Source organism: Podarcis melisellensis (assembly GCF_964234715.1).
Source record: "Podarcis melisellensis genome assembly, chromosome: 17".
In the NCBI taxonomy this organism is placed as follows: domain Eukaryota; kingdom Metazoa; phylum Chordata; class Lepidosauria; order Squamata; family Lacertidae; genus Podarcis; species Podarcis melisellensis.
The window spans coordinates 29,731,231-29,802,896 of record NC_138534.1 but is presented as its reverse complement, the minus strand read 5'-3'; the positions used below and the strand labels follow the sequence as shown (position 1 = coordinate 29,802,896).

Below are 71,666 nucleotides of genomic sequence, written 5' to 3'. Positions count from 1 at the left end.
AGAATTACCAACAGTAGAAGAATGGCAGATGAAGATGATGGATTTTATGGAGCTAGCTGATCTAACCGGAAGAGTCCGCGACCAGAAGGAGGAGGAACACCATGAAGAATGGAAGAAATTTAATGATTATTTAGCTAAATTTGTTAAGCTAAAATAACAGGAAATAGCATCCAGATACTTAATGGGCTTAGGATTGTATTTATGTTAACTGATAAAATAATATGTTTAATACAAGAAGGAGAAGATTTAAGGATGTTAATGTTTAATTTAAAGGGTATTAAAATTGCTCGGTCCCTGCTCCTGCCAACATAGCAATTCGAAAGCACATCAAGTGCAAGTAGATAAATAGGTATCGCTCCGGTGGGAAGATAAACGGCATTTCCATGTGCTGCTCTGGCTCGCCAGAAGTGGCTTAGTCATGCTGGCCACATGACCCGGAAGCTGTACGCTGGCTTGCTCGGCCAATAAAGCGAGATGAGCTCCACAACCCCAGAGTTGGTCATGACTAGACCTAATGGTCAGGGGTCCCTTTACCTTTACCTTTAAGCATCACAGAAAATATACTGGTGAGAGCCAAAACAACGGTGGCACCTCTGGTTGCGCTACGCAAAAGCTGCCTTTGGTTCTGGATCATTCTGTAGGTGTGCCAGGGGCATGAGGGAGTGTTGGCCCCATGATCCATGGCTGCCCTGACGTGTCCCCGAATGCCTTGATTTGCCCACCCCCACTACTAGTGGAACATCTGCACTTGCAGGGCTCTCTGTGCCAAGGCCTGTCTTAGATCTCCCTCTCTGCTGGAGGAAGGCATTTACAGTTTCCTAGGACAATTCAGCTAGCCTTTCACCAGCTGTAGCACTGCAGCCCTGGCTAATTATTCATTACTGCATTAATGATTTAAAACAGCAAACACCATCATTCAGAAAAGCTTATTTTAAGATGCTAATTGGACCGGCTCTCCTTGAAGGTTATCATAATGACTTCCAGATATTTTAGAGATACAGTGGTACCTCTGGTTACGTACTTAATTCATTCCAGAGGTCCATTCTTAACCTGAAACTGTTCTTAACCTGAAGCACCACTTTAGCTAATGGAGCCTCCCGCTGCTGTCTCACCACCGTTGTGAGATTTCTGTTCTCATCCTTCTTAACCTGAGGTAATATTTCTGGGTTAGCGGAGTCTGCAACCTGAAGCATATGTAACCCGAGGTACCACTGTACTTGCAAGTGCAGGTGGGGGGTAAAATATACCTCAAGGCTTATACCACCCCTTCCAGGTATCCCGGCATGTTGAAGAAGCATCTGCGGACAAACAAAATATCTCTTGAATCTCCCCCCACCTTTTGCAACACTTGCATTTGGGAAGGTGCTAATCACTTGTATTCAGAAAGGGGAGAAGCAGGTTTTCCATTGCTGACTTGCTCTTTTGCATGGAATTTATATTGTACTGAGGCTTAGGTGTCTAAAAATGGCCACAGATTCACCTTTGTGCAACCACACAAAATGACACAAAAATGAATGGACCCGATCCAAGCTGGGTTAGGCATGACATAGTCCTGATTAAAGTAATGGGACTCCTCATCACCTAGGCTGCACCTGCACTGCACATTTAAAGCATCATCATACCACTTCAAACAATAATGGCTCCCCCTCGAAGAATTCTGCAAATTGTAGCTCGTTAAAGATGCTGAGAGTTTTTAGGAGATACCTATTTCCCATTTGAACTTACAGTTCCCAGAGTGGTTTAACAGTCAACCCATTTCCCCAGAGAACTATGGAAATTGTAGCTCTGTGAGGGGAATAGGGGTCTCCGAAGAACTCTTAGCACCCTTAACAAACTACATTTCTTGTGAGTTTTTGGAGGAAGCCATGTCTGTTTAATGTTGTAAGACTTGCAAACAATAGTTTTCAGCCCTGGTTTGCATTGCCCATGGTTTCTGCCGCTGCTCATCTGAAGCAAAATTAAAGTTAATGTTGGGAGAAGAAAGGAAGGGGGGGGGAATTTATCTGGATAGGGGAAAAGGTTGTGTGAGGAGCAAGTCATCAAGCCCATAATCTGCTCCCAGTCTCAGCAGGGTTGTAGCAGCACTGGGCCTTTGTCATATAGAATTCAAACCATTTGTAAAATGCCTTGGAAGCCATCTTGATATTGATGATGTTAGATTTCCCTCCAACATGAGAAAAAACCAGAGGATCATCTACTCTGGAAAGCACAGTGCATGTCAAGTCTCCAAAATAACAATCTATACTACTAGTAACAAAACAAAACATGAAACAGGTTCTCCTTAATTTGACGGACAACAGTTTGAGGTAAAATTGTATTAGTTACCGGCATTGCAGAGCAGATTCCTAATAGGACTGAGATAAGGATCCATTTTTTCATATCTTTGATGTTATGTCTTGAGTAAAAAAAAGGACCTGGGAAGAATTTCAGAGGATGATGAGGTCCTGGAAATGAAATATAGTAAACAGTGAAATGGTGGCATAGTCAGTGCAAAGACCCCTTTGACAAATGTGGTTTGCCTTCCATGCTTGAGGTACTTAATACCCATGGCTGGTGAAGTTCTTTTATCAACTGAAACAAAAACCCCACATCCCTAGGAGGATGGGGGGGAAAACAATTATTATACAACATTACAATACAATGTTAATACAATGCTAATAAATCAAATAATTTATTTTAATCACTAATTAAATGGATTTTTCACTATACCTCAAATCATGACATCACACTCAACCTAATGGTAGAGGGAGCCCTTGCCATGATGCTCTGCATGTCTAAGGATGCTTCATCACTTAACACTGTTGCCAAGCAGTCAGAAGGAGGAATGCAAGGCATTTTTGAATCTTCCCTGTTGAACGGAGTCCTGCTCTTCCAACAGGAGTATGGAGAAAAGGAGAGGTACAGGAACTAAATGAACAATGCCTTGTGCCAGTTGTGTGGCAGGCAAGCCTTTTCTGGTACTGTAATGCAGCTATGGGGGAATCATTACCTGTTAATATTCTGCCTGTGGCGCTGTGGGTTAAACAACAGAGCCTAGGACTTGCCGATCAGAAGGTTGGCGGTTCGAATCCCCATGACGGGGTGAGCTCCCATTGCTCAGTCCCTGCTTCTGCCAACCTAGCAGTTCGAAAGCATGTCAAAGTGCAAGTAGATAAATAGGTACCGCTCCGGTGGAAAGGTAAATGGTGTTTCTGTGTGCTGCTCTGTTTCGCCAAAAAGCAGCTTAGTCATGCTGGCCACATGACCCGGAAGCTGTACGCCTCTGCCAATAAAGCGAGATGAGCGCCGCAACCCCAGAGTTGGTCACAACTGGACCTAATGGTCAAGGGTCCCTTTACCTTTACCTATTCTGCCTGTCAAAAGAGCTTATTACTTGTGTGCATTTACTGATTTGATTTCAGACCCTACACTTCAGCATAGAAGCAGGTGAGGATAAACTTTTTGTGAACTGAAGAGCTTGGATGAACTGGGAGTGAATTTGTTTGCTTTGTAAAAGTGCAAACTTGAACTCAGACAAGTTCGTTTTTGGATAAGAGGAACTTGAACTAAACTTGTTCCTTTTAAAAATGGACTTTGTAAGTACCTCCAGTTGCGGACGGGATCCATTCCAGAGCTCCGGTCAGATCCTGAGGTTTCCGCAACCGGAGGTGTCGCTTCTGTGCATGCACGTGGCACATAGAGCACTTCTGCGCATAAGCGCGGGGCGAAACCTGAAAAATACTTCCAGGTTTGCCGTGTACGTATCCCGAAGGATACATAACTGGAGGTGAACGCAAATAGAAGTACCATTGTACTCATGAGTAAACCCCTCTCTGGTTCCTGGTGGCTCTGCTGCTTATTTATGTTTTGAGCATACACTAATCTCCAATAAGAATAATGCTGCAACTGTCTGAAACTTTAGTCTACAAGATAATGAGGGTTTCCATAACAATCACAATCAGGCCTACATAATATACACCCTGTGCCAAACATTTTTCTTCCCTAAAGAATAGCTTGTGTCATATGTTTATAGCCTAACACTGCAAAAAGTAATTTTAGGCTGAGAGTGCACAGAGATATAAAAAGCAATGCTAATGAATTGATGCCAAGCAAGCTCTCCAGCACTGCGGGGCCATATTCCACAAGTGGCAGGGCTTCTAGATTAAATACACTTGTCCTGTAATTCACTTATAGAGGAACGGAAGACAAATGTGGAAATTCTTGCTTGGGGAATTGGGGGTGGCTCAATATATTTTGCTGCCTGAAGCAAAGCAGCAAATGTTATGTGCCCTTCCCAGTCAACAAACACATACACACACACCACAAAATGTATTTTGTACACAGAGCCAGTCAAGTTACTTTAGCACCTGAGGTAGAAAAGTGCCTCTCCCTGGGAATAAAAATACAGCAATAACAAGCCCCAAATCAGCTGCCTGTGGCGGCCATTACATTCTGCCTCGTGGCAGCTGAGGGAAAGGTGAAAGAGTTTCTTAACGATAAATTTTAGGGAAGAAGTTATGACAACCCATTGCAGCAAAAATCAAAACCAAAGTAAGTTATTTGGCATCTTAAAGACTAAGGTTGTTTCCTGAAGACTGTTTACATATCCTTCAACATTTATCTGATAAAAATAGGGACATCCTATTCAACAACAACAACAATTTTATTATTTATTCCCCGCCCATCTGACTGGGTTGCCCCAGCCACTCTAGGTGGCTTCCAACACATATAAAAACATAACAAAACATTAAACATTTTTTTAAAAAAAACTTCCCTATACTGGGCTGCCATCAGATGGCTTCTAAAGGTTGTATAGTTACTTATCTCCTTGGCTTGGGAGTCACGTAACTCCATGCCCCCCAACCCTTCTCTGATGAAAATAGGGACACCCTAATGACATTCCAGGATCAAATCAGAAACCAGGAGGGCTTTTGTAAATCTGGGACTGTCCCTGGAAAATAGGGACACTCGGTGGGTCTGTGTTTAGTGTGTCCTAATTAACTTGCACAAAGTTTGCAGGGCGTTGATATGATAACCCGCTACTTTTTGAACATTCACTCTGATTTGTTTCTGAGGAGGCTATAGGACCTACTTCACACAATTATTATCCTACTTTTCCCCAGTGCTTCCCCTGACCACTTCCTTCATCACAAAAGGCCCGTTGTTTTTTGTTTTGTTTTTTGAAAGGGGAGTGGGTTTGTTCTGCAAGAGCACCAAATCCACTTTAATTGCCCAAACTAAAGTTGTCAGTGTGCAATTAAATCCTACCCACAAAATAGTGACTCTCTGGAAATGGCCTAGCACACTTGCCTTGAGCTCTCGTAATGTAAGCTTCGTCATTTTTTTTCACAGGGTTCTTCACACACACACACACACACATGCCACTAGCCTGAGGCAGAACCAAAAATTCAGGGAAAAGTGTGTGCTGTCATGACTGCTTTCTTTCTCAGACAGAAGTCTTGCCTCTGATGGAATACAGTCCCCTTCCTCCAAGCATATCTATTACAGAAGATGGAAAGAAATGTTTACCTTCACGCTGTCTTGAAAATCCCCCAACCCTTGTTGTCTTGAAGCAACTCGAGAAATCTTCAGAAGATAAAGCTTTCACAGGAATGATTTGTAAACTTCTCTCTCTAGAATATAAGCCTTATTGAAATGGCCGGCTAACCAATCAATACCGAGCAAAAGGGCAGGGGAATTACAGACTTCCAGCAAGTTCCCACCTACCCTTACCACAGCACATAAAACTCAAAGCCATGATATCTCATTACTTATAATTGCATCCTCAAGTCTATATTTATAGAAACCATTGTCTAACACATAGAAAATGAGCACAAAAACAGAATGTGTGCAACAAAGCAAAATGGAGATGAAATCTTGTTTATGACACCAGGTGTCTCGTCGGTCACCCTCTCAATGCCCCAACAGAAGTGTTCTACTTGAAACGGCTCCATTTTAGTAGCTGTCCCACAGGTGTAGCTTTCCACCTTGCTGCATCTCTAGAAACACTGCCCTGTGGAATACCTACCTGCCACTCAGCTGTTCAAGTTGCAAAACCTGTATCAAAACATGGACACACTGCAGGTACAAAATGAACTAAAACCAGGAGAAAATGTTGATTTAAGGACATAACCTCATCTTCTGGTAAGAAAGAAAACTATATATGAAAGCAGCTGAGATTTATTTAATGGTTTATAGTTCATTTCATGTTTTCTTCCAGTGTCAACACTATATGTTAATCTGACAATCCAAAAGCAACACGGTGGTCTAATAATATGATTACAACACTTTTATATCACTACTGAATTGTATCTTAATTTACAATCAGCGTACAATATATACATGGTGACACCACCTAATATGAGTTAAGAAAATGTCGCAAAGTAAGGGATTTTTTGGCTAGTATAACTTCACAAAGAATCACTGAAACTTGAGGCAACATGCCTTCCAAGGTAAGTGTAAAATCAGACAATGCACAACTCATGCAGTGTTTTGCAGGGAATAAGTTGAAGGATGTTGGTGCTCCAAAAACAGCAACAGCAGGACAGTGCTTCCAGGATAACCGACTGTTTTAAATGTTCTTTCTCAGCTGATAATAATAGCTAACACTGTCAGCCAAGTACACTGATTAATGTAAGCTGAATCATTTGTATACTGTGTACCCTTCTGGATGTTTTACTTGGTAATGTACCTCTTATTGTGTAATAATCGTTTGTAGACTGTTCAGGTATATCATCTCATTTATTGTATTTGAATGTAATTGATTTTATTTGGTGGTCTCAATGAATTGCCAGCCCCACAGGTATGGCCAGGAACCTCCAGGAATCAACCTTAATCTCCAGGAATCTCCTGAGGCTAATCCTGGAGATTTGACAAGTAACCAGTGCTGTCCCACATTGGCAAGTGCTGATAGGGCACATCCAAATAGGGCCATCCTAGGGATGCGGGTGGCGCTGTGGGTTAAAACACTGAGCCTAGGACTTGCCGATCAGAAGGTCGGTGGTTCGAATCCCCGTGACGAGGTGAGCTCCCGTTGCTCGGTCCCTGCTCCTGCCACCCTAGCAGTTCAAAAGCACCTCAAAGTGCAAGTAGATAAATAGGTACCGCTCCGGAGGGAAAGTAAACGGCGTTTCCGTATGCTGCTCTGGTTTGCCAGAAGCGGCTTAGTCATGCTGGCCACATGACCCGGAAGCTGTACGCCGGCTCCCTCAGCCAATAAAGCAAGATGAGCGCCGCAACCCCAGAGTTGGCCACGACTGGACCTAATGGTCAGGGGTCCCTTTACCTTTGCCTTTATTCCATAATAATAATAATTTTATTAGTTATACCCTGCCCATCTGACTGGGTTTCCACAGCCGCACTGAGCTGCTTCCAACATATATAAAAACATAATAAAACATTAAACTTCCGGATGTCTTCTAAAGGTTGTATACTTACTTATCTTCAGGGAGGTTTTTAATCTGTGATATTTTAGTGTATTTTTGGTTTCTATGGAAGCCGCCCAGAGTGGCTGGGTTACAAATAATAAATTATTATTATTATTATTATTATTATTATTATTATTATTATTATTATCTCATTGGCTTGGGGATCACTCCAACCTTCATGCCCTTCAACATTTCTTCAATGAAAATAAGGACCTCCTAAGGAAAAGCAGGACATTCCAGGATCAAATCAGAAACCGGGATGGCTTCTGTAAATCTAGGACTGTCACTGGAAAATAGGGACACTAGGAAGCCCTGGGGAATGTTCTCCAGCAGTGAAGCAAGGCTGGGTAAAGTGGCTACATGGGAGTCAAAAGGTCTGATCAGGAAGGTGCAGGAGGTACAAGCAGGTGGGAGGCTTAGTTTGTAAAGAGAGAGGGAAAGGATGGCAACCAATCCTGCAAAATATTCAGCGGTTAAAAGAGGTCCTGAGACAGCCTAAGGATCTGGGCATTCATTCAGATTCATGGCTTTGGGGATTCATCAAGACTCCAATATTTGGGGATTCACTCAGACTCCCAGCTTCGGAGATTGTGGCATGTTTACAAGCACCATCAGTGTAGTTCTGGAGAAGTTTTGAAGCACTTTTCTCTGGCTGATGACTTCCCAGTTTTAGAATTTCTCCAGGAATTTCCCATCACAGTAGGCGATTACATATAAGCAGTCATGTACGAACTCACCCACTTATTGATGTGTAACTGGGCCCACAGAAAATTCTGTTGGAGCCAGGTAAAATTAAAGTATTCTGGAAGGAAGTTTCATCAGTAATCAGGCATAATATACCTACAGTTATTATCCCACCAAATCTGGCTATCATCGGAAGGCTGCCCTGTTTAGGGAAGTTTTTAATGACTGATGTTTTAATGTATTTTTAACTTTTCGTTGGAAGCCTCCCAGAGTGCCTGGGGAAACCCAGCCAGATGGGTGGGGTATAAATAAATAAATAATGATGATGATAATGTTAATGATAATAATAATTTTATTTTAGGCTCCATAGAAGGAAGTCACAGATATCCTCAGTGCTTTCTTCTGGGGGGACGCAGTGGGATGCATACCCCTAAACATTTTGTGAATCTAAGTTTGGCCTCATTGAGGGGCAGTATTTCAATATGAGGAGGAAAATGAGAGTACCCTCCCCCAAAAAACACTGGATATCCCCAATTAATTATCATTGATTTAATGGCAGCCACAAGAACTTGGATATGCCCTGTAACCAGGGGGATGAGTCAGAGCAGGATATAGAAGATGTTATGCTTATGTTGACATCAACACATCTGATGAGAGGATGTGTTGGATCAAGAATGAAGGAAAGGAATAAACAAGATAAAGAGACATAATGATAATTGGAATTGGTTTGTGGTGTTTAACCAGAAACATTTTGTTGACGATGTTGACTTTTCAGATAAGAAAGAAAGATGTGTGCATTGTTGTACACAAGTATGAAATGAAAACTTTGAATTGTTTTGTAATATTTCATCTCAAGAGATTTAATAGCAAAGCAAAGGTAAAAGGTAAAGGCAAAGGAACCCTGGACAGTTAAATCCGGTCAAAGGCAAGTATGGGGTGCGGTACTCATCTCGCTTTTTATTTTATTTTATAAATATTTTATTAAATTTCTTTCGTTAATACAAATTGCAAATACAATTATCCAATTTTACATTTTACAATCCCCACCTTCCCCAATGACTTCCCTCATCTTCCCCTTATGTTTTGTTACATTATTTTTTATTGTCTGCATATTAATATACTTTAGATGTTATTGCATTGTCTTTCTTCATATTTTACTTAAATAAGATTGTGAATGTTTATTCAAAACCTGCCAAAGAGCCCATCTCTTTTTGTTGTTTCTGTAGGTAAGCTTTTCAGGCTGAGGGAGCCGGCGTTTGTCCACAGACAGCTTTCAGGGTCATGTGGCCAGCTTCTAGGGCAACAGGACATCATGATGAGTGCCAGAGCGCTCGGAAACGCTGTTTACCTTCCTGCTGCAGTGGTACCTATTTATCTACTTGCACTGGCCTGCTTTTGAACTGCTAGGTTGGCAGAAGCTGGGACAGACCGACAGGAGCTCACCCCGTCATGCAGATTCGAACCGCTGACCTTCAGCAAGCCCAAGAGGCTCAACGGTTTAAATCATAGCACCACGTCAGATCCCTTACTGAAGGGGGAAAAAACACCTTTACTGAAAAAAGGTATTTAATTTTAATTGACATCAAAAGATGGGGATATGTTAGTAGAGCATGAGACTCTTAATCTCAGGGTCATGGATTCAAGATTCACATTGGGCAAAAAGATTCCTGCATTTTGGGGGTTCGGACTAGATCAGTGCTTCCCATCCTTGGGTCTTCAGCTGTTTTTTAACTACAGTTCCCATCATCCCTGACCACTGGTCTTGCTAGCTAGGGTTGATGGGATTTGTAGTCCAAAAACAACAAGGTTGGGAAACAGTGGACTAGATGACCCTCATGGTCCCTTCCAACTCTACAGTTCTATGATTCTATGAAATGACATGGTGGTTCTGAATGAGGTAATTATTTTGTGATGGTTCACACCTGTGAGTCACTTAGTTGAATGACTACAGTGAATGAATGTTGAACATACCCCTGCATTAAGAACAGGATGCTCCCATCCCAAAATCCCATGGATTCTTCAGAAAATATAAAGTCATATAATGCCCCCCTAAAAAAAACACCCCTAAACCAAACCCCTAAACCAAACCAAAAAAACCCTTCAGAACATGGCATCCAGATAAAAATCATTGAATTCAAATCACTTCTTCACCTGTTTTCAAAGGGGACATAGAATTGTCACATGACCATTTTTTAAAGCTCACTACAACCAATATTGGGAGGCAGGTGGCACTGTAGGTTAAACCACAGAGCCTAGGACTTGCCGATCAGAAGGTCGGTGGTTCGAATCCCCGTGAAGGGGTGAGCTCCCATTGCTCGGCCCCTGCTCCTGCCAACCTAGCAGTTTGAAAGCACCTCAAAGTGCAAGTAGATAAATAGGTACCACTCCGGCGGGAAGGTAGACGGCGTTTCTGTGTGCTGCTCTGGTTCTCCAGAAGCAGCTTAGTCATGCTGTACGCCTGCTCCCTCGGCCAATAAAGCGAGATGAGCGCCGCAACCCCAAAGTTAGCCACGACTGGACCTAATGGTCAGGGGCCCCTTTACCTTTACCTAAAACCAATATTAATGCTCCAAAATGGGAGATTTGAAATACTCTATATATTTAAAGTAAATTTCTGATAAATGAAGTTAGAATATATGTACCTCACACCCATTCTGAATGCCTCCCTTAACATAAGGCCTTTACATCTCGATATTCCTTTTAAATATACCCCCGTGTCTAAATGAAATTACAACAATAAAGCTGTCTCTGTTTCCTGCTGTGGCACAATTTTTCTTTCACTGAACTTTTTCTCTTAACTTGGAAGAAAGGACAAAACCAGCAGTCAGGCATTTGACTTCCACTGTGATGTGATTTGACTTGCTTTCATCCTTTAAATTAAAGGCTCGAGGCAAAATTACTTTGTCACATAGCCAGATTCTCTGGGGAAATTTTGAAAGTGCCTAAAGAATTCAGGAATTGAATTCAAGAGAATGTCAATGGAAATTGTATTATTTAAGTGCTCTAGATATGTTCAAACAAGGCAGAAATTCGTGGCAAAGTCAATTTTGTCTCTACCATCTCCTGCTTCCCTTGCAGTCGGGAATAAGGAGGCTACGGAATATATTCTTAGTACTTGTTGCATCTATGATGAAAGAAAGACAAAAAAGACCAAAGAAGAAAAAGAAAAGGTTTTTGGAAAGAATTTGCATGCAAACAATACTAAAGTGAGCCAGTGTGGTGCACTGGTTGAAATGTTGGACTAGGACTCATTAATGGTTCCTTGTTATCCTGGGGAAAAGTGAAGAGTGAGGTGCCACAGGGTTCTGTCCTGGGCCCGTTATTGTTCAATGGCTTCATAAACAACTTGGATGAAGGAATTGTCAGAAACGTCTTGCATGCGCAGACATTCTGCCAAGTGTGGTGTTGAAAGGTGTGGTGGTGCCTTATGTTGTTGTTTAGTCGTTTAGTCATGTCCGACTCTTCATGACCCCATGGACCAGAGCATGCCAGGCACTCCTATCTTCCACTGCCTCCCGCAGTTTGGTTAAACTCATGCTGGTAGCTTCAAGAACACTATCCAACCATCTCGTCCTCTGTCGTTCCCTTCTCCTTGTGCCCCCCATCTTTCCCAACATCAGGGTCTTTTCCAGGGAGTCTTCTCTTCTCATGAGGTGGCCAAAGTATTGGAGCCTCAGCTTCAGGATCTGTCCTTCCAGTGAGCACTCAGGGGTGATTTCCTGAAGAATGGATAGGTTTGATCTTCTTGCAGTCCATGGGACTCTCAGGAGTCTCCTCCAGCACCATAATTCAAAAGCATCAATTCTTCAGCGATCAGCCTTCTTTATGATCCACCTCTCACTTCCATACATCACTACTGGGAAACCATAACTTTAACTATACAGACCTTTGTTGGCAAAGTGATGTCTCTGCTTTTTGAGATGCTGTCTAGGTGGTGCCTTATAGTGACGCCATTTTGGATGGAAGTCATTGTCAATATCAGCTTTGTCCTTGGAAAATTCCTAAAATTCTAGGATGCACACAATTTATATTCCAATACTGTGGGCCTTGACAGAAGGGTAATGGGCCTTGACAGAAGGGTAACAGGGTCTTTGTGCACCCTGTTGGTGGCCAAAAGGCTGGCATTACAACACTGGAAGGAACACTTTTGATGCCAAGGTGTGTGCTATGCCTGAAGCATAACCCCAGAGCTAGAGAGGGAAACCTGGTGAATGTTTGTTTGTTTCCATTTCATCTTGAATGAGTTTGTTTCCATTTCATCTTGAATATTCAGATGGCAGCCTAGCCTGAACCATAGGATGACCTCTGCTAGTACAGGCAGGAGAAGCAAATTACTCTCAGCAATGCTTGTGAAAGGGGCTGGAAATGGACCAAGACAGACTTTGACTCATCAGTTGTCTGAATTATAGGTGGCTCTTGAAGAAGACAAAACGGCTGAAAGTTGATGTTTCTGGGCAGGTGTTGAAGAAGTGCCTGTTTTGATCTCTCTGCACATTTCAGAAGGCTGGATTATGTGTGAAAGTGAAGTAGTGTCTCAGATCAGAATGATGAGGCAAGACTTTCTGAAGCTTTTGCGTTTCACTGTTGTACAAACGGTAATTAAAATGGGGCAGACAGAGCACACGATGTTGAAATTGCTGGTAATGGATGGTGCTCTGCTTGCTGATACACACAAGCACGATCTGTGGTGGTTAGAAAAAGATAGCTTTGCCTAGAACTCAGCAAGGCAAGCAGAGATCTGGCTAGACAATGGAAATGGCCTAAATGCCCTGCGGTATTGGTGGCTGTCTGGCCTCTGGTGCAATATTCCTAAAAATAAGTGGCAATGGTGGAAAGGAAGCCACAATATGTTCCAGTAACTAAGAAAGGACTTCAAGCCACCTTTGTTGTTGTTGTTTAGTCGTTTAGTCTTGTCCAACTTTTTGTGACCCCATGGACCAGAGCACGCCAGGCACTCCTGCCTTCCACTGTCTCCCGCAGTTTGGTCAAACTCATGCTGGTAGCTTCGAGAACACTGTCCAACCATCTCGTCCTCTGTTGTCCCCTTCTCCTTGTGCCCTCCATCTTTCCCAACATCAGGGTCTTTTCCAGGGAGTCTTCTCTTCTCATGAGATGGCCAAAGTATTGGAGCCTCAGCTTCAGGGCTGATTTCCTTCAGAATGGAGAGGTTTGATCTTCTTGCAGTCCATTGGACTTTCAAGAATCTCCTCCAGCACCATAATTCAAAAGCATTAATTCTTTGGCAATCAGCCTTCTTTATGGTCCAGCTCTCACTTCCATACATCACTACTGGGAAAACCATAGCTTTGACTATATGGGCCTTTGTTGGCAAGGTGATGTCTCTGCTTTTCATGGATCAAGCCACCTAGTAATGGCTAAATCATAGAATTGCAGTGTTGGAAGGGAACCCTGAGGATCATCTAGTCCTAATGCCTGCCATGCAAGAATAGGCATCTGTTATCCCACACGGGGATCGAATCTGTATCTGTTATCAGCATCACGCTCTAAACAACTGAGTTACCCAGCTTCTCATTTCTCCACTCTTAAGTTCAGTTCTCCACAATTCTACATCAGTTTGCGTTTTTTCATATAGGAAGTCCCATGAAAATCCAGCAGCGCTTTAGTGTGAATTTTGTCTATTACACACAACTTTGCAGGCAATTTTTTTACTAATGGGCACATTTTTGCAAGCATCCCTAATACTGTAGTTATAGGCATCTTATTCAAACTTTACTCTACTACATGCATTTTTGTATCCACTACTTTGTTTTAGTTACTGGACTTTTAAACACTTATTTTCTGGGTTCTGGGGGTGCTGTAAGAAGGAGCAAATCCACTTCCTGTATGAACTGAAGTTGTGTTTCAGGAAGCTTTGATGATTGTGCCAAGTCCAAGGACTGGAGGGAGCAAAATAAATGATTTCTAAACATACTTGAATACGTGGATCATTCTTCCCACCATACAAACTTCGACATTAACAGAGAGATGGACACTATATCTTCCTTTGAATATAGTTTTGGTTGACAGTTTTCTGATAGCAGCACCAAAGGAATCCCTGGAGAAATGGATTCTGGTTACTCCCTATTCTAATTAAAAAGGAGTGGATTTATCACTGTGACCCACTCAAGCCTGTTCTGGAGCAACACAGAATTGTTGCTTAATTGGGAATGAAATATCTTACTCCTTTGATCCATTTGTATCTTTAGGTACCTTTTGATGTTACATATTGTTTGTTCTGAATTTGAGAGTTACCTATGTCTCTCCTCTTTATTCAGCTAGGAAGCAGCTGTTCAAGGAAAAACATCCCAATTATAAACTATGGGGTGAACTTTGGGGATATAAGATATGAACTAAAGTTGTGTGAGTGATGACTTCCCCTGTTGTCTGGAATTGCCCAGGTGTGTGCCTTTATGCTTGTTAAATTGGATTGTTTTTATTTTAACCAAGTTTTTCATCCCTGTTTAGAGACAGAAATCTTGTTTGGGGCAGTTAGTTTGAGGAATGAGGGTACAATCTTAGCTAGAAACCAGGTGATTTCAAGGTTTTACTTCCAAGCTTGGAGGAGAATTTATGGCTTAAGTTTGATAAGGACAACTGGAAAACTCAGAGTTGCAAAAAGAAAGAAAGAAAGAAAGAAAGAAAGAAAGAAAGAAAGAAAGAAAGAAAGAAAGAACACACAGAATCTTGGGGAAAGGGCCATTTTTTTAAAATGGGAAGATTATTTAGGGGTGTAATGAGAGATAGCCAATCCAATTTGAATTGAGAGGGTTTTTTTTTTTTTAAGGGCTAACTACTGGTTATTTTGGGACGCGGGTGGCGCTGTGGGTAAAAGCCTCAGCGCCTAGGGCTTGCCGATCGAAAGGTCGGCGGTTCGAATCCCCGCGGCGGGGTGCGCTCCCGTCTTTCGGTCCCAGCGCCTGCCAACCTAGCAGTTCGAAAGCACCTCCGGGTGCAAGTAGATAAATAGGGACCGCTTTCTAGCGGGAAGGTAAACGGCGTTTCCGTGTGCAGCTCTGGCTCGCCAGAGCAGCGATGTCACGCTGGCCACGTGACCCGGAAGTGTCTCCGGACAGCGCTGGCCCCTGGCCTCTTGAGTGAGATGGGCGCACAACCCCAGAGTCTGTCAAGACTGGCCCGTACGGGCAGGGGTACCTTTACCTTTACCTTTTTTACTGGTTATTTTACACAGCTTTCCACCCTGAGCAATCTTCCTTTCCTTACATTGTCTGCAACACGTTTTCTTTATCTCCTGAAGGCATCCTGGCTTGGAGGTTTTTGGGAGGTGAAGGGTATGTTTGTGATTTTTGCATGTTGCTTTTAGCCTTTACTCATTACTCTCCAACACCCTTAAGGCCTCGGTCCTGTATACCTGAAGGAGCGTCTCCACCCCCATCGTTCTACCCGGACACTGAGGTCCAGCACCAAGGGCCTTCTGGCGGTTCCCTCTCTGCAAGAAGCCAAGTTACAGGGAACCAGGCAGAGGGCCTTCTCGGTAGTGGCACCTGCCCTGTGGAACGCCCTCCCATCAGATGTCAAGGAAATAAGCAGCTATCTCATCTTTAAAAGACATCTGAAAGCAGCCCTGTTTAGGGAAGTTTTTAATATTTAATGCTATATTGTTTTTAGCACTCAATTGGGTGGCTGGGGAAACTCAGCCAGACGGGTGGGGTATTAACAACAACAACAACAACAACAACAACAACAACAACAACAACAACAACAACAACAACAATAAAGTCCACCCCAATATTAAGAAATATTATCCCACATCTCACTTATATCTCACAAAGTAGGGCTAGGTGTCACCAGCATACTGGTGGCCCCTTGTCCCCCATCTTCTAAAGACTGCCCCCAGAGGCTTCATGTAACTGTTAAGTAGCCTTGGGGGCTCAATCATATCACCCTGCCTATCCACTGCAGGGCTTGAATCACAGAACCCAATACTAGTTCGTGAAACCAACCGCATAAATAGAAGTGAAACCGGCTTAGAGCAAGTGCTTTCCCTTGGAGTCTTTGCGAGCTGAAGAGCTGGCGCTCCAGGCAAAGTCTGGTCTTCACAGGATCACAGAACTGTAGAGTTGGAAGTAACCCTAGGGATCACCTAGTCCAACGCCCCGCAAAGCAGGAATATGCAGCTGTCCCATACAGGGATCAGTCCTGCAACCTTGGCGTTATCAGTGCCATGCTGTAACCAACTGAGCTATCCAGGCTTCTTTCTTTTAGACAATGGTGGAGGAAGAGGAGTGTGGGGAGAGTGCACTGCCCTCGGCAGCACGATCCCAGTGGGGTGCCAGCGCGGCTGCCCCTTGCCCACACTGGGTGCCACACCCCCTCAGGCAGCATGCCACGCCCCCAGGACACAGGCCACACCCCCAGGATGCATGCCAGCCCCCCCGCCTGCTCTCTGACTCCCACTGCTGGAGCATGAAGTTCCGCCACTGCTTTTAGAGGCAAGCAATCTCTGCAGTGAATGTATTTCTAGCCCAGACTTTGCCAGTGGAAGATCCAGAGAAATAGTTCTTTGGGGCTTTGAAATGGAAATACATTTCCATCCTAAAATAGTTTGCTTTCATATTCTCCTTGCAAAGACTGCATTTCAGATTCCATGCATGTCCGAGAAGGGGCAATTCATTTAAAAATAAGTAAAGATCGCACAGGATTGGGGAGCGCTTTGATCTTTCCAATCAATACTGATTAGCCTGGGGAAACGTTTGAGCAAATATTAATTACAAAAAGACCAGGAGCTGCCATGAGCAACCTAAAGTATTAGCAAATTACCCAGCTGATGTCTCCTGCGTACCCAATACATATAAGTGGCTTCCGAAGAGACCAGATGGGGCGTTTGAGCAAATAGGGAATCACGGTTAGCATTGCAAAATGTTCAGAGCCACTTACATTCCAGCTGCACGAACCATTTTAAATGGGCAACAGTTCATAAATTGCAATAATGTGCAAGTACCTCATGCCTTCGTTGTAAGGAGGGAGTTCAGGAAAAGGGATTGAAATGACAAAGGAGTAAACGGAGAAGAGAAGAAAGGGAGAGAAGTGGAGGAGCAAAGACTTGAGGAGAGACAGTCAGTAGTTACATGTCTCGGCAGTTGGTTGGAAGAAAGTCTCAAACAGCAACAGAGCAGGACGGCTGCTTAAACAACTGGTGATCTATCACAAGTCACACAGTCTACTAAGATATATGATTGGACAGCTGTGGAGCTGCATGACTCTTGCTGCTTGCCTAAGACTGCAAAAGCTGGGGAAAGTTTGTCATGTACCTGGAGGGCTGCAGTACATGGCCAATGAACAAGAAGCATACAGAACTGCCTTACACCATACGTTCATCTAGCCCAGGGTTTCCGAAACCTGTGTCTCCAGCTGTTTTGGGACTACAATTCCCATCATCCCTGACCACTGGTCCTGCTAGCTAGGGATGATGGGAGCTATAGTCCAAAAAAAGCTGGAGACCCAAGGTTGGGACACCTTGATCTAGTCCAATATTGTCTACTGTCTCCAGACACTCTCAGGCTCTGGGGGTCTTTCGCAGGCCTGACACCTTAGATTGTTTTTGCTGGACAGCCTAGGGATTTCACCTTGCAGGAGCTTCACAACTCCCCTGTTTTTTGAAGGGTGTGAAAGCTTCTCCCAGACATGCTTTGTTCTCAGGTTAACATATCTTGGGGAAACAGCAATAGCACACATGTTGTGCCACAATTGCTGGTGTTTCAGTGAGGGTTTTCTGCAACAAATCAGCAGGGCTGTGGTAAGCTTCTGCAGCAAGAAATAGTATGTGTGTAGAAATAGTAACTGGGTAAACAGACACACTGTGGTCGGTGAGTCTGTGAGAGAGAATGCTCTTGTTGTCATGATTCATGACCTTGCAGTGTTTGGCAGAAAACTCTGGTGAGGATTCAGGCTACTTCCTCTGGGTGGGGTATGGGAGCATCCCACTGCCTCTCCATGGCCTCTCCTTGGCCGCCACCACTAGCCTCCTCTCTTGGGCAGCTCGTAGTGGCTTCTGGAGATCAGGCCAGGAGGGGGAGACATTGAGGTCCAGCCCCACATGACATGTCAGCTCTAAAATACGTACCACCCTTGGTAGTGGCGCCTGCCCTGTGGAACACCCTCCCATCAGATGTCAAGGAAATAAGCAACTATCTTACTTTTAAAAGACATTTGAAGGCAGCCCTGTATTGGGAGATTTTTAATATTTAATGCTGTATTGTGTTTTTAACATTTTTAACATTTGGTTGGGAGCCGCCCAGAGTGGCTGGGGAAACTCAACCAGATGGGCGGAGTATAAATAATTTTATATATATATATATATATATATATATATATATATATATATATATATATATATATATAGTGCAGGCAGAGGGTAGGGCTCCCCTGGGTGGGAAGAAAAGAGGAGCGGAGCAGAGTGCAAAGGAGTCTTGATATTTTTTAAATATGCTTTGTGTGTCAGTGTCTCATCTTGCTCCTTTCTAAAAATTATTTATTGGTGTGTATTTTTCTTTTTGTAAATCTACCAAAGAATAAAATAAAATTGGGATTCATGGGTTTTCTTGGGATTACTGCAAGAAGAATGATAATCAGACAAAACTAGGAGGTGGGAAGAGGCTCCACCAATAACAGAGTATCTATTAAAGCTCTCATTTGAATTTCAAACTATTAGATTTTGTTAAACTCGAGCAACGTTTGTTATGATACTCTTGTTATCTAATGAACCTCCGCTTGTGCAACAGGATTTTCCCCTCGTGTCCCTAAAATCGGGGTGTGTGCATGAGGAAACCCTGGAACAGGACATGGAGACAAGGGGAGCTCATTCCATCTGGCGAGCTGTTACATTTGCGCAGGCGTAATATTTGTAATAGCGTGACAAACATTTCCAAGGATCCATAAAGAAGAAATAACCAGAACAAGCTTCATATTGTGAATGGAAAATTTTCTCATTCCCTTTAATATGATTAAAACCTTCAGCTGGAATAGCGCGCTAAATTCAAGCCCAATCACATGCCTCTGAAAAGATATTTATTGACATTGTTTATTATGCATTGCTGCCAGAAATTACTATCAGATGCAATATGGCACAATGAGGAAAGTGACACTTGTGGCACACTGTTCACCAAGTCATGTCAAATCGTGAAATATAATGAATGTGTTCTTTGATGGACAGTCTCTCATTATCTGATATCTTCGGCAGGATACATTTATCTCCCATTAGTTTATAATTTGGTGTTTCTTTGGCTTTGCATCATATAAGAAAGTGGATGAAGCATTGTTTCAAGTCTTACCCCTAGCAGGCAGGAACTGGCATGTGGCCCCTGCAGACTTAGTTGAAGACAAAAATAGCACAGAGGACATCATGCACCCACTTTTGTACTTTAAATGGCACCCTTTTACATGTGATTTGGGCAGTTCCTATGTTTAAAAACTCAGGTCTTCTTCCCACATGTGTAATTCGGCCATTAATCATTTATCACAATAGCCGCTCAGTATATGGAACTTGTTTGCAGGCTACGGATCTATGCTTCCAATGAATTATTGCACAGTGTCTGGAAAAGGGAAAAGGGAGATTCTGGTTGCCTTCCCTAAATGGAACCTCTGCATGTGAAGATTCCTCCCTGTATATAAGAGAGAATCGTTATGAAAAAGGATCTCACTGTAAAGAGGCATGAAACTAAATAAAAAGATTCTCACGATAATCTTTCTTAAAATATTTATCACCCAACTCAACCCCTCGTCATTAAGATCTAGAGCCGGAATTAAAAGCTGCTAAGCATTGTTATAAGGCTGTTAAAAGAGAATTTCCCTTTTTGGAATGGGAATTCCCAAATTTCCCAACTAGTAAGGTTGTATCCAACTAAGACCCACTAAAGCTGAGGGGCCTAAGTTACTTGTGTCCATTAATGTCATTGGGTCTCCTCTAAGCAAGATTAATGTTAGATACAATCCATAATGATTATTATTTTTTCAAAAAACAAAAAAATCCTCCAACCACCCCTAGCCCAAATTTCAACTCAGTTACCACACACATGTTATCATCTGCATATGATATACAATACACAGAAGACATGATAATTGAAAGGTCTCCCTTTATGGTTCTTTCAATGGCTTACTTGCCACAGTGCTTAATGGCACGTAGCTGTCTCCTCTCACATGTGACGGAGACAGATTGTGCTGCTGCTTCCCATTATTGTCCTTATCAAGTCTTACGAGAGAAGTAGGCGGCTCCCGGAGTTCACTCGGCTCCATATTCATGCCAGCAGTTGGTTCGGCAAACACACCATTCGTCACAGGGCCTGGCTGTCTGAAGCCCGAGGGGGTTGGGTATAACCCGCTTGCAACCTCGCTCAGACCATCACTTGCTGTTGGAGAAATCTTCTGGATGGCTGCTGCTGTGCCCTCTGGAAATGGTAGGTTGCCCAGATTAGAACCAGCCTGGTTTGCTGGGAGAAGATCTTCTTGACCTTCAGGAAGGGCCTGGCCCAAAGGGAAGAATCCTCCTCCAGGGACTAGAACCCCAACGATCTGCGACTGTGGTGCCTACAAAGGGAGAAGAAAAGCAATAGAACACTTGTCAGGATGTCTGACGACTAACATCAACATCACAGAGGGCCTCTTTGGACATTAGAGAAAGAGAAAGGGAGGAGGAGGAGGAGGAGGAGGAATGTATCCACAGTGCTTGAATTGGAACTTCTGCATCTCCCTAAACCCCATGGTGAGATGGGAGAATACCAAATTCTGCTCCAAGAGAAGCTGGATTTGGTGATGGGTGTACTGTCATGCACATGAACCTTTTTTTGTTTTGGCAAGCCTGCCCACACATCAATCCTTGTTAGTTATTATTGGGCCAGATCCAACTAACAGAAGCCCCTTTACATTCCAGTGGTGGGTGTAGTCAGAGCCAAAAGAGGGCGAGGCCAGAGTGTGAGGGTGTGGCCAGAGTGGGTAGTCACACAAACCCACACCAGGAAGCTGGCTAGGGTGTATTGTACCTAGAGCATCATCAGGTGGGGATAGAGGGGAGGCCAGGTGAGAGTTCCAAGGTGTCCATTTTGGCCCTTAGCCCAGAGTTTTCATATACCTTGACTAAAGGCTTCCTCACATTCAAAACTAAAACTAAAATACTCAGGGATACTGAGTCCTGAAACCAAGACTAAATTCTGACATACCCTCCCTCTCCTTGACACAGGATCTCGGAATGGGTGCTTCATTGTTCTTTTATGTAGTGGAGGCCACAGAAGTAAGGGGGCCACACTAACAGGGTGGGCTTGAAAGAGCTCGGTGGTGATTGCTGACCAACTATTTTGAGAAATGAATATAAGAAATTAAGGAGCGAGCTACTTACCATTTCTTCAGAACTGAGCACTGCACCCTAGAGCCCCAGAAAGGAGAGGGGTGAGGTAAGTAAAAGCTAAATTTGCAGAAATGTTTTTGTATATTTTTAAATGATATCTTTAAGAAGGTACACAACATACTAACACCAGCAGGCTTTGTGTTGTTGTTTATTTCATTTAGGAGTAGTTTGCCATGAGGCATCCCCAAAAAAATTTACAATATGCTAATAACAGATATGAAACGATTCAGTATATAAAAACAATAGAAATGGTGTGTGTGTGTGCGTGCGCGCGTGCGTGCGTGCGCATGTACTCACTTACACACACGTCTATTCAAATTCAATGCAAACTGGGTAGTATTGGTAGTAATAGTAGCCTAGTAGTCTTAAGAGGCAAACTACTATATGGCAGAGGCAACGTACAAAATGGACTTCCTTGTTCACAGCTCGGTCTGTCAACAAACGTAGCCACTATGCAACACCACCAGTTCCTAGCTCTTTAGCACACATCTACACCATCTGGTATCTGCCTGTGTGTGATTCTGTGCAGGTTTCATTGGAATTAAAACACCCTGCCAGATCCAGGACAGAGAAATAATCCCCATGCTTTCCACTTGTGTGTTTCTCTCGAGAGCAAAACGTGGGAGCCAGACTGTTGAGCTCAGTATTTTGTATCTTTCCCAACCCTACCAAGAGAAGCTGGGGGAATGAACATGCAGCCCTCTGCTTGCAAGGAAAATGTTCTGTGACTAAGCTACATCTCCCCTTGCTATGAGAATGAGCATCTGTAATAAGCTAGAGCCATATTCCCTCATGCAATTAACAATAATGTCAGATTCTAGGAGAATGAGGGAGGTGTTCATGGTGCGTTCCAGCTCCTCTTTTTCTAGAAAAACAGCATTGGACATCCCTATTTTTCCCAGTGAAATGTTGGAGGGTGGGCAAGAAAAGCGAGGCCATGGCCATTAGCCCCCCCCCTTGCTGCCATACCCCCTGCCAGGCCATGGGGGAGCGAAATCATGCAGGGAGCCTATATGTGTAGTACAGGTTCACCGGACCTTCCACCAGCACGTGGATATGGCAGGGAATGTGAGGTCACTCCTTTCCCTCACCCAACTGCTAACTAGGTGCAATGAGAGAACAGGGCAGTGATGGGGACCCTGTGGCACTTCAGATGTTGTTGGACTACAACTCCCATCGGCACCAGCAAGCATTGCCAGTGGTCCACAATGATGGGAACTGTAGCTCAGTAATATCTGACAGGCGTTCACCCCTCATTTTTCAGGAAAAAAAGAAAAAAAGAAAGGGACAACTATATTTCAAGAGCCCAAGAGATTCAGATTGGATGCCCGATGGACGGGGTATAATTATTATTATTATTATTATTATTATTATTATTATTATTATTATTAAAATAATTTTGTCTAACTTCTTACCTGTGGCCCCATTTGCGCAACTATAATTGGAAGCATCTGCAAGAAAAGTTGTCATAATTGGCACCTCCTTGACAAATTTAAAATACGCAACATACTTTTAAAGCACATTTCCTACCCAATGATCCTGGAATCTGTAGATTACCCCTTACAAAGCTACAAGTAATCACAGAAGTTATTGGGACATTATTCTCATTTGCATTCCAGTTTCCAATCTCTAGCTGTGCTGTCTTATCTAGAAGGGTGAGTGCTGTTTTTCTAGTGTTGCACCAGTATCTCTTCACTAACACCAACATAAATTCCCAAATGGCGAAGGGTGAATAGTGTAGACACCTTTGCTCACTTTGGAGCAGACTTATATAGACTTGCACCATTAGTATGTTTACAGTGCCATCTTATAAGTGCATGCTCAGAGTTCAGTGGGATTTACTGCCAGATAATCAGAGCTATGGTTTTTCCAGTAGTGATATATGGAAGTGAGAGCTGGACCATAAAGAAGGCTGATCACCGAAGAATTAATGCTTTTGAATTATGGTGCTGGAGGAGACTCTTGAGAGTCCCATGGACTGCAAGAAGATCAAACGTATCCATTCTTAAGGAAATCAGCCCTGAGTGCTCACTGGAAGGACAGATCCTGAAGCTGAGACTCCAATACTTTGGCCACCTCATGAGAAGAGAAGACTCCCTGGAAAAGACCCTGATGTTGGGAAAGATGGAGGGCACAAGGAGAAGGGGATGACAGGACGAGATGGTGGGACAGTGTACTCGAAGCTACTGCGGGAGGCAGTAGAAGACAGGAGCACCTGGTGTGCTCTGGTCCATGGGGTCACGAAGAGTCAGACACGACTAAATGACCAAACAACAAATCCGGTATGAGATTGCAGCCTCAAAGTGCTATAAAATACTTACCGATTGGGGTGGCAGCAGCTGTTGTGGCATAGTTGTTCCAACGCCCGCTACAGGCAGCGTCTGAGGAAGTGTCAAAGCCCCCAACAGGATAGCAAGCTAAGTGAAAAGAAATAAGGGTTTGAAACTATCAGGGACAAATACAGAAAGAGAAGAAATGCTCCATTTGAAATCAATTATGTAAAATCTGATTAAAATTTCTCAGAACCATAAATATTTTAATTCCAAACACAGCAGATGACAGGGACATGAGCTTTGTTGTCATAGCAGAGGCCTTCAGTCCAGGCCAGCTCATGATGGGTAAGCAGGGCAGCCACAATGCTGCCAAGACAATGTTGAGTCAGTTTGAAGAATGTCATTGTTTGCATAATTTACAGGCAGCGTGCAGACCTTCCAAGTGTCCCTATTTTCCAGGGACAGCCCTGTATTTACAGAAGCCAACCCAGTTTCTGATTTGATCCCAGAATGTCCCACTTTTCCTTAGGATGTCCCTATTTCCATCAGCAAAATATGGAGTTATGTGACCCCCAAGCCAAAGAGTTATGTAAAAATACAACCTGAAAGCAGCCTTGTACAGTGGTACCTCGGGTTACATATGCTTCAGGTTACATACCCTTCAGGTTACACACTCCACTAACTCAGAAATAGTGCTTCAGGTTAAGAACTTTGCCTCAGGATAAGAACAGAAATCGTGCTCCAGCAGCGCGGCAGCGGGAGGCCCCATTAGCTAAAGTGGTGCTTCAGGTTAAAAACAGTTTCAGGTTAAGAACGGACCTCTGGAATGAATTAAGTACTTAACCTGAGGTACCACTGTATGGAGAAGTTTTTTTTGTTTTTTTTAAGTGTTTAATGTTTTGTTATGTTTTTATGTATGTTAGAAGCTGCCCAGAATGGCTGAGGCAACCCAGTCAGATGGGCGAGGTATAATGAATGAAATTATTATTATGGAATAGGAAGTTCCTGTTTTCATCAGAGAAATGTTGGAGGGTATGAGTGTGTGGCCTCAACCTAAAGCCCTGAGAATTGGGCACTGGCTTTTTTTACTCACAGCACCAACCACAATTTGGAACAGGGAACTACAGCAGACAGAAACCTCTGAGAAGAAGGTGTCAGTTTAGGAGCAGACCACCATGGGACATTGGAAGCCCTTTGGTTGTTCTGTTGCACCTGTGCCTCTGGTGATCCATAGATCCTCTTCCACTTGCCTGCTAAACGGGGGCACACAGGGCCAAACACCATTTTACTTTGTCTGCAGCGTTTTAAAAAGTGTGCTTTGACTTTGAAGACATGGGGTCCCGTTTTAGACAGGCAACCTATGTGAGGTTCCTGTTGAAAATTCCCTCTCCTCTCAGCTGTTATTTGGGGGGGGGAAGCAGCTGGGTGGGGGTGCTGCTCAAGCAGGAAACTGATAGAAACTACATTCTGGATTAGGGCTGTTTTCCCTCAAAATACAATTTTCAGCAGTTCAGTTCAAGAAAGAAAAAAAGAAAAATTCACAACATTTATCAGAAAATTGTTTTGAGAGAAATTTCATTCCAGCTTGAATCTGACCATGAGGTCAGTGGGTGGGCAGAGCCAGCACACTAGTTTCCTGGCAAATGAGTCACTGCCGCTTACTGGGACAGTGGCAGGGAGGTTGTGGGAGCACCGGATTGGCTCATCTGGCCCATTCGCCCTGCACCCAGGTCTCTGGCACCTTGCCCCTCCCCTCCCCCTCTTTGTAAGCACCAGCACCTGCTGCTACAGGGTTGGGAGATATTATATTTGTGTGTGTGTGTGTGTGTGTGTGTGTGTGTATTTCTTAGAACCCCAAAGAGCAACAACTTTAACAATTTAAAAAAGAAAAGAAAGTCATTGACAGTGGCTTGAAAGAGAGATGTACCAGAAAAATTGGGACACATCGTGCTTATGACATTATATTTTGACTCTTTTAGATAAATACAAGTTCTGTAATAGGAGCAGCAATAATGGTGTCTTCTTACATCAGAACACCTTCAGATGTAACAAAACTTCCTATAGAGCAAAACCAGAATGATTTCTTCAATTTCTTTTTGTTAAAAAAAATAATAACCTTGCAGTGATGAAACCAAATATAGAACATGGCATGCTTAGGAAGAAAAATAACTTACAGAATTAAGGTCCATTGGGAGCATCTGGGTCAACGGTAGTACATTATAGCCAGGAAAGTTCTATAACACAAAAATGACTGAGGTTTTTTAAAGTGATTTATGCAAAAACATTGAAAGTCATTGTATATAACACATTTGCTAGGCAGAATATTACTTTGTATTCTAATGTTCAAAGAGTATTCTGGATATCAGATGATGCAACTGAGCAGTGTTTGCTACTCTGGGAACTTTTCTTGGCTGAAGAATTGGAGAAATCATTCAAATCAATAATAACAGCTCTAGAATATTTAGCTTAGCCCTTAAAGATCAAACCATTTGAAATCTCAATTTTAAAACTCACTGTTGAGTGACTTCACAATGAATGTTTCACAACAGTGAAGAACTGATGGCCTGCTTCACATACCACATTAAGTGAAACCATGGCCTAGCATGACTGTACTAACATGGGGACTTCTGCTGCTGCTTTTCTCCTCTACAGTTGTTCTGCTGCTGAGCTGCACTGCACTGCAAATAAACCATAGCTTGGCTTATCATGTCATCTAAATATGGGCTTGTGGTTTAGCCCTCTACAGACTAACTATGAGCTTTAAGGTTTGTCCTGTGGTCTATGGCTTGTGGAGAGAGTCTGGGAGAGCTACATCATGAGCACAGGTTCAGAAGACCTCTTAAGCCAAACCATGGCTTAGCTCAGCACAACAGGAGAATGGAATGAAGTGGCTGAGACCTCAACACACATGTGCTTAGCCATGGTTGGCTCGTTGTGATGTGTCAAGCAGGCCAATGTATCCTTCAGTTTTATTTAAAAACACTGGAAAAGGTAAAACAAGGTCCTAGAAGAAGGTAATAGGAGGGGGACCTCCAAATGTTCCATCAGCCCCAGTAAGCATAGCCTGTGATCAGGGATGGTGGGAGCTGGAGATGAACAGCATCTGGACTATATGCTGAAATAAAATAATTCCTGGACTACATGGAGAAATAGAATAAAATAATACTCAAATCTCTGTTACAAGTTAGAAAAGCACAATGCATTTATAATCTGCTTTTAAGATGGCACATAACCCTTTAAGAAGCTTCCTTACTTGCATGTTTGGTCCTCCCAGCTCTGATGGGTTTTGTGGGAAATTGGAAGTAACTGGGAAATTTGCAAACGTCCATTCAAGTGGAGCAACCTGCTAAAGGGTGACAAAGAATCACATTGATCAACATGCATTTAATAAATATAACCAGGAAAGCTGGTTATGCTGGAACAGATGGACAGTGCAGTCCACTCAGAATTCAATAGGAGTTAACCCCATTGTGTACAGAATTTTAGCCAGAGTAAATACACCAGTGTGGTGTAGTGGTTAAGAGCGGTAGACTCGTAATCTGGTGAACCGGGTTCGCGTCTCCACTTCTCCACATCCAGCTGCTGGGTGACCTTGGGCTGGTCACATTTCTTTGAAGTCTCTCAGCCCCACTCACCTCACAGAGTGTTTGTTGTGGGGGAGGAAGGGAAAGGAGAATGTTAGCTGCTTTGAGACTCCTTCGGGTAATGATAAAGCGGGATATCAAATCCAAACTCATCTAATATGGATAAGCATAGTTTGAATCAAGATATTGGGCATGAGATATGTCAAATTTATCTCCCATATTCTTAGTTGAAATCTGAGCCAGAGTCAGCTGTGGTGAAAAGTCTTTGTACATAATCCCAAACACATTTATTCAGAAGTAGGTCCAGTGGAAAAAGATGAGACTAAGGAAATGACTTCAAAACAAGGGTATTTAGCTCTGAAACACACAAGAGCAAGAGCATTTGGGACTCTCGAGGTCCATTAGTCCCAGTTCTGATTCTGAATAGGATTGACCCACCAGTCCTACACTTGCTGCTGCAGGAATGTGAACTAGTATTGCCACAGACCCAGAATCATCATTATTCTTGTCAGTCCATAGACTGACCCCTTCATGTGCAGTACAGAGGGACCTAGCTGGAACCACTTACTTGGGTTTAAGAAAATGTATTTCTAACCACCTCACTTCCTCTCTGCACAGTCAATTTAGTAGCACAAATAACACCAGCAGTAAGAGAGAAACGTCTTCCCATTCAGTGCCCAGATCTCTTTGTCTTGAACCACACAGAGCAGATGTATATGCAGCCTTCCATAACAGTAACAGAAGCCTCATCTGTGAAGGCAGTCAGGCACCAGACTCCCTCTAGAATGTGAGCCATTATATCAAATCTGCCTGCTGCAAACTTTTCTCATTTTTGCCCTCAAACCATAAGGCCTGGGACTTCTAAGCTCCTTGCTTTCAGCCCACCTGCAGCATCTTGTTTAATGGACCTAGCCAGACCAGTTCCACTGGGTCATTCCCCCATGAGCCAGAAGGCCTGCAATTTAGAGTCGAGCAGCTGGCATTGATTTCTCTGTCTGCACTTCTAAAATAGCGGTACCCACTACCATGGAAACGCATTACACAACACTGACTTGTGAGATGAATTCTTTCCAGCTTACCTCATTGGGCACCTGGTTTACTGATGGATTCTGATCTGGAACCAGCTTTGCTGGAGGCAGTCCAGGCCCCAATCTTGGCCTTTGCTACCATCAAAGAGGGAACACAAATTAAGGATGAAGTATGCAATTTGAACATTGTTTTTATTTTATTTTATTTTAAGGATCAGGTTTATGTTCTCTTATTGCTTCAGCTCTAAAAGAGAGATGGCATCTGTTTGAAATAAAGAAAAGCACTCCCAAAGTGTTGCTACTGCTCCAAGATTTCCTCTTTCTAATGATGAAATTAATTCTATATTGCACTGAGGTTGTACTAGTTAACCACTGATACCTATTGGAAGATCCAGTATGGATTGCCTTTGGTTGAGTCTATGTCTTCCTTCCTCTTTCCTTCCTATCCATTGCTGTTCTGGGCTTCTGTTTTGTTAACTTTGATATCGGTTAGTTTTGTGGTCTTTTATGATTTTAATATAAATTGCACCTGTTTTTATTGTGATATTTTTGTAACTTTCCCTGGACCATTTGGTGAAGAGCAAGCTATTACTACCTATCATCTACAGTATCTATCATCTCTATCTATCTATCTATCTATCATCTATCTATCTATCTATCATCTATCTATCATCTATCTATCATCTATCTATCTATCTATCTATCTATCTATCTATCTATCTATCATCTATCATCTATCTATCATCTATCTATCATCTATCTATCATCTATCTATCATCTATCTATCTATCATCTATCATCTATCAATCTATCTATCTATCATATTTGGGTGGGAAGTGTATCAGAATGTTTGCAATTCAGTATCTGTGGATCTGTGAAGTACAGCAATGCTGTCAGTTTGGCTGGGGTTGAAACTACACATCAGCTTCTAGGCACAGAAATAGCTTTACTGGGGATGCTGAAGATTGGGAGGAAGTCCCATAAGAGAGAGAGCAAGAGGCTCGAAGATAAGGATACTGACAGAAGTCTATTTGAGTAGTGGTGCCAAATGTCCCTTTGAGGCAAGAATAGACTCCATGAGTTCTCCTGGATTATAACATGTGCAGACACTCTCCTATTTGTCTCAAAAAACCACCTGGTTTTGGAAGCATTCCTACCATTCACTCAGAAACCTTGAAATGTTCACAATAAATGCTAGCAAAACTCAGAATATAAACACCCTCCCCCATTACTCCCCTCCTTATTAGTTCTGCACCTCCCTTACTGAGCAGAAACTAGACTTGGTTGCCATATGAAGCTGAGGATTGTGGGTCTTCTATTCAGTCTCCAGCTGCAAAGATTAGAGGTGTTGTCCAAGCCCAAATCTAAGTTAGGAGAAGCTTAAAGTGGGCTTTGCACAACTTGAAGTGGGAAAGCCTTGTCTGACAAGGAATTGGTGGCATTCCAAGCTCCCTGTACTCCATTTCTCATTCCACTGACGTTTGAACTGGATCCTTCTACTGAGCCATCAAATTAGCCTTGCACACAGGAATACAGAACTAAACTTATGACCTAATTCTGCAGCAGTTAAAGATTATCTTGAGAAGTCACATTCACAAGAACAATGCAGTTAAAACTTAATTTTTCTTTCCCAGCTTCTTGCACCTCAATTACTTTGCTTTTAAGGTACCTGTGTTTGCTGTGGATTGTTCCCCATGGCTTTGTATCTTTGCATCAGTCGTAGTATCTGAGGATTGAATTACAGAACAGTTTCTTGCAAGTGATAAATCTGAATTATTCATCATTGGAGGAGTGATGTAGACTATTCATATACTATGATATATAGTAATTTGCTTTCCCTTGTACTGTGGATGTTTTCCTATACACACACATGTACTTAAGCTTGGAAGGCAGTTTATTTTGACAGAAAACTATTCAAAATGCCCACAGCGGTAAAACAAAATAGAGTGTTTCGATGAAGACTTTTAGGAGATGTTCGGATTGGTACAAAAGGAGGAAAAGAACAAAAATGGCACAATAACCGCCCCACACACACCTTCACCAGCCCTCATGGAACATTTGTCACCAGAGCTGATAGTACATCAGATAAGCCAAGTATTTGAAGGAAACATAAAACTCCTGAACAGAGGTACTAGCTTGCGAGAGCAATGTGTGTGTGCGGGGGGAGGACAACATCACAACTGCAAGGACACAAAGTTATGCATTCTTTTAACTTTAAATGATAGTGTCTTGCATCGTTTCTAAATGAGGGAAAAGAGAATGAAAGGGTCAGATAACCCAGGTCTGTCTTCCGCATACTCTGCAAATAGGAACCACAGTCTAATTCCCACAGAGATCATCTGTTCAGCTTCCTCTACTGAGCATTCGCTCTCAAATTCACCCCAAAGTGCACTCTGGCTTAGTGCTGAACAGTGCCAAACCTTGAGAAACATGCCCACCTCTGCTTTGGCCAGAACTAATAGTTGGGGGGGGGGGAAGGCTGAGGCTGAGGAGCTGCCAAGGGAACCCAGCAACTCACAATATGTATATAGGGGGAAGAATCTGTGCCGGTCTCCAGCATCACTCCCATCTTGATAAGCATTTGTCTAGCTAATTATCCAGCTTGTAAAAGCGACGAGGAAATATATAGTTTAAAAGACGCTTTCCTAACATTACAAAGCATGCACACAAGCACACTGCTTACCTCTCTGCTGTTGCTCGTAGCAAGGATTCTGCCCATTTGGTTCACCTAAGGAGGAAGCAAATGCATTCCAGATGAAGTACACCAAAATGGATTGGCGTTGCACAGCGGTGAAGCAAGCTGATCGGGCGCCTGGGGTGGTGCGCATGCCCTGCGCCCAGGGCAGGGCCAGCTGCTCGCTGGGCGGAGCGAGCCAGGGCAGGATGCTCTGTGGGGCCTCCAGAGTCTGCTTCCCTCCTCCCTGCAGCTGAGGGGGAGGCAGCGGGCAGACCGTTTGGAGCAGTGAGGAGCCTGCAGGCGCACAAGCCACTGCATCACTCCCAGGAGAGACGCATGGCTCAGGCGTGCTGCAGGCCCCACGGTGAGTGCCACCGTGCATTTTGTCACACACACCCTCAGTGGTGACACCCGGGGCGGCCCGCCCCCACCACACCCCCTTCCTCTGCCACTGGCATTGCATTTCATTCGCTTTTCCTATAACAATTGCCTAGTCCATGTTCTAGGATCATTGCAACCTACTCAAAATAAAATAATGGTAATGCAGCAGTTCCTGAATGCTTATGATTGATAGGTCATGTCACACCAAATGCTTGGGCAGTGCACCGTTTACCACACTGCATCAGGGTAGCAACATTTCCCCAGCATCACAGCTTGAAGTTTCAGAAGTCTACAGAAACAGAACACAGAACTTTCTGTGCAATGAGATGGGCAGAGATCAAGCATCAGCAGAGCTTTGTGAGTTGCAGCATTATATTTATGGCATAAATTTGCACATAAAATTCACTACTCTGCATTTGCCAGGTGCATCTGCACTGAGCTGCTGATGAACTTTTTAGTGTTGTATTTACATGTGTAAATATTGTTACTCTAAGGGAATATACACGGAACTGCTTATTCTTTCTTGTGTATTGTTTCCAAGCATTTTAAAATCTCTCCAAGGCCTCTGGTAAAGGTTTCACAACCTCTGCTACCCAGTCTTGCTTTAAACTGAAGACATTCAGGGATTGATCTTGGCACATAGCAGAATGATCTATCCTTGGAGGACTAGGGTTGCCATATTTCAAACCGTGAAAATGTAGACAGAAAGGTTGTTGAGTTGTTGTTTTTTACCAAATCTGCAAACAAAATTAACATTTCTGAACTATTTTTTATGGGAAATCAGCAAAAACGACACACTGCCGACATCGGTTGCCAGATGTCTGGATTTTCCCCAATTCACCAATTTTTTCACCAATTTTTGCCCAGACACTGCTGCTGACTACAGTATTTCAAATATCTCCGGTAAAGTCCGGACATGCAACTCCAGGTAAGACTCACACAGGACACAGATATCTCAAAAAGCAAGGTTGAGAGCACTTCTGTGTGCGGGTAGCTCTTTCTCATACATAAAAGCAAGCTTTTAGAATTTCCTTTGAAATCAATGCATGTCCCTAATGTTAATTCAGGATTTACTTATTTTTTAATATATAAAAAAAGCCACATGCGTGTCAGCTATCAGAAGATTGGGAAACACAGAAATGGCACAATCAATGCACATAGTGCTTTGCAAACTAACATGAGCAATGAAAGGCAAGCAGCTGCCTTTAGACAAAGGAAATCTTCCACCTCAGGCAGCTGATTTGGGACACCATGAAAGGGCAGAAAACTGTTAGTTATTTAAATTGTTGTTGTTGTTGTTATGCCTAGCCTTGAATTAAGCAAGCCAGCAATCTCTCCTCTGCATATAAACCTTTCTAAACCTTCTCATTCTCTGAAAATGTACACATATACCCCTTACTATCTGCTTGGCTCACTTGAGAAATGAAAATGGGTATTTCTCAGTGAGCTAGAGCTCTGAAAATGGGCACACGTAAAGTTCAGTGTACCCCATTACTACAAAAAAAAAAAACCCTGAAAGCAGGATGTTTCTATGTCTCGCCTTCAAATTGGGGTGTGTGTGTTAAAAATTGTAACCCATGTGGTTAAGGTATTTTGCCACACAGAAAGCACACACCTAGTCTGGGACTAGTTAGCAGAAAAAGGCTGAAAAGAAAGACATTCACACGCCTGCCCCCAGAAACATTATACCCCCGCTGCTGAAAATACTTTCAGAAAGCTAGCATGTAGCATAGGCAAAGCCCATTGCAGTCCCCTGGTTAGTAGCACAGTGTGAAATTGAGACATTTGTAAGTCTCTCCCTAGGAAATGGGGAGGGGGAGAGATAAGGATACACACACACACACACACCCAAAAAATACTTCCAACCAGCTGAAATTTGGTATGTGCAAATGCTGATTACAAAAGAAAGTCTGAAAATGAACTTTTTCACACCTAAGCATCAACATTTGGAGCATGAAGTTGCCTCCTCTTTGGGAAAGCATTGCAACACAGAGGAAGCCAAGTTGCATGTGGGATGGTGAATTTCACTGCCCCTGCAGGCTCAGATTTAGGGAGAAGCATGTTGAACCATTATCAGCTAGAAGCCCAGAGCTATGCCGTACATTAAGTGCACCTTGTTGTAGCTTGCTAGGTATGTATGCGTCTTACCAAAACAGCCAAGCTTGAGTAGATTAAAAGCTACTTACTGGTAAAGAGATTGCCAGCCCCAGAAGAGAAAGGAGTAGAATTACAATCTTCATATTTCAAATTGGTACCTGCATGAAAGAATCAGAAATGAGTTTTTCCCTCCACCGTCTTTCATTATTCACATTGCAAATTTCAACCTTAGCATTACAAGGAATTCTTACCATGTGCTTCTATGGCAAATTCAGAAGAAATAATGGCTTGGTCCTCCTGCTTTGTTGAAGCTCTTTCCCTGGCTGCTGAAGGCTTTTTGGGATGTACCTGTCTCCTGCATGGAATTTAAACTCTTCCAAGTGGGCAGTGATCAAAGCCAAACCCACACACAGTCATTTGTGTTTCACGCAATGCCCAACATCTTATTAGCAGCAAGTATCATTATGTCACAGAAAGTCTGTGGTTATTGAGGGAAGTCTTTTCTCACTGAGGTGGAACACACATGGAATGAGCTAAACCAAACCAGACCCACTTCTCTGAGGGGTGGAACAGATCTGCCTCTGAGAGAAGGCAATTAACCACCATCACCCCACTTTCAGATCACATGTCATTATTCCTCAAGAGCACCCATGTTGTTGTTTGTTGTTGTTTAGTTGTTTAGTCATGTCCGACTCTTCATGACCCCATGGACCAGAGCAAGCCAGGCACTCCTGTCTTCCACTGCCTCCCGCAGTTTGGTCAAACTCATGCTGGTAGCTTCGAGAACACTGTCCAACCATCTCGTCTTCTGTCGTCCCCTTCTCCTTGTGCCCTCCATCTTTCCCAACATCAGGGTCTTTTCCAGGGTGTCTTCTCTTCTCATGAGGTGGCCAAAGTATTGGAGTCTCAGCTTCAGGATCTGTCCTTCCAGTGAGAACTCAGGGCTGATTTCCTTAAGAATCCACGGGACTCTCAAGAGTCTCCTCCAGCACCATAATTCAATTCACCATAATTCAATCCTCCAGCACCATAATTCATAATTCAGGAGCACCCATATCCTGGGCCAACTCGCTGGTTCTTCAGATCGATGCCCAACTTACAGAGGGGACATGTACAATTAGAAGGCGCTTCTGCACAAACATTGCTAGGCTATGCACACAACAAATATTCAGAACACATTTAAAGCACATCTTGGGCATTGTAGTTAAGGGTGCTGCAAATTGTAGCTTTGCGAATCCTGAGAACTGTAGCTTACCTTTCACAGAGCTAAAGTCCCCAGCACCCTCAATGAACTACAGTTCTCTGGATTCTTGGAGGGGGCGGGAATGTGCTTTACATGTATGGTGTGTCTGCAGCCCTAGCTGGGTAACAGATTACATGTGTTCTGCAAATGTGGTCCCTCTTCTGATTCATTCTCTGGGTCTGCAGCCATATAGCCCCATCAGAGCTTCTATTGTGGCACCTGCAAGCATCACTACATCCCTCCCCACCACGTGCCCATTAGGCTCGCTCCTGCCCTTTGTTCTCTTCCTGCCATTTGTGGGGAGAGGTCAGGTTTCCCCCCTCCCCCAGTGTATGTATGTGTTTTCCCTGGGGAGATCACAAAGGCAGCTGTGCTATTGGTCCTGGTGGTGGTGGTTGGGAGATGAACAGGAGAAATGAGGTATAAGCTGTGTCTTTGCTTCCTATGTGGTTCAGGAAGCGAGTAGAGATGCAACAGAAGATGCATCGCTGCAGTTACTAAGAAAAGGCTGTGAGTGGGAGGACCAAAGGAATAGGAAGCCCAAGAGATGGGCAATAGATGGAGTGGGCTCGACAAAGGCCTCCTTGGAGGCTTTATTTGGGGTGGGCTTTGCCCTTTTCTCTGGATTCTATGACACTACACTCCTAATAATAATAATAATAATAATAATTTATTATTTATACCCCACCCATCTGGCTGAGTTTCCCTAGCCACTCTGGGCGCCTCTCTAGACAACTTATCCAGAAGTTTCATGCATATTTTAAATAGTTTGTGGACAAGATGGAAGCCAGGCGTGGGGAACTGGATTTGCCTGGTGGGCTGGATCCTAATTCCCCCCCCCTCCCCATGAAATGTCGGTGTGGCCATCAGAGATCCAGCATGAGGATGCAAGCCCCCCTGTCCAATTCCAATTTCAGTCTCAAAACCAGGCTGTGAGCCAGAATAGAAATAGATAAAAAAAAATAGTGTCTTCCAGGAGACCTGAAGTTGGGGTTTAAAGCATCTGATACAGATGGAATGTATAGGCCAGTAGTCATTAAAAATGGTGGGGTCAAAAAAGAGTTCCTTCTATAATAGTCTTGCCATGCTTTTCTTCCAAACCTTTGGCACCTTGCTTTCCTATAAAGATATGTTTATTGTCTTGCCCACCCAGAAGGACATGCTACCTCTGGTTACTTTAATCAGCTAGGCAAATGCCCTTACAACTCCGGACATTCTGAGCATATCCTTAGGCTGAACAAACCATAGTAACCATAGCAACAGATGAAGAAGGTGCATCCAGATACTCAACCATATATAGTGTCCGGTTCAGACGAAATGAAAAGTGTTTTGCAAATTGGACACAGCCTAACCCCTACATATGTTTGGGTGGAAGTTGATGTCACTAAACTTAGTGGGAAGTGCCCAGAATAATAAATATATTTAGGACTGGGCCTAAAACTCCTATTTTTTGGGTCATTCCCTCTCTTTTGAAGTTTATTGTTTTACACCTCTTGATTTCATGCTTTCCTCCTTCCCCACCTCTTTCTTAATCACGCAAAAAAAAAAAGGAAACAAAAAGAATATTTTTAACAAGTTACTTCTTGCACCAAACCTACACCTAATTCTGGAATTGGGTAACCTGACCATCATACCATAATTAATGGTTTAGACAAGGCAAAAATGTCCTTAAGATTATCTGTAGTAGAGATGAACACAGCATCAGCAAAACAGAAATGATGGTTAATTAGATTGTGATAATATAGATGAAAATGACAGATCAACTGGTGGTATGTAATTTTACTTCTCCAACTTTTCTCTAGAGTGTGAAGAAACTAATGTTTCCCATTTAGGTTAAGAATTACATGTAATAAATGGGCTATTTTCAAAGTGTGCAGTAAGCAAAAATGTGATTCATAATAGACTTAGCATAAGTAGACATAATGAGCAAGAACCAATGCACACATTTGATTTAAAAGGTGCTCCTAATCCCATACTGATCTCCTAAAATAGCTTTGGATTTGTGCTGCCAATTAAGGGCTTCCTGGTTGTCTGGTGACTAGTAATGTAACACCAAACTCACCTTGACTCACAACACTGAAATTGCCAAATATCAAAATCAGTTGGGCTGTTTGATATGCAATCAGTTGCATATCAAAATCAGTTGGGCTGGCAGTGCAACATATTGAAAGGACACAATACACACTTGCTCTTTATTCTTGGGTGTCTAAGGAGAATGAACTCTCCCTGCGGAACACTCCTAAAGAGAAAAAAGCCTCCTCTTTTCTCAAGATAAAGCAGAGGTAGGTTCCAAAATCTTGCAGACAAAGGTCCGTATAGTTAAAGCTGATGTTCCAATACTTTGGCCACCTCATGAGAAGAGAAGACTCCCTGGAAAAGACCCTGATGTTGGGAAAGATGGAGGGCACAAGGAGAAGGGGACAACAGAAGACGAGATGGTTGGATGGTGTTCTCGGAGCTACCAGCATGAGTTTGACCAAACTGCGGGAGGCAGTGGAAGACAGGAGTGCCTGGCGTGCTCTGGTCCATGGGGTCACGAAGAGTCGGACACGCCTAAACGACTAAACACGAACAACAACAAGGTTCCAAAATGGGGAGAGCCTGCAGAACCCCCATTCTCTTATTCACATTTGCTGCTCTACATAAAGGAACCATTGATTCAACTCATCCTTTGCACGTCTGTGTGCTAAAAATTTTATCTCTCTGTCCCTCTTCTATAGGGTTTGTTTCTTGTGGGGCTTGGCAACCTGGGAAGGAAGCCCATCTAGGAGGAGGAAAACTCTCGTCCTAAACCTTTGCTGCCTTGTGGGACATCTTCAGGAGAAGAACAGGCTAAGAAGTAAACCCTACCCCAATCCAGAATGGAGTCCCTGAGATGGTTGGTTGGTGCCTTGAATGTCTCCTTCTGGCAACTCCTGCAGCTGAGCTGGTACCAAATGTATTGACCTGCTTTCCTTTGGACCACATCAGTGAGGTCAAGGGGGAGGTCTTATCGCCTGGGCAGCCCAGGACCTCCATACACACTACCCAGCCTTGCACCCCAGAGAGGTCACTTTGGTGCTGCAGTTTGACTTCACCCCTGGAGGCACACTCCATTGTCTCTTCAGACAGATGAGTGCCAACAATAACAACATTCCTGCTCCAACCCTAACTGCCTAGCTAGGCTGCTTCTATACCTCCATCTCCTAAGTCAGGTGTAGAGAACGTTTGACCCTCCAGATATTGCTGAACTACAATGACCATCAGGCCCTGCCAGCGTGGCCAATGGCCAGGGATTATCACAACTGCAGTTCATCAACATCTGGAGGGCCAAAGGTTCCCCCCATACCTGTCCCAAGTGTTTACCTAGGGTTTTAAGGCCTGATTTTAAGGCTAATGTGGTGCTCTTCCAATGTTTTGGATTACAATTCTCATCATGTTCTACCACCAGTCAAGCTGGCTGGAATGGAGTCGGAGGCCAAAACCTCTGGAGGATACCACATCAATAATCCTGATTTATCCCTGTCCACTGCACAAGGTGACACCACTATGCCACAGTAAGGATGTGCTGGTCCCGGGGGGTTACCGTGCGGTGTGGTCTGAATCCAGTCTGAGGTCAAGGGTGGTATGGAGGCTGTCCATCAAGGCTGAAGCGGGGTTCAAGGCAAGGAGTCTGGTGTGGTCAGAAACTCTGGCAGAAGAGCAGGACAGGGTGCCGGCAGAAACAATGCTGCTCCCGCAACCTGGGACTGGGCTGGCCAGCCAGCTTTTATCTGCCCCGAGGCATAGGGCGGCCCCGGTCCACAGATGACTCGCCTCTCATGGCCTGGAGGCGAGCACTCCTCCTGCAGGAACTTAGTTCCCTCTGCCTCTCTGCCCTGAGCCTTTGCAGCTCAGGAGAGGCTGGAGGGTTACTGGACCCAGAGGCAACCTCACCTTCCCCTGACGGGGCTGAGAGTGGAGTACCTGCAGGCAATGGGTCCTCGATCACCTCCAGAGCCAGAGCAGATTCAGCTGGTGTCTGCTCCTGAGGATCCGGCACAGGTGAGGACCCTTCAGGTTCAAGCCCCAGCCCCGGCTCAGCTGGTCCTGGAGGCAGGGACTCCTGTGCAGGCTGGGATTCCTCAGGTTCAGCCTCTGAATCCAATTCCCAGGCCATCACAAAGGATTTCAGAACAGTTCTATGATAAAGGGCCACTGGCAGAGAAAGGGGGTGCGGTGGGGGTTGGGCCGCTCTGGGTGTCATCCCAAGGGGGGATTAAATTGCCGCGCTGCCCCCCTAGGAAGCTCGCCCCGGCTGCTAGCCCCGCACATGCCACTCCAGATGCTGGAGCACCTAGCTCTGCCTCTGTAAAGGGCCTGCTAACACCTGGTGTCAGGGCTAGTGCAGGTCAGCAAAGGGACTCAGAGATGAGCAGTAAAGTTGATTCCTTATTCAGGGAAACAGAATACAAACAGAGAAACCTATGGGCAAGACTGGCCCCTGCAAAGAAGTTGCCAGGACTGATGATCTGTGCCTCCCACTTCCCCCCGAAGTCTTCTCCACCATCCAGCTGTTTTCCCAGCAGTCTTAAACTCCGTTGGGGAGCCCCACCCCCCGCACTTTCTGCTCTGCTACATGCAAAACTCTCCATGCTCTTGGAGACAAGGAAGGAGGGGAGCTGAATATACTAGGATCTGTAGGGTCCAGGGAATCTGTTCCAGCCTCAGCCACCTCAGCCCCCTCAGCCCCAACCTCCTCCTCAGCTGTCTGTCCTATGTCTGCAGTGCTGTCTGCCTCTTCTGCTTCCTCTGGTTTGATCTTCTTGCAGTCCATGGGACTCTCAAGAGTCTCCTCCAGCACCATAATTCAGAAGCATCAATTCTTCGGCGATCAGCCTTCTTTATGGTCCAGCTCTCACTTCTATACATCACTACTGGGAAAACCATGGATTTCACTATACGGACCTTTGTTGGCAAGGTGATTTCTCTACTTTTTAAGATGCTGTCTAGGTTTGTCATTGTTTTTCTCCCAAGAAGCAGACATATTTTAATTTCGTGAACCAAGGTACCACTGTATTAATACAAAGTTACTAATATATATATATATATATATATATATGCAGGTTTTGGTGTCCTCGGGTGTCTTCCCGTGTAAAAGTTGGGGTGTCTAGGCGACGTTTCGACGAGGTCTCTTGTTACTGGAACAGAGCAGGATCTCAGTGTTTGAGTTCCTATAAATACTGTTGAGGGGGTGTGGTGTATAGCCTCCAATGTTCTGGGCAGAGAGGAAGTTCCCAGGCTAGTGTGCCTTTTCTTCTTTTGTTCCTTAATTACTTGAGGGATATCTTGAGTGATTTCTTGAGTGATATCCTGAGTACCACTTAGGTGGGTCATTAGGTGTGGATTAGTTGCTAAAGTCTTTGTGTCTTGACCTCTTGAACTTTGTGAAGAGTTTTTCTGAGAAGATGGCTGTACTGCACTTAGTTGTGCTCTGGCTTGGCTTCGTGTATAGGGGCGAGCTGTGGTTTTGTGGCCTGTGTCAGCCAGATCTGTGTAGGGATTGCAGGGGGGTGCAGCATCCGGAGGTGCCACCATGGTTTGGCTACTGGATGGTGTCTGTAATTTATCTGTGGAGAGGGTCTGGGTTTGGGTCTGGTGTGGTTGATTGGTGATGGCGTTCTGTGTGCCTCTGGATCTGGTGTCAGTTTTTGTGGGGAGGGCTAATTTCCAGATGTCTGGCAAGCGGGATGTGTCGTCACGCTTGTTCATGTTGTGAGGGTGTTTCTCTATCTCGATGGCTTCCATGATTATTCTCTTGTGGTGATGTTCCATGTTAAAGAGCAATTTGGAATCTGCAAAATTAATTTCGTGTACTGTTTCTGGCTGACACAGGCCACAAAACCACAGCTCGCCCCTATACACGAAGCCAAGCCAGAGCACAACTAAGTGCAGTACAGCCATCTTCTCAGAAAAACTCTTCACAAAGTTCAAGAGGTCAAGACACAAAGACTTTAGCAACTAATCCACACCTAATGACCCACCTAAGTGGTACTCAGGATATCACTCAAGAAATCACTCAAGATATCCCTCAAGTAATTAAGGAACAAAAGAAGAAAAGGCACACTAGCCTGGGAACTTCCTCTCTGCCCAGAACATTGGAGGCTATACACCACACCCCCTCAACAGTATTTATAGGAACTCAAACACTGAGATCCTGCTCTGTTCCAGTAACAAGAAGCCGAAAGCACCAGCCTGAAGATGACGAGTGAGACCTCGTCGAAACGTCGCCTAGACACCCCAACTTTTACACGGGAAGACACCCGAGGACACCAAAACCTGCATTCCTGTACCCGTGAAAATCTACGAAAGCAAATATATATATATATATATATATATATATATATATATATATATATATATATATATATCAGCTCTCTCAGTCTCCAGCTTCTCACCCAGGGTCCAAATAAATTCTCAGCTCACCCACAAGAATCTCACAACAAGAAGAGTTTCTGGAAACTGTAGACATCACCCTAGTCTCCCACTTGCTTTTATGGGTGAACCCAAGATGGATGGCCCTTCCTCTGGCTGCCCACAGCTCTGTCCCCTTCAGCTGCGCTCTCCACACCCTGTTCCAGGTGCAGCAGGTTTGTTGAGTTTCTCAGGGGGTCCAAAGGATGGGGAAAGGCTCCCTCTCCACTAACAGCTCTTTCTTCCTCCTCTGTCCTCTCCTCCTCCTCCAGTTGCTTTCCTAAGAAGGATTCGCAACTGCAGGTGCCTGTACTGAAGCTCCAGCAGAACTAGGCCAACTGAATCCAGGGTGCCTCAAACACTAGGGCTGTATTGTGCGGCACTTGCTGTTGGATGATTCCGACCAGGGCTGGATTTAGGTTTGACGAGGCCCTAAGCTACTGAAGGTAATGGGGCCCTTTATATGTCCAGCTGTCCTTTGTCCACAACAAATTGTCGCTGGTTGTTTTTTTGTGTGTGTTGAATATATGCTATATGGTAATTTATGAACCTAATAGGTACCTAAAGCCATTTGCACATAACAAAATGTGTATTTTATCAAAGTAATTGTTGAACTGAAATGCAAATAAGAAGTATATTAAGAATGAAATACAATTAAGAAGAAGTATATTAATAGTGAAATAATTATTAAGCCCTAACTTAAAATGTTTTTTCTTATTCATAACAAACTTAATAATGCAAACACATTGGCATTTGACAATAACAAAGGTTCCTTTAGACACACAATTTACAAAGACTCATAATCTAGTCTCTAGAAACTTGCTATAACATGAAATAAGAATAGCAAACCAGTGATATTTTAGGGAGCAGACTAGCAGGCGGGGCCCATTACTTACATCATAGGAGCCTACACAACACAAAACACTGTTGCTGTATGTGGGTTTTATTTTATTTTATTATCTTATATTTTGGAAATGTACCGTACATGCAGGTTTTTTTTTTCCTTTAAATTTTTTTGGGGCCCCCAAGAGAGTGGGGCCCTAAGCTATAGCTTGTTTAGCTTATACGTAAATCCAGCACTGATTCCGACTCTACACTGTCGGTTAAAATAGACTTCCTTTTCTCTGATTCTTGGTGAATGCAAGGTACAAGTGCAAGATATGAACATCACACCTACTTCTAGCACCAAAAACAGCTCAAGGTATTATATTTGCCTTTCTTATATTCATTTAGAAGATTACTACTGATGTTTCCAATCGTTTCCTTACAATTCCTGATCTTAGAAATTGTGTTGAACTCAAAACAAATGTCGTTTATTTCTCTCTTATGAAGTTGTTTTTAAAATATAAAATAAAAAAGATGCTATCCTGTAGTAGCTTGTGTTTTTCCTCCCTCTGGTGTCCATTTTAGGAAATACAGCAATCATGCCATTTACAAAGATCAGGTTGGCTATGGGTTTGTTAGCTAGACAATTGTTTGCTTGGTTCAGCTTCACTTATTAATGCAATATACCATCCAACCTATTTCATCTGTCACAGTTGATCTCACCGTTCTGTTGGTATACAACATGTTATGATTTTAATATGTGGTACAGAGATGTGAAAATTGAAGAAAACTGTTGGGTTTTTTAAGCCAGCACTTTACAAATCAGACACTGTGGTCAAAGAGTTTTGAACTTAAGAACTATTTAAGCACCATGTCAGCCAAGCACTATATATATATAGTGCTATACATTGAGATATATATATCTCAATGGCATGATATTTAACATGGATTTCCAATTTAATGTAAAAGTACGTATATATATATTAAATGGTTACAAAAGTCATAACTAGCTTTCAGCCAATAAAAGATAATAAAGATAATTTACCAAAATACAAAAAGAAAACAAATTTGAAAGAAACTAAGGGACTATTGAATCTTTGAGGGGAACAGGAAGAAAACAGAAATAAAAGAAAACACAGCTAAGGTCAATATTTATCCTTCCTAATTTTCCCTTCAGCAAAAAAAAAAATCCCCTAAAAGAACCAAAACAAAAAACTATACCCCAATATGAATGCTAACTCAGTTTGAGATCTCTGTAATTCCTTTTGATTACATGGTGTTTCATTTCAATTCTGTGCAGCATCTGAGGGCTCAACGAAATGAGAGCGCAGAAGATTCATGACTGGTTCTCTAACAGTTTCTTTAAAAAGAAAATACAGCTGGAGGGGATTCAGAACCACTGTTAACCCTTTCCTCTCATGCCATTTACCTGACCAAAATCCCACCCCCCACCCCACCCCACTGCTATTTGTGCTAAGGTGTAAAACATACTAGAGCCCGTATAGCGTCTGTATGTTTTGCCTCCCAAAGCACAGAGCAGCTCCAGAGAGCGATTTAAATCAGCATAAAATGGCACTGGGGTGGGGAAATTAAAGCCCCCTTCTCAACACCTTGACCCTAAGCTGCATGACACACACTTGGCTGCATTTGCCTTTTTGAAATGCAGGAAATCTAACCATGGACTCCCTCAGCAATTCAATATTGACTAGGTGTGACCAGGGGGTCACGATCCCCTCTTCCCATGTTCCTGTCTCCTCTAACACTAGTTCCTCTTTCTGAACCCGGTGTTGTATTAGTTCTGTTTATATCCGGAACTCTTCCAGGTGTCACAGGTTTTGCATTACCAGAGGTCACGGAGGGCTTCTTGAAAGGCACAAAAACCACCACCACACGAGGTGGCAGCCTGGGAATTCCCGAGAACCACCAGTTTTGAAGTCCAAGCGTTGGCCTGTGCTTGGTCCAATGTCCATTTCTAGGCTGTGAAAACAAAACATGTTCTCATGTACGCTGGTAATTTCATTGCACAATGAAGGCAAGTGGAAACATCTGTTTTGATCTGCTAGGGTCTTGGAGAAAGATCAGAGAAGAAGGTCACACCTACAACACACATTTTAAGTGCTCATATCACTTCAACAGTTAAGGCTTCCCACAAAGAATCCCAGGAACTATAGTTTGTTACAGGTGCTGGGAAGCTGAACCCTGTAAGGGAGTCTCCGGACAGCTCTCTGCACTTTTTAGAAACTCCAGTTCCTGAGATTCTCTGCGGGAAGCCGTGGTTTGTTGAAATGGTATTAAGAGTGTTTTGAATGGATGGTTTGGATGTGACTGGAGACCAGATTCTGAACATTCCCTTTCAGAATCATAAGGGCTGTTCAGCCCCACTGAGCCACCACCAAATGAGACCTTCCTCAGTTCTGAATGGACATATCCCCCTACCATCCAGATTTGACCAGGACACCCCAGAATTACAGAAACCATCCTGGCTTCTGAATGTATCCTAGAATGTCCTTTTTTTTCCCTCCGCACTCTCTCGTGAGACAGCAGGACCAAAAGACATGTGTTTTTGCATGGGGCTGGTGTGTGGACATGCGCCCCACAGCACTGGGAGGTGTGGGGATCTGAGCCAAGGGTAGGAGCAGATCGGCTCCTGAAGAATGGAGTCTCCTTGTGCTGCTGGTCTCTGTCTTCTGCTTTCCGTCGCACTGTTGAACCTATGCCCCCACCAGAGGTGAATCCTGGCTCATGCTTTGGCCCAGGGGTAAGGGGAGGGCCCCCTCCCTTGCTGCTTTTGCCCCTGTTTGGCAGTGGGGAGGGCTGGTGAAATTGCCTCTGCAAACTGGATCTGGAGGGTCCCAGGTCCTGTTTTTCATCATCTCTGATTTAGGAGGGTATGCTGTGAACTGGCTGATCACACATAAAAGACAGTGTGCTTTAGTGTCACATGTACCACTCTCTTGAATGGTGCGGCTGCCCTGCATCAACAGGAGGACCGGCCCATCCATTAACTTCAGTGAGGCAGCAGACTGGAGGGGCAACAGATCCAAGCTCCCATGGAGCAGGCTGCTTGCCACCTTCTGTACTTGCCACCCACTGGCATCACCTGTGAAGAGCAGAACCTGCTTCTCTCTGGCCTCCCTTTTTCTCCTCCGCTGTCTTCACTGTGCTGGGGCTTCCTTGGGCCAACTCCAGTTGCTTCAGGCAGCAGAGGAGGAGGGCGGTGAGGTGGTGAAAAAGAAGGCAGCAGGGAGGGAGGATAAGCCGTTTTCTCTTTTGCCTCAGGCGGCAAAATGTCTTGGGCCAGCCCTGTTCAGCAGTTTTAAAAATTCCTTCTGCTCTGTCAAACGCCTTTTGTGCTTACATTAAGAGGCACTAAGGGAACCATTTTTATTTATTTTTTGCTAAATATGCCTTGGCAAGGTTCACAGACAACCAGCACAACACAGCAGAGCGCAAAGTTTAGGCTGTGACTTCAGTCGATTGGACAGACAGATCAAGCTGTTAGATGGCGACTGTCGAGAAGTAATTATACTCACTCTGCGCACCGAGCGAGAGGAACCCATGGCGACAAATAAAAAGAGCAGCAACAGGATGGCGGGTCTCATCTGGTACAGATGATTTCTGTTGGGAGAGAAACCAGCTGAGTGACATGAAGCAAGTGCCAGTTGCACTCCAGGGTAGAAAAAATTGCCTCAGCCACATACCAGGATAATATACAAATTAGCTGGAACCTTACTCTCATAGCCAGGCTCAAAGTTCAGAAAACCTCTTTGTTTTCATCCTTCCTTCCTCCCTCCCATCCTTTTCTTTTTGCTTCCTCAGCTTCCCTTAGCTCCATTCACTTCCTGGTTCCCTCAGTTCCCCACCAACTCATTTCTTCTTTTTAGCTTTTTGCTACTCTTCCCCCCCTTCTCCCTGCTTGCCTTCCCTGCTTTCTTTTCTTCCACCCTTCTCCTCCATCTCTCACTTCTTCCACTTCTTTCCAGACACCATCCCTTCTGAGTTCACACTTCCTTGCCTCCTCCAACCAGCACAGTGCTTGCACTTCCTCTCCCACTTTCTCAATAATTTTAAATCTCTCCTTCAAAGGGACAACCACCTTATGACTGTCTAGTGTTATTACTGATCTTTGTAAACAGCTCTAGAAACTTTTGCATTCATGTTGGGCCAAATATTCAGCCCACGTGAATTTCATTAGTTTCAGGTTGGGGTAAAAAATGTCCCCCCAATATTGTATTGAACTTTAGGGGTTGTGAGTGAACGCTAATTTTTTTTTTTTTTTACTTACTTTATGTGAGATGGCAGAAGGATTTGTTTCTTTCTTTTAACAACCTGACGAATACTTTACTGCAAGATCATGTGGTGACTTGCTGAATTGGCGTATGGCTATATCGGAAGTGTTAAAAATTGGTGAATATGGAGACTTTGCAAAAAAAAACACTTCTTGAAATATGACCACCCTATGTAGCGTTGATGCGGTGGGACGCGGGTGGCACTGTGGGTTAAACCACAGAGCCTAGGACCTGCCGATCAAAAGATCGGCAGTTCGAATCCCCGAGGCGAGGTGAGCTCCCATCATTCGGTCCCAGCTCCTGCCTACCTAGCAGTTCAAAAGCACCCCTAAGTGCAAGTAGATAATTGGGACCGCTTTCTAGCAGGAAGGTAAACGGTGTTTCCGTGTGCTGTGCTGGTGCTGGCTCGCCAGATGCAGCTTAGTCATGCTGACCACGTGACCCGGAAGTGTCTTCGGACAGCACTGGCTCCCAGCCTCTTGAGCGAGATGAGCGCGCAACCCTAGAGTCGGTCATGAGTGGCCCTGATGGGCAGGGGTACCCTTACCTTTACCTATGTAGTGTTATTGCCTGGAGTATTCTTGGGAGGAAAAGGTGACTAAAAGGTGGGGGGCAGGGTAAAGGATGTTTAAGTCCAGTCAAAGGCGACTATGGGGTTGTGGCACTCATCTCGCTTTCAGGCCGAGGGAGCTGGCATTTGTCCACAGACAGCTCTCTGGGTCATGTGGCCAGCATGACTAAATCGCTTCTGGCACAAAGGAACACTGTGACAGAAACCAGAGCGCATGGAAACTCCATTTAACTTCCTGTCACAGCGGTACCTATTTATCTACTTGCACTGGCGTGCTTTTGAACTGCTAGGCTGGCAGGAGCTGGGACAGAGCAACGAGAGCTCACCACCACAGCAGGGATTCAAACCACCGACCTTCTGAGTGGCAAGCCCAAGAGGCTCAATGGTTTAGACCACAGTGCCACCCACATTGGCACTGTGGCTATCTCCATTGTTGCTGGTCTGATAAGAACGTAGGAGCCCTAAGCTTCTGTGCATCTGATCTCCATAGTCCTTGCCAAACCACTCATTTCCTTTCTTGAAAGGGTTGACTGTTGAAGCAGAATAGAGAAATAGGCCATAGGAAAAGAAATTCAGTGTAGCATAGTGGTTTGAATATTGGCTTTGAAGTGGGGAATCCAGATTACAAATCCTTGTTGTTGTTGTTTAGTCGTTTAGTCGTGTCCGACTCTTCGTGACCCCATGGACCAGAGAACGCCAGGCACCTCTGTCCTCCACTGCCTCCCGCAGTTTGGTCAAACTCATGCTGGTAACCTCGAAAACACTATCCAACCATCTCGTCCTCTGTCGTCCCCTTCTCCTTGTGCCCTCCATCTTTCCCAACATCAGGGTCTTCTCCAGGGAGTCTTCTCTTCTCATGAGGTGGCCAAAGTACTGGAGCCTCAGCTTCACAATCTGTCCTTCCAGTGAGCACTCAGGGTTGATTTCCTTCAGTATGGAGAGGTTTGATCTTCTTGCAGTCCATGGGACTCTCAAGAGTCTCCTCCAGCACCATAATTCAAAAGCATCAATTCTTCGGCGATCAGCCTTCTTTATGGTCCAACTCTCACTTCCATACATCACTACTGGGAAAACCATAGCTTTAACTATACGAACCTTTGTTGGCAAGGTGATGTCTCTACTTCTCAAGATGCTGTCTAGGCCTGTCATTGCCCTTCTCCCAAGAAGCAGGCGTCTTTTAATTTCGTGGCTGCTGTCACCATCTGCAGTGATCATTGAGCCCAAGAAGGTGAAATCTCTCACTACCTCCATTTCTTCCCCTTTTATTTGCCAGGAGGTGATGGGACCAGTGGCCATGATCTTCGTTTTTTTGATGTTGAGCTTCAGACCATATTTTGCGCTCTCCTCTTTCACCCTCATTAAAAGGTTCTTTAATTCCTCCTCACTTTCTGCCATCAAGGTTGTGTCATCTGCATATCTGAGGTTGTTGATATTTCTTCCAGCAATCTTAATTCCAGCTAGGGATTCATCCAGCCCAGCCTTTCGCATGATGAATTCTGCATATAAGTTAAATAAGCAGGGAGACAAAATACAGCCTTGTCGTACTCCTTTCCCAATTTTGAACCAATCAGTTGTTCCATATCCAGTTCTAACTGTAGCTTCTTGTCCCACATAGAGATTTCTCAGGAGACAGATGAGGTGATCTGGCACTCCCATTTCTTTAAGAACTTGCCATAGTTTGCCGTGGTCGACACAGTCAAAGGCTTTTGCATAGTCAATGAAGCAGAAGTAGATGTCTTTCTGGAACTCTCTAGCTTTCTCCATAATCCAGCGCATGTTTGCAATTTGGTCTCTGGTTCCTCTGCCTCTTCTAAATCCAGCTTGCACTTCTGGGAGTTCTCGGTCCACATACTGCTTGAGCCTTCCTTGTAGAATTTTAAGCATAACCTTGCTAGCGTGTGAAATGAGTGCAATTGTGCGGTAGTTGGAGCATTCTTTGGCACTGCCCTTCTTTGGGATTGGGATGTAGACTGATCTTCTCCAATCTTCTGGCCACTGCTGAGTTTTCCAAACTTGCTGGCATATTGAGTGTAGCACCTTAACAGCATCATCTTTTAAAATTTTAAATAGTTCAGCTGGAATACCGTCACTTCCACTGGCCTTGTTATTTGCAGTGCTTTCTAAGGCCCATTTGACTTCACTTTCCAGGATGTCTGGCTCAAGGTCAGCAACCACACGACCTGGGGTATACGAGACATCCATTTCTTTCTGGTATAATTCCTCTGTGTATTCTTGCCACCTCTTCTTGATGTCTTCTGCTTCTGTTAGGTCCTTTCCACTTTTGTCCTTTATTATGGAAATCTTTGTACGAAATGTTCCTTTCATATTTCCAAATCCTTACTCGGTCACAAATCTAATTAGGTGACCTTGGGCTAGCCATTATCATTCAGTCCAACCTACCTCACAGGCTTGTTTTGGAAAAATATGAGGAGGACAGGGCTTTTTTTGCCTTCAACCAAAACTCACTGGAACTCAGTTCCAGCACCTCTCAGGTGGGCACCATTGACATTGTAAGAGAACAATGGAGGAGTTCATGGTGAGTTCCAGCACCTCTTTTTCTAGAAAAATAGGACTGGGTGAGGGACATGGAAAATCTTGTGAGCCCTGTTGAGCTCCTTGAAGAAAGAGTGGGATGTTTTCAACAATAATAATATTCATAATGGAAAAATATCAAAAAATCAATATGTTACTTGAAAAAAGAAAATTTCTGTATTACTATACTGTTTAGGATAGGCAGAAAGATAGTTCATGAAGAGGGATCAATTCCAGATGCTTCAGTCAGTGAATTTCAGACAATGAATTTCACAGGTTCATGTGTTATGAAATCATATATTTGCTCAAAGACATGACCCCAGGAATCACTGAGTTATGGCTAATTTAAGCCCATGGACCCTTCTTCCTCTCTTGTAGTCATTTTAGGCTATTCTTCACTCAAAATTCATAAATTCATCAAGGGCCTGATTAAGCCCAGCTTCCACTTAGAAAATAATCGGTGAAAGCAGATTTAGATCTTAAGCATCACTCTACACGACAAGGAAAAATATAAAGCAACTTTGATTAGAAAAACAGATAATTTACCTACCTGTTGACTGTTCCTTCCTAATGCAACACTCCTAGAAAAACTGGTTGTGGCACCTTGGACCAGGTGTTCCACGGCAATCCACGTTATTTGTACCTGACCCCCTTTATCACCCAGCCTATTGGCTTCTCCAAAGTTGCATTCGTCACAGCAAAGGCAGTATCGCTGTTATCAGTCTTTCTTTTTTAAAAGAATAAGCCCAAAACCTCATGTTTCATTCATGCAAACGTGTTAATGAATAATAATGTTTGTAGGGTTGAGATAAGAACTTAAGTCTGAAGGACCTGGAAACAAAAAGGATTTGTTGCCTCATCAAGATGAGCTTTGTGGTTTGGCTGATATGAATTGGAAGGAAAGGAATGACTGGGTTTTGTTCTTAAAGTCAACTATTGTGTGATGATAATCCTTTAATTTGCTTTTGTTGTGCTTTGGTTTAGGAAGCCCCAGAGACTGAAATGAGAGGTGGCCTATATGTTGCTGTAGTTTATGATGACAAGTTGCCCTCCCAACACACCCACACTGACAATAACAGAGCACACTGTGTGGTCATGGGTGTCTTCTAGTGAGTTTTACCATCCCCACTGGAAGCCACCAGGTCATGGATTTGGAGCAGAAAACTCATGGTGAGTTTTGCTGAAGAATACAACCAGGAAGTAAATATGAATTTTCAAATCTCACTATGGAATGCCAGCCTCCTTGCCATAGGAGCCAGTTTCGTGTTATGCTCCAAGTGATCGTCCCTAACCTGGTTAAAATGGGACTGTCATCAGACTGGGATCAATATCCTCCATTTTCCACAACCACCAGTCTTCAATTCACAATAAGGTTGGTGGGACTTACTTTAATGACCAGCATTAAAGCCAACGGCCTTGACATCCTTCACAGCACCTTTTTCTTTCTGCCCCATCATCCTTGCCTTGTGATTCATCTTAGGCTGGTTTTTCCTTGTCTCCAAGGCTGATGTCAGGAGTTGGTTTCTTCAGGTAATTCCCAAGGCCCACAACCTCAGCAGGGACCCTGCAGCTACTTCTTCTGCCACTGCTGCCAAGAGGAAAATTTGTGGGTGCTAGGAGCAATGAGAAGCACTAGCAGCTGTTGCCACCTGCTCACCTCCTTGCCCTTTCACCCTAGACATCAGTGGGAATCAGATTTGAGGAAGAGTTAATATGAACCTAAGACCTTGGGCCTTCATCTGAGGCCCTCCTCAAGGTAACACCTCTGAGGGAGATTAAGAGGATGGCAACATGGGAGAAGGCCTTTTCAGTTGTGGTTCCCCACTTGCAGCTCCCCAGTGAAGTCCACCAAACACAATCGTTGACACCATTATGGCCCCATGTGAAAAACTCTCGCTGCTCCCATGCATTCAACAAATTGTGCTAAATATTCTGCTGTTTGTAGCTAAGTTTCTTCTGATGGTGTTGTTTTTCTGGGTCTGTTTATGTGTCAATCAGGAGGAAGGGCAGGATATAAATTTAAGAAATTTAGGTTGGCTGCAATGCATTGTTTTTGTTTTTATGTTATCCCTTTGAGTCTTTTTTTTTTTTTTTTGTATGTAGCTGTCAGGATGCTGTCAGCGGCTCTCAGCTGGTTGCCCAGGAAAGTATAAAGACAAGGAAAAGTTTCTTTTTTATTTTAATCTTTACGGAGAGAGGCTATAGAACCCTGCCTCATGGATAATGGCGTTGTCACAAGCAAAAATCCACCCCCCCATCTCTCCCACTTCCTCATTCATGACTTTTCTGGGTGCTGCTACGTGCCCTCTGTCTTTGAGCTCTTTGCTCCCCTACTTTTAAGGCTCTCCAGATTCTGGGAGATGGAGGGTTTGGAATGCTTTCTAACGACACTGTGTCCGCCAGCTGCTGCTCCAGTTCTGCCTGCTCCTCCTCTCCTATTATTTCCCAACTTTCCCCCTCATCTGCCTATGTGCTGTGACCTCCACAAACCACTGTTGTAAATCTATACTGTCTTCCTCTTCCTCCTCCCTGGGAGGGTCAGGGTGGGGAGGCAGTCTCCACCATTCCTCTTCTGCCCAGTCCCTGACAGTAGCTTAGAGAACCTTTTGTAGTGAGTAACTAATAAGTGAAATACACAAAGAAATAATAGGACAACAACAACAGCCCAGTTTGCAGCACCGCCTAGACCATGGGTAGGCAAACTAAGGCCTGGGGGCCGGATCTGGCCCAATTGCCTTCTAAATCTAGCCCGGATTTTTACATGAATAGAATGTGTCCTTTTATTTAAAATGCATCTCTGGGTTATTTGTGGGGCATAGGAATTCATTCATTTATTTTTTTCCCCAAAATATAGTCCGGCCCCCCACAAGCTCTGAGGGACACTGGACCGGTCCCCCACTGAAAAGATTTGCTGACCCCTGGCCTAGACAGTGGAGAAGGTGAACTAAGGGAGGGAATCACAGCTGCTGTGAGCCAACCAACCTCTCCTAACTGAAGCGAGTTGTTTCACAGCCTCACTTCCCTCTCTTGGGGAAGAGGGAGAAGCAGCAAAGAGTAATGTTTAAGAAGGAAGGAGTGTAAATCAGCACCAGGTAAAATTGGGGAGTGAAGAGGAGAGTGAAGATCTTCATTCTGATGCCGATCTCCATGCTCCCTGCTCGTTTAATATGCTTATATTGACTCCCTCCCCTTGTTTCCGATGCTAATCTTGACTCTCCCATTTCCAACATTTCTCCTGTGTTGTCTCCAGTGCTTTTTTTTCTGGGGGGGGGGGACGCAGGGGGATGCATACACCGAAACATTTTGTGAATCTAAGTTTGGCCTCGTTGAGGGGCAGTATTTCAATATGAATAGGAAAATGAGAGTACCCCTAAATATATTTTTTTAGAAAATAAAAGCACGGGTTCTCTCTCTCTCCCTGCCCTTGTTTCTGATGCTGATCTTCTCTCCCCACATTTCCAATATGGTGGAACCTTGGTTTTCGAACATAACCCATCCTGGAAGACTGGCTTCCGAAATGTTCGAAAACCAAGGATCAATGGGCTGGCTGCAAAGTCAACTACAATTGGGAGGGTTCAGGGGTGCCAACTTGAATAAAATATTGGGGAGGGAGGTAAGCACTGCCCCACATTATTGATCACATGATGCAGTGCACCCACACAATTTGAATGTCAATACCCATCAACTTGGGGGGCTGGCCCTCTCAAATATTTTATAGGGGGTGCAAAGTCCCCTCAGCTCCTAGGAATTGACTCCTATGGGAGGGTTCTAATTTCTGATATGCCTCAGGCGCCAAAATGTCTGGGGCCATCCCTGACAGGGAAGAGAGAGAAAGGGAGAAACAACCCACAGGGAACGTAAGTAGATGCTGGACATATTTATTCAAAGGAATATATTTCAAAGCATAATTTTTTCCAAAATTTAAATCTTGTATCATGCATTATATCAGCTGATTCATGGCAACAGAAGGAAAATGTTTCTTAGAGAGCCCGTCTTGAAGAACGCATCTCAGAGAGACCTGTTAATTGAAAAGAACAAATCGGTAATAATCAAATCCATAAGGGTAGAAAAAGCTCTTTTCAGCTTCAGGTTATTCGGAATACATTCACACACAGACACAAACCAAACAGAGCCTGCTGTTTTTATACTGGTTTAGCCAGAGAATCACCACTTGATTTTGTGTAGAAGATCAGTGAAGATCTACATCAGTGAATGAAGATCTACATCAGGAACGGGGGAGGGGTAAAGATCTACACTGGGATCTGTTGCCTTTGGGGATCCTGCCGCCTGAGGTGGTCACCTCACTTTGCCTCATGGGAAGGCTAGCCCGGTCAGGTATACAACCACCAAAAATTGTTTACAGAATGTTTAGGGCTTTGTCCTAGAAACCATTCATGAAGTCATGAATCCAAGTTCTTCAGTGAAAAAGATAGAAGCTGGGCTTGAACCTTCATTGCAAGCAGTCACTGAATGACTGCTCAAAACAGCCCAGCTCACCTGGTCCCTAGCGGAGCGGCAGGAAACTCAATCCTTTACTACCATTTTAATGGACACTTACCTCAACTGGTAGCGTTGACAGGGAGAAAGACATAATAATACTGTGGTTGTGAGAAATATGGATTCTGTGGGGGGTATCCATAAGGCCCTTGCGCAAAGTATGGATTCCGTGCATAGGAAGGGAAGGGAAAGTATGGGTTCCTTGCATAGGAAGGGAAGTAGGCTGGTTGTGGACGGAAGCCTCTCCAATACCTTCTTTCGTTGCTCCCACTTCCACTCTTGCTAGCCTGGGAGACAGAGGAGACAGAGGAGAACAATGGAGAGTTGGCATAGACATTGGTAAACATAAATGTATTTAACTCTGTCCTTATTCCCATGGTGAATTAAATAAATAAATAAAAAATATTTCCCTCTTCCTATGCCATTACTTCATTTGTAGATATAAGGAGCCCTTTATGGCAAGTCAAAGTTCATCATCAATCGTACCGCTTATCCAAACATGCAACTCTCCTAGCCAAATGCAAGCCAGCATGTGATCAGCCAGTCTACCATTTCTGCTGCCTGCCCAGAACTGCAAAAATGGGCCAAACAGGTGCCAACTCAAGGGGCCCCTGACACCCACAATTTTTGTTGTTGTGGGTGCCCAGCCTCCATCCCCTTACACCACTGCCCCCTGCCACCGCTACCGCCCAGCCTTCACCCACCACTGCCACATGCCACTGCTGCCTGACCTTCGCCTAACCCCCACTTCCCAGCCCTTGCTGCAATTTAACGGCAACTCTCGATGCCTACCTCAAAATGAGCAGTGAGGGCCAGAAGGCAGGCAAGAAGGATCAGAGTCTTCATTCTGCTTGTTTGATCCCTAAGAGCAATGAGCAAAAACAATCTCATACTAAAACTGAACTTAGGCATCCACATGTGGACTGCGAGAGAGAGGAGAAGGAATGGGCAGGGGCAAGAATTAAGAAATGATGTAGAATGGAAGTGAACAAAGTGGCTGGATTTGACCAGAACATTCTGGGTATGTGGCATCTATCTCACTCCCAAAGTTGTTGCTGTTGTTGTTACCTATAATATATATATATATATATATATATATATATATATATATATATATATACACACACACACACACACACACACACACACACATATATATGTTTTCTAACATACCATTTTCAACAATAATTAAACATACCATACTTTTACATCTTATTCAGTTTTTTTGACTTCCATCAGTCCTGTCTGAAAATTTTCCAATCTAATCTCTTAGTATGCATTTCTTATTTTCCCTATTACATTTCAAACTCATAACCAATATCTCTATCTTTTTCTACTTTGTAACACTCGTATATTTCTCCTTACAAAACTTCTTGTAGTCCTACTAGCATAATTTGTTGATTACAGTTGCTCTTCAAATAATTCACCTGGAGATTTTCCAACCATATTACAGTCAACAAGCCTGGGTGGGTACCCTGTGCCATTCAGAAGACCCATACCATAACCTGAGATACTGAATCCAGTATGAAAACATGGACAGGATCTAAAGTCAAGATTTAATTTGGGTTGTGCTTGTCCAGTTTTATTAGAGGGAGGCCATAGTTCAAGGGTAGAGCCCAGGCTTTGCATGCAAGCAATCCCCGGCTCACCTTCTGGCATCTCTGATTTAAAAAAAGAGCACAGGTAAATTAAGAAAGATTCCAGAGAACTTGGAATTTCTGCCTCTCAGGGGAGACAGCCCTGGACTCTGTGAACTTATTCACTATAAGCAGATCTCATGTGGCTGCTTTAGTTTGGGTATTAGGAGGATGCTATTGAAAGAAAGAGGAGTAAATGCTCATTTTTTTAATTTATTGGTTATAGCTATTTTAATACTGTCCTTCAGTCACATGTTCTTAGTGTGGTTTACAAAAAATAATAATAAAGCACCATGCATTTAATAACCGTCACTAACTATGCAAACTGATAAGAGTAGAGAGCGCACACATTTTACAGGACATCAGAATTATAGAAATTATAGAAATGGAGTGCTAAGTCACAACAAGTCATTCGATTTTGATGTGAAAGACCAGGAGATGCTACTTCCACTGAACTCAAGGAGCTTAAGGCAGTTTAGATTTTGCAAGCTGGCTCTCGTCTTACTTTTCAACCTACCTATTATTCCTATTTACCATAAAAGTACAGACAAAGACACAAAACACCTATCAATGCAAGTATTATTGCTTACCTTTTTTTTGGTCTTCACTTAGCAGCTTGGACTTCTCTCTTGGCTTGATACCTGTGATGTATCTGCAGCAGTTATATATGCTCAGAGGCTTCCTGGGATTAGGTGGGAAATCCCGCCAAACATCTTCTGGGATTAGAACATTTCAGTTTAATCTGTTTCTAAATACCTTTAAAATCATCTGTTTTGAAATATTTTGGAGACTGCAAGGACTATTGTATTCAGTCCTCACCCCCAAAGGAGAGGCTTTTTCACAAGGGCCCAAGATCAGCACTCTAAGAGATATTTATCTTAGATATTCCCCATCACAGCCATTTTCTATGGCAATTTGGTGCTTATTTGGGTGGGGGGCTGGGGAGGCGAAAAGGAATTAAGGGGACATCAGAATTATGGTTTAAAAGTGCACACTGCTAAAAAAATTCATGTACTTTGCTTCTCCTTCGCTTGTTTCTGGCTCTGTTGCTGAGCAGCCAGGAGTAAAACCATGGTTTGGGCTAGCTTTATGCCAGAAGCTGCCTTTGTGGTTTTCTTTCTCTCCAAACAAGTCCTAAGCAGCAACTAAGATTTGTTTTTGACTGACCAATCAAAGTATAGTCGTACCTTGGTTCTCAAACAGAATGTGTTTTGGGAGTCCGTTTGACTTCTGGAACTGTTCGAAAACCAAGACGTGGCTTCCAGTTGGCTACAGGAGTGTCCTGCAGCCAATCGGAAGCCATGGAAGCCACGCTGAACATTCAGCTTCCAAAAATCGTCCAAAAATCAGAACACTCACTTCCGGTTTTCCATCATTTGGGAGCTGAAACGTACAAGTTCCAAGGTGTTCAGCAACCAAGATACGACTGTATTTTTGTGAGAAACAAACTACAGGCCTGGATTCAGACATAAGTCTTTTTTTCTTTTTTAAATTTAAATTTTTATTTATTTTATGTGCAAACAAACAAACATAATCAGAGACATTATATAACAAATGAAAATGAAAAAATAGCAAAAACAAAGCAAAAACAAAAAAGGAATAACAATATTAACAAAAAGAACCATAACAAAAATAAAAGCGTACTGTACCTGAAAAATACCCTAATGGACAGTATATTTTAACTAAATTTCAAATCCATTTTCTTTGATGACTTCCTTCATCCTCTACACGGGTCTGTTATCAACCATAATAATCTGCTTCCTTTTATCTTCTTTTTAACTCTCTTTATATTTCCATTTAATTATTTATATTCTAACCATAAATCAATTTGCAAAAGTTAATTAAAACAAGTCCAACTAGTAATTTGCGGGCATTGCCTTTTCTGGTAATCGCTATATTTCTTCCATTCTTCTTGAAATTTTTGTTTGCTGTGACCTCTGATCACATCTGTCAATCTTGCCAGTTCAACGTAACTACCGGTAAATAGTTTATCTTGCCATTCTTGTTTTGTTGGAATTATTTCTTTTTTTCCAATTTTTCACAATCAGGGTTCTAGCCGCCACAGCATACACAGACATAAGTCTAAGCCACACTATGGCTTCGTTTCTGGCAGCAACAGGAATGGCAGGAGCAGCATGCGGTTTAACTATGGTTTAATGTGAACTGCAATGACAAACCTAGACAGCATCTTAAAAAGTAGAGACATCACCTTGCCAACAAAGGTCTGTATAGTAAAAGCTATGGTTTTCCTAGTAGTGATGTATGGAAGTGAGAGCTGGACCATAAAAAAGGCTGATCGCCGAAGAATTGATGCTTTTGAATTATGGTGCTGGAGGAGACTCTTGAGAGTCCCATGGACTGCAAGAAGAACAAACCTATCCATTCTGAAGCAAATCAGCCCTGAGTGCTCACTGGAAGGACAGATCCTGAAGCTGAGGCTCCAATACTTTGGCCACCTCATGAGAAGAGAAGACTCCCTGGAAAAGACCCTGATGTTGGGGAAGATAGATGGCACAAGGAGAAGGGGATAACAGAGGACGAGATGGTTGGATAGTGTTCTCGAAGCTACCAGCATGAGTTTGACCAAGCTGCGGGAGGCAGTGGAAGACAGGAGTGCCTGGCATGCTCTGGTCCATGGGGTCACGAAGAGTTGGACATGACTAAACGACTAAACAACAACAACAAATGTGAACTGTGAACCAGGCCACTATCAGATTCAGACAACACCAAAAGTTTTTTTTGGGGGGTTGCTGTTTTCCAGGGGCACAAGCTGGACACCACCAAGAAGGGCCCCAACACAGCCATGTTCCATGCTAACTTGGTGCTCATTTGGGGGTAGAATATGGCCACATAATTCCAGAGGCATAGCATGGGAGGAACGTTAGGAGGACTGTGGCTCTGGGCACACAGTTTTGAGGTGGTGCAAACCAGGTGCGCCCACGCAGGTGCCAGCTTCCACAGCGTTCCCTGTTCTGCCCATGTGTGTCTCTGGGTCCCGGAGCCTGCAGTCAGGGACTGGAATCAAGAGGAAGATGAATGGTGGAGATTGCCTCACCCTTCTCCTGTAGCTGACAGGGAGGAGGGAAGCCAGTCTGAATTATAGCCGAGTTGGCGTTGTTGGGGAGGATGTTAACAGACAGGATTGTAAGTTGTTTTTATATGCAAAAACAGCAGCAAGAATATTATTGGCACAAAAATGGAAGCAAGAAGAACTACTGATGAAAGAAGAATGGCAAATGAAATTAATGGACTATGCAGAATTAGATAAATTAACAGGAAGGATTCGAAACCTGTGGGACCAGAGATTCTTAGAAGACTGGAGTAAATACTTGAACTATTTGAAAAGCAATTGTAATAAAGAGATTACGCTTGTAGGACTGCAAGAAGTTCTGTAAGGAGGATTATGTGAAATATTGCAAGGAAGACTATGAAGAGAATTATTAGTTAACGATAATTAAAAGTAACAGAGAAACTAAGAAATGCAGAACAAGTGATAAAGAATGGAAAATCTTCAGAGGTTGTTGATGGAAGTCTAAAATATTGTATAAGATAAGAAGTTATGTTAAATGATTGTTGGAAATGATATGTTAAAAAATTAATAAAAATGTATATTTAGAAAAGGAAAGAATTACAGCTGTGAGGGAGATAATGAGCTGCCAAGTTACGAAGGGTTAGAAGAAGCATGGGGAGAGATAGCCCAGCAAGCGGACACTTCATTTGACAGCATAGATGATCCGCCTGTTAGGATATAGTTCCATTCCACCTTAAAAGGGTACAGGCATGACTTTTGTGTATCACATCCCTGTTTACTCCCAACCTAATAACAAGATAAAATTCAAGCAGGTAAAAACAATTAAAACTCGTGTATTTTGTGCAGAGAAATGGCCACTCATGTGTGCATGCTTTAATTCACAAGTTTTGTCTCTACAGTGGTACCTCGGGTTAAGTACTTAATTCATTCCGGAGGTCCGTTCTTAACCTGAAACTGTTCTTAACCTGAAGCACCACTTTAGTTAATGGGACCTCCCGCTGCTGCCGCACCGCCAGAGCACAATTTCTGTTCTCATCCTGAGCAAAGTTCTTAACCCAAGGTAATATTTCTGGGTTAGCAGAATCTGTAACCTGAAGCGTATGTAACCCGAGGTACCACTGTATTTTGAACTCAGGTGTGCATATCAATAAAAAAAGGTGATTTGACCCAGTCCTTAATACATTCTTCAATTTAGTAAATATTTCTTGCCCTTTTCAAAGGACTACATGCATTCAAGGGACACAGGTGGCACTGTGGTCTAAACCACTGAGCCTCTTTGGGTTTGCTGATGGGAAGGTTGGCAGTTCGAAACTGCACAGCAGGGTGAGCTCCCATTGCTCTGCCCCAGCTTCTGTCAACCTAGCAGTTCAAAAGCACACCAGTGTGACTAGATAAATAGGTACCACTCTGGCGGGAAGGTAAACAGCGCTATGGTTTCTGTCACGGTGTTCTGTTGTGCCTGAAGCGATTTAGTCATGCTGGCCACATGACCCAGAAGGCTCTCTATGGACAAACACCGGCTCTCTCAGCCTGAAGCGAGATGAGCACCGCACCCCATAGTCACCTTTGACTGGACATAACCATCCAGGGGGTCATTTACTCTTACCTTTACATGCATCCAGCTAAAATCTCTGTGATGACAGACCTCGTCTCCCACACAATCTGATTTGCTTAGGACATGGTGGTGAATCAATATGGCTTTGAATGTGGTGCCCTTTGTATTATATCTAGCTAAGCCTTCCGCTGACTGTAGGAAGGTGAGCTAAGAAACAGAAACAAACAAACACACCTATACAGGATGACTTTCACCACAAAGGATCAGCAGGTGTTGCCTAAGGATCAGCCTAAAAGCCCCAAAGCCTATCTTGTCAATTGCAGCTTAAGAAATGAAAAATTTCTCTCCACCCTTTGAGCTTCTTCCTTTCCTCACTGCAGCGCATCCTCCACTGTTTGCACTAGTCCTATCTGGGCAGCTACACCGCAACTGAGGTGGTTGTCCGGGGGGTGATCTCATATCATGTATGCAGTGAATGCAAACTGCTCCTCTTTGTAGCTTGTTTGTGTTGTGATGTATTCAAGACAATGTAGAATACTCCCTAGCCTTGGCAGGTAGAAAGTCCCATGTTTAGTCACTGGCATCTCCAGATATGGCTGGTTAAAGACTATAGAGAGCTGCTGCCAGTCAGCGCAGACAATACCAATCTAGATGGGACAAGGGTCTGTTTCTGTGTAAGGCGCCTTCCTATGTTCCTTCCTAGGATCCCAAGTCAATCTCATCAGCCTCATCACTACAGTATTGGAAGTTTTCCTTCCTTCCTTCCTTCCTTCCTTCCTTCCTTCCTTCCTTCCTTCCTTCCTTCCTTCCTTCCTTCCTTTCTTTCTTTCTTTCCTCTCTCTCCCCCTTCCTTCTTCTCTCTCTCTTCCTCTTTCTTTCTTTCTTTCTTTCTTTCTTTCTTTCTTTCTTTCTTTCTTTCTTTCTTTTTTCTCTCTCTCTCTCTCCCTCCTTCCCTTCCTTCTGCAATCACCTTTTCTGCAGTGCTTTCTTTAAGCAGACACAGTCTATTAGGAAAGGGACCAGAATTGTATAATTATTTGTTGTTGTTGTTGTGTGTTTGTTCTCATAATGGATCTGATTGTACCTTTTTTTAAAAATGAGACAGCTAGATCTTGAACATATTTGATGGCAATTAATGAATGAATGGTTTAATGGGAGCTTACGGGAGGCTGGAGGCGGGAAGCATTTTATGCCCATTTGCAGATGTCCTACCAGCAGGCAAGGGCTCATGAGAGAGAAGGCGCACCTGTCCTCCCCTGCGATGACTTAATTGCTAGCTCTCTGCACTATCAATGTTTTGAAAAAGCATCCCTAACATTTCAGTGAATGGCAAAATAAAGACAAAAGATAGCACTTAACAGAGGCAAGTCCCAGAAAACAGAGACAAGCCCTGGTATATAGGGTCAGGTAGGAAACCCTGGTGACAGTGTGCATAACCAGCAAGAGTCTTGCAAAAGCATCAATGCAACCTAGTCAGTGTCAAAGCAATGATTTTTCAACATCAACTTCATTGGACTGGTTATGTTGTGCAGATGCCTGATGATCGTCTTCCAAAGCAACTACTCTATTGCGAACTTAAAAATGGAAAGAGTAATGCTGGTGGTCAACAAAAGAGGTTTAAAGACTGTCTCAAGGCAAATCTAAAAAAAAAAAAGTATTATAAATTTGGACAACTGGGAAACACTTTGCCTGCGAGCGCTCCAGCCTTTACCAATGGTGTCATGGGCTTTGAAGACACTAAAACTCAGGACACAAGGGAGAAACGTGCTAAGAGGAAGGCACACTTGGCAAATCCACACAGTGATCAACTCCCGCCCGGAAACCAATGTCCCCAATGTGGAAGGACATGTGGATCCAGAATTGGCCTCTGCAGTCCCTTACGGAGTCATTGTTAAAACCATGTTTATGGAAGACAATATTACTCGGCTACGAGTGATCGAAGAAGAAGAAGAAGAAGAAGAAGAAGAAGAAGAAGAAGAAGAAGAAGAAGAAGAAGAAGAAGAAGAAGAAGAACCACCTGCAATCTTGGTGTTTTGAGCACCAGGCTCTGACCAACTAAGCTACCCACTTGAAAGATTTATTTATAGACCACTTTAAAGTTCTCAAAGAGGTTGACAGTTTCCTGAATACTAACCTCGTGAATGTACCCAGATTGCTCCTGTCATGTTAAGAATGACTGGTATTGTTTTGGCAAAGGCAGGGTTGTGTAACCCTGTGGCCAGCGACTTCCATGAGCTAAAGCCTAATATACCACTGACTTCCTTATCTATCCGGATATAACATGTGAGATTGCCCTACTTTAGCAACATTTCCCCCGTGATTGGTAAATGACTCACGGACCATTCTAAATTTTGCATATTTCCCCTTACCATCTATGTCTGAGGAGCATTAGAGAGAAGGGCAGGGAAAGAAGCAATTAGCCTCAAGATTAAGCAACATCATGTTGACATGTTGATGGCATGCGTGAGTTAATACCGACCTGACTATGCTCCTACACTCTCAGGCAAAGGCTTACCAAACAGACAAAAGATGACCCAGGTCTGCAGTAGGCTGCATTAGCAAGACCACATGCAGTTTCGGGCAAATGTTTTGATCAGTAAAATGGGAAAATATATAAAGCTTTAAGGATGGGTTATATAAACCTATTTCTCAATCTATAAGCAGTAGGAAACAGCTGGAAGCTAATGGGTCTAAAGCAGCCCATGGGTGAATGCTAGTTTGCCTTAGCAGCCTTATAAAAACTGCTGGAATTCATATTTTCAAAAATGGGGGATCAGTCATGATTCCTTTCTTTTTCCTATCAGCCTCCAGTGCAACTTGGGATCTTCACAACACTTTTTTTGATGTTTAGTCATTTATTCGTGTCCGGCTCTTCGTGACCCCATGGACCAGAGCACACCAGGCACTCCTGTCTTCCACTGCCTCCCGCAGTTTGGTCAAACTTATGCTCGTAACTTTGAAAACACTGTCCAACCATCTTGTCCTCTGTCGTCCCCTTCTTCTTGTGCCCTCAATCTTTCCCAACATCATGGTCTTTTCCAGGGAGTCTTCTCTTCTCATGAGGTGGCCAAAGTATTGGAGCCTCAGCTTCAGGATCTGTCCCAGTGAGCACTCAGGGCTGATTTCCTTCAGAATGGATAGGTTCAATCTTCTTGCAGTCCATGGGACTCTCAAGAGTCTCCTCCAGCACCATAATTCAAAAGCATCAATTCTTCGGTGATCAGCCTTCTTTATGGTCCAGCTCTCACTTCCATACATCACTACTGGGAAAACCATGGCTTTAACTATACGGACCTTTGTCAGCAAGCTGATGTCTCTTAGTAGAGCCTAACTAAGGACCTACCCACACTTCCATGTGTCCAAGCAGTTTGCTGCTTGCCTCATGCTTTCTAGGCCTGGGTCTGAGCTGTTTTGATTTTGTCCCACTGCTTTCCCTTGGAAAACTCACTCTTTAGTGCTAAATTGGAACAAATGACAACCTGCAGAAAATCCAATTGTAGTTTGTTCCGATTCAGCACTAAATGACAGGTTTCTTCAGGGGGGAGTGGCAGAGCAATGTGTATGTAGCTTCCTACGCACAACTAACTCAAAAGTGTCTCATTGCACTCAGTGGGGCTTACTCCAAAGTAAGTCAGTATAGGATTGACCTTTATATATGTATAGCATTGACCTTTATATATGTCTAAGGAGACATGCATGGAATGTTAGCATTTTATTTATTTATGTATTGAAAAACTTTATAAAACTATACACACTTATAAAGCACCTTTGGGGATACAAAGTTCACACAAAGTGGTGCACAGCAGTATAAAAATATCTTGACAAGAATATACGTAACACTGTTTAAAAACCATCTGATGAAGAGTTCTGCCAAACTTGGCACTTTGATCACTGTCTTGTGATACTTTAGTGGATCATTGTGACCGACAATAACTCTTTGAAGCACTGTTGCAAGGGTGGAGAACCTGTGGTCCTCTAAGAAGTTGATGAACTACAGCTCCCATCATCCCTGACCATGCTTGCTGGGGCTGATGGGAGCTGGTCCAACAGCCACAGGTTTCTCATCCATGCTCTATTTATTGCAGTGGGAGAGTTAAGCGAGTGCTAGAGATTTTGCCTATCCCTTTAAAATAAATGCTGCATTAAGTTACCCAAAATAAAAATGGGCTTCTGTATCATGGTAAACTCCATTCTCACAAATGTAATATTTTATGTTTCGTATCTATTATGCAAATGATATGTTTGGCTATTTGCATGATTGATTCCTCATCTGCCAGTCAAGGAGAGCATCGGGTGGGAAGCACGACATGCATGCTCCATTCTCTGCCGAATCTCTCTTCTTTCATATCAGGTGATTCTGCCATTTCCCCAAACTTCCAGCCTTACCTTTGCAGAGAATTGCAGAGGAAACAAAACCAGGATGTTGAATTTTACATTTAACATCCATTTAGAATGCAATCATGTCTACCCAGAAGTAAGCCTCACAGAGTTCAGTGGGACTTTTCCCCAGGTAAAGATGTATAACATTGCAGCCTTAAACCCTCACACAGAGCACAGGACACACAGTTCTAAGTGTGTCGTGGGTTTTCTTTTCCTCCCCAGCAGGGGCAAAACTAGGCTTTATATCACCCAGGTCAAAGACCCAATTTGGTACTCTACTGTCAGGGAACTGCCATCGGAGCCAGAGGCGGAGGGAAGGCTCCAGAGGGATGCCGGAGAGGGTCCAAGTAGGGAGAGAGGCAGCCCATCTGCTGGGGAAGGAAATCAGCGTAGCACCAGTGGAGAAGGGGGGCAGATGGGGGAATTGGCGAGGGAGCTCTAGGACTCCTCGTCGGAGACCAGCGGGGAGAGCACGGGTCCTCCACTGCCCACACCCTCCCTGTGCAGAAGACTTCTGCGCAGGGAGAGTAGGAGGAGACTGGGCATCAAAGAACTTCTTTGCTGGAAGAAGTTCAAGAAACGCCCACTGACGGATTCTGCCAGCGACTGAAACAGCCACGAAGTGAAGGGCTGTCCAGACAGAAAGGGTTTAACCAGGTAACCTAGCCAGGAGCGGCAGCAACTTACGCACGAGCAACCCCTAGAACCATTACACCTGCCACTCACATTTGCATACACACACACACAGGCTGGGAGCCTCAACAGTGCTCCTCAGAAGGCTTCACCTGGGTCAGAAAACCCAGCTAGCACCCCTGTAGCGATGGCACTGCTCCCTAGTAACGTGGTTTCCTTCCCTCACCCCCCAAAAAACCTTTTGCCTTCTTAGCTCTCTAATGTTGTGCAACAGAATGTGCTTGACCCCAGCGTAACTATTACACATGCACAAACTGAGAACCTTGGAGCAAGCCTTTCCTGAGTAAGCAGAATTGTGTACTAGGCAGCGGCAAAAAGGCATTTCAGAAGCAACTTTACATTGTTCAACAACCTCTGGCTGCAGAAGCCAGATCCTTGTCATCCCAAACATCCTAGCCTGACAAGGCCTCCATTGGGAGACGACTTGAGTAGTTAGGAATATGTAGTCTTGCAGTCCCTGAATGTCTTTCTTTTCCAGGACGGTAGAAGCCTAGTGAAACCAGTCTCCTTGATACGATACAGTTTTGTGGTTTTGTGGTCACCCCAGGCTGAACTTTTGAAGCCTCCTGTATTTGGGGGATATTTCATTGTTGATACGTGATCCACTGCAGAAGAACACCTCTGTGGACATTTGCCCTGGATTCCTGCACTTTGTAAGGCGTCCTAGGGTTCAAAGTAGGATGTTGGCAAAGGATCTGCACTTCTCCTTTGCGCCTCCAATATGGTGGGAGGACGGAAGAAGCACAGGGAGGATTGCAAAACGTGCTCCCTGCTTCAACCTTTGATGCTGCAGGTTAAAGGGGAGTGCAGGAAGGCTTGCAAAAAACTTCCCAGGATAGCTCAGTCAGTAGAGCATAAGACTCTTAATCTCACAGTCTCAGGTTCAAGCCCCACGTTGGGCAAACGATCCCAGAATTGCAGGGCATTTGACTAAATGACCCTCTTGGTCCTTTTGAACTCTACTCTTCTATGATTCTACGAGGGCACCCTAGAAACCACACACACACACACACACAGACACACACACACACACACACACAGGAAAGATCATCGGGGCACAAGTTGAAATCCACTGATGGCAAGCAGAAATGGCCTTTGGTTTGGACTCAGTCTGACCCTTATGTTTCCCTCCCCTTATGGTTTTGATCTATGGGCTTCTTTTAAAATGAGGCTGCATTTTAAATTGCATTTTAACCTGTATTTTAAATTATTTTTTTGCCCTATTATGTTTTTACTGTAATTTTACTGGTGTTAGCTTCCCTGAGCCTGGCTCTGGCTGGGGAGGGTGGGGTATAAATTATTGTTGTTGTTGTTGTTGTTGTTGTTGTTGTTGTTGTTGTTGTTACAGCAGGAGGCACTCAAGGAGGAAAAGACGATGCATTTGATGGTGTCTCTGATTTACAAAATCAAAGTTGTTCACTGGTGGTGGTGTTTTCTTGAAAAAGCATCCTGTGCACTAATAGCAAACTCATTCTTGGAGCATGAGTTTGCTTTTATAGCCAAAATGGTACCACGCAAAAGCAGCTTGCCAGAGAAGAGACAGAGCCACAACACAACTTCCTCTCAGGTGGGTCACTGTTGCTTACCAGGAGGGGCGCCCCAGGTGGCTGCAAGGTCAGAGTGGTGCAAAGCACCACCAGGCGTGCCAGATTTGCATCCTTCTGATAAACAGCAGCAAGCCAACAGCTTGCTATCTCCATCAAACCTCTTTTGGTACCATCCATGTGAAAGAGGAAGGAATCAGCAATCTTAGGGGAACCCCAAAGTTAGTAGAAGCACTTTTAAAAAAAGGAAAAGGTTTTTTTAAAGGGGGAGGAAAACCTTGATGAGGACCGGTGGCATGCGGTGAATTTTTTCGTAGGGGAACAGTTAGGGCCAGAGGTGCCAGCTTGCGAGAGCTATTGGAGGGGTGTGGCTGGCTGATGTCACTCATGTGAGCATTGCACCTCCCTCCCTCAGCCAGACAGAAGCTTCCCAGGCTTTGGAAAGGAGTTGCAAGCTTTTAATACTAGAATACTCTAATTTACCCGGAACATTTAAGGAACTTTCCTAGTCCCCCTAGTCCATTGACCACAAGCCACTGATGAGGACCAAACATCCTGGCGAGAACAGAATGGGAAAACGGGAGGAGGGGAATGGCATATCCTGCAGGTGGTGATAAGCCAGCTGCCTGGAATCAAGAATAGGAACATTTCCCATTGCAAACTTTTAGTGCACCTCACTTGTGGGTTTGGGGTTTGTTTTTAAAGGAATCTTAATGGACAGGTCTTCTAACAGCTCCACAAAAGACAGAAATCCAACCTCTACAACTTTTCCTATCACCCTGTTTCTGTGCTGCAGAAAATATTTACCTGTTGACTTGCTGCAACTCAGCAATCAACAGCTGGAAATCAACAGCTGCGGCTACACTGATCACTGCATCTCTTACTCTTGGGGAGGATTTGCCTGCTGATAACGCATGGAAGAGTCCCTGACCATTCAAACAGAAAGCTGCCACCAAAATGTAATTTAAAACAGAAATTCACTACTGTCAAGTTTTGATTCCATTATCACATTGCAATGTTTTAGACCCTGTGGCTTTTAGATTGTAAAGCCATATGATGAGCCAAGATGAAAATGTTTTAGATAACTAAGTAAATACAGAGACATTCAAGGCAATTTCAGAGCTCCTCTTGACGAGCAGAATTCAGAGGGTAGATAGAGACCTGTTGCTTCCACTAAAACTATTTAGATCGTGTCATTCAAATGTATCTGAAACTGTGCATTGAAATGGAAAGCTCCACAACCCATTGTAGCTATTTTAGTGGCCGGTAGATGGCAGAAGAGATACAGTCTCTTTCCCAGCCTTTTCATAATGCATTGGCGCTGTCTGGCTCCATTATCCTTAGAGCGTAGGGCAGAGTGTACAGACAGCAGTGTTAAAAGGTCTGCTTTTTTCTCCATACTATTGCATGTTGTGTAATACTTGAAGACTGGCATAGCAGCCTCAAAGGCACACTTAACTGCTGAATGTGAATTGCAGTGCAATTGGGAAATTCTGGTGTACCAAATGTGTCACCTTACTTGCCACTTCAGCAGACCCTCCAAGCTTCCCTATTATTATTACTATTATTATTAGCCAATGCTGATCCAACTACTTCTTAAAAAAACATTTTTGCAATAGCACTTAAGTGAGAAAGTGGTGTGAAGCTTATGTAATGTAATGTTTCTTTTAAAAATGCCCCACTGTCTGCATTGATCTGTATTGCAAGGAAAGGCGAGTTCCCGAAAATGTCTGGTCCGCTGCCTCAACCCAGAAAGGGCACTGTTACCCCAAGGGTCCTTGCTGAGGAAAGAGCTTCTGACCCTCACTAGCAATTTACAGCGGTGAAGTCCAGTGGCGTAGCGTGGGGGGTGCAGGGGGGCCGGCCGCACCGGGCGCAACATCTGGGGGTTAGGGTTAGGGGGCGCAAATCCATGGGTTAGGGGGAGCAAATTACTTGCCTTGCCCCGGGTGCTGACAACCCACGCTACGCCACTGGTGAAGTCTATATTTCCTTTAATACAAAGGAGACAAGCTTCATGGATAGTAATCAGGTCATCATGCTTAAACGCATAAGCTCTTTGGCACTAAATAAATAATGGTGTGTGTGTGTGTGTGTGTGTGTGTGTGTGTGTGTGTGTGTGTGTCTTCCTCTTGGAACTTTTCATTCAACATCCCATCAAGTAAACTGTGTCTCTATCTTCTCCAGCTGCAGCAGGTACGTCAAGCCCATTGGTATGGATGGAACAGAGGCTCCATCTGTACCTTTAAAGCAGGAGTTCAGGGATAATTTTTGTCCTGCGTCTTTGCTTCTCGATTTGTATTGTTATTTTATGCACTGTGACTTGCTGTTATTTTTATAGTTTAGAAATTATTTATTGTCATTGTTAAGAGTGAATTATTATTTGCTGATATTCAATTTTACTGTGTGCTATTATATTGTAATGAGTTACTGAATATTACTTTATTTGATACAGGTTGTTTATTTTAAAGTTATGTTTTTATTATTACATTTTTGAATTGTATCAGATCTGTTATAAGGTGTGTGATCTTTGTTGTTTCTTCAGCTTGTGTATAATAATATAGAAAAGCAGTATACAAATGAAACTTTTTTTTAAAAAAAAAAGCAGTGTTAAAAAGGTAAGGGGACCCCTGACCATTAGGTCCAGTTGTGACTGACTCTGGGGTTGCGGCGCTCATCTCGCTTTATTGGCCGAGGGAGCCAGTGTACAGCTTCCGGGTCATGTGGCCAGCATGACTAAGCTGCTTCTGGTGAATCAGAGCAGCGCACGGAAACGCCGTTTACCTTCCCTCCGGAGCGGTACCTATTTATCTACTTGCACTTTGACGTGCTTTCAAACTGCTAGGTTGGCAGGAGCAGGGACCGAGCAACGGGAGCTCACCCGTCATGGGGATTCGAACTACTGACCTTCTGATTGGCAAGTCCTAGGCTCTGTGGTTTAACCCACAGTGCCACCCGCGTCCCTAAAAGCTGTGTTAGGCCGCTTTAAACAGTCATTCGTGGCTTCCCTCAAAGAATCCTGGGAACTATAGTTTATTTGTTTGGAGACCTCTATTTCCCCTATAATTCCTAGAGTGGTTTAACAATTAATTCCTCTTTGCAAGGAAACTGTAGCTCTGTAAAGGGGATAATAAACAAACTACAGGGCCCAGGTTCTTTGGGAGGAGCCGTGACTGTTTAAAGTGATATGGTACTGCTTTAAATGTTCAATGCATGTATAGAGATACCCACAGGAAAAAGTCCCACATCTCGAATAGTGAAAAAAGTGAGTTGCAATTCCACTTGTACGTTACAGCAGAAGAGCAAGGGTTTCTTGCTCCCTTCTGGAAGCAGCTACCGACTGCTATCGTGCTCTTTCTAATTTGTGGTAGAATTCAAACAAACCTTGAATTTTATCTTTATTTTGCTTAAAACTGCAGCCGAGCACACTCTGGGGACCAGATTATCCTCCCAGTATTCCAAACAGCCTCTGCTTCGCTGACGTCAAATGGGCTGCTATATTCTATGAGCCAACTAGGTGCATCAAGCTTTTTAGACCCTTTAAGGGAATAAAAAATTGTTCTCATATATATATTTCCATCAAGGCAGCACTTACTGATCAGGAGGCCTGATTAAGTGACATTGCCTGCTTATCTATCTACAGACAGATAAAATAAAATGTGCATTAAAAGAACAAGATGGACAGTACGTAAGAAATAGTAATGTGGGAATGACGTAAGTAGAGGAGTTATGGTTTGCATCCAAAATGTCCCAGGTTCAATCCTTGAAATCTCCAGGGAAGGCTGGGGCAGACTCCTGCCGGAATCCCTGGAGAGCTCCTGCCAGTCAGTCAATAGGAAACAGCATGGTGGGTTGAAGACACTTTTGAGATGTCCAAAGAGGTGAGTCACTGCCGCTTACAAGGACGGGTAAGGTGGTGGGCAGGGGAGTGCAGTGCAAATGTGCTGGCAGGACCACTGGGTTGGCTCCGCTGGTGTGTTTGCACCGCACCACCCTTGCCACTGCCTCTCCTGGTAAACAGCAGTGGCTCACCTGGCAGGAGATCAGAGAAATGCTTCCACCCCACCGTGCTGCCAGTGGGCGTGCAGTCTTTTGTTGAATCTTCAATGGCTGGTATACAAGGAGGAGATCCTCAGATCTGAGGATCTCAGCCAATGGGCAGATTCACATGGAACGTGCCAGTCTTTCAGATTCTCCAGCTTCAAACCCTTTAGGACTTACAGGGGTCAAAAGGGTCAAATTTGACTTGATCTTGGGAAGAACCTGGCAGCCAACACAACATGGGTCCCATTCAACAGCCTAGTATCCTGAACCTGGTGCAAGGACTTGATGCATTTTCAACGGCAGCCCCACATACAATGTATTGCAGTGCTAGTCTAATGATGTTAGCAAAGTGTGATAGGAAACTGTGGCCAGATGATTTCTTTTGCAGAAGAGCATGCTCCTGGTCAATCAACCAACTCAAATTGGGATAAGGCACATCATTGACAGCTGTCAAACTGGCTCTAATAGCACCCTCAAGCTGCAAACCTGGTTTTCAAGGAGTATTGCAAACTGCTCCACAACAGGCCAGGCACCATTGTTATGGTCTCATGAACCATCTCACAATACCTTTAGTCTTCTTCAGGAATCATTACCCTAAAGAGGCAGGAAGGCTGGGGGAACAGGTTTAGCCTCACCCACAGGGCCACATGATTCCTTCCAGCCCCTCATGTGAAGGAGTAAATTTCTGTAGCAGGGAGTCTTGCATATCCAATGGAGACTCCCTGTGCAATTGAGAACCTGGTCTTGAGAACCCTGCATTTGGAACATTATCAAAACTGTTGATCAGATTACACCTCCTTGCCCAAATCAACTCACATCTCAATGCAGATATTCTCAGGGCATTGTTTCTGCAAACACATGAGGCTGAGTGTTTCCAGATGTCCATCCATATTTGGAAAATACACACAC

At 43.8% G+C, this 71,666-nt stretch overlaps 2 protein-coding genes and 2 long non-coding RNA genes across 5 annotated transcripts in view; all 4 read right to left on the bottom strand.

The window, feature by feature from the left end:
• AMBN (ameloblastin) overlaps window positions 1-5,629 on the bottom strand; it is a 16,747-nt gene extending 11,118 nt beyond the window's left edge. The window contains exons 1-2 of the mRNA XM_081893547.1: window positions 5,509-5,629; window positions 2,326-2,444 (exon numbers count right to left, since the gene is read on the bottom strand). Coding sequence (XP_081749673.1) covers window positions 2,326-2,379 — 54 coding nt within the window. The 5' untranslated portion in view covers window positions 2,380-2,444; window positions 5,509-5,629. The remainder of the gene's footprint in view (window positions 1-2,325; window positions 2,445-5,508) is intronic.
• Window positions 5,630-20,162: 14,533 nt separating this feature from the next.
• Window positions 20,163-33,805, bottom strand: AMTN (amelotin). Of its 2 annotated transcripts, none has more exons than XM_081895108.1 (11): window positions 33,736-33,805; window positions 33,574-33,642; window positions 31,013-31,057; window positions 29,999-30,055; window positions 28,381-28,464; window positions 26,971-27,063; window positions 25,892-25,951; window positions 23,766-23,861; window positions 22,860-22,895; window positions 21,436-21,462; window positions 20,163-20,630 (listed from the first exon to the last, which is right to left on the bottom strand). In XM_081895108.1, exons 2-11 carry the CDS (start codon window positions 33,625-33,627, stop codon window positions 20,181-20,183), a joined length of 1,002 nt encoding a protein of 333 aa, XP_081751234.1. In that variant the 5' UTR covers window positions 33,628-33,642; window positions 33,736-33,805; the 3' UTR covers window positions 20,163-20,180. The 2 variants fall into 2 exon arrangements, with proteins under 2 accessions (XP_081751234.1, XP_081751235.1); XM_081895109.1 differs by having other exon boundaries at window positions 26,971-27,060.
• A 9,678-nt stretch (window positions 33,806-43,483) lies between these two features.
• Window positions 43,484-49,975, bottom strand: LOC309360451. The gene is made up of 4 exons (XR_014164162.1): window positions 49,927-49,975; window positions 46,270-46,367; window positions 45,518-45,602; window positions 43,484-43,961 (listed from the first exon to the last, which is right to left on the bottom strand). It is a non-coding gene; the product is annotated as an uncharacterized lncRNA (long non-coding RNA).
• Window positions 49,976-53,238: 3,263 nt separating this feature from the next.
• Window positions 53,239-56,386, bottom strand: LOC309360371. The gene is made up of 4 exons (XR_014164062.1): window positions 56,101-56,386; window positions 54,666-54,735; window positions 53,935-54,160; window positions 53,239-53,394 (listed from the first exon to the last, which is right to left on the bottom strand). It is a non-coding gene; the product is annotated as an uncharacterized lncRNA (long non-coding RNA).
• Window positions 56,387-71,666: the final 15,280 nt, after the last annotated feature.

Bases quoted from the DNA above. Each gene is read 5' to 3' on its own strand.
- AMTN (XM_081895108.1), bottom strand. From the start codon at position 33,627: ATGAAGATTGTAATTCTACTCCTTTCTCTTCTGGGGCTGGCAATCTCT. The intron at 31,058-33,573 runs GTAAGTAGCTTT...CTTCCTCCTTAG, and splicing joins GGCTGGCAATCTCTTTACCA to GTGAACCAAATGGGCAGAAT. The intron at 25,952-26,970 runs GTAAGGAAGCTT...TTTGTGTTATAG, and splicing joins TGGGAGGACCAAACATGCAA to AACTTTCCTGGCTATAATGT.